General features: G+C 41.2%; 5 protein-coding genes across 8 annotated transcripts in view; 2 read left to right on the top strand and 3 right to left on the bottom strand.

Moving 5' to 3' along the window:
- The window catches only part of hnrnpa1b (heterogeneous nuclear ribonucleoprotein A1b), a 5,509-nt gene extending 235 nt beyond the window's left edge, over positions 1–5,274 (top strand). Inside the window, exons 2-11 of one of the 3 annotated variants that reach the window (XM_080831774.1) lie at positions 529–645; positions 754–900; positions 996–1,206; positions 1,318–1,395; positions 1,491–1,574; positions 1,932–2,012; positions 4,031–4,225; positions 4,337–4,510; positions 4,604–4,707; positions 4,941–5,274. In XM_080831774.1, the coding sequence (XP_080687900.1) occupies positions 529–645; positions 754–900; positions 996–1,206; positions 1,318–1,395; positions 1,491–1,574; positions 1,932–2,012; positions 4,031–4,225; positions 4,337–4,510; positions 4,604–4,695 (1,179 nt within the window). In that variant the 3' untranslated portion in view covers positions 4,696–4,707; positions 4,941–5,274. Of the gene's footprint in view, positions 1–528; positions 646–753; positions 901–995; positions 1,207–1,317; positions 1,396–1,490; positions 1,575–1,931; positions 2,013–4,030; positions 4,226–4,336; positions 4,511–4,603 lie in introns of all 3 variants that reach the window. The other 2 variants (XM_080831775.1, XM_080831773.1) reach the window with 2 other exon arrangements.
- A 1,331-nt stretch (positions 5,275–6,605) lies between these two features.
- nfe2 (nuclear factor, erythroid 2) lies at positions 6,606–8,919 on the bottom strand (the record flags this gene model as incomplete). The annotated part of the gene is made up of 3 exons (XM_080858194.1): positions 6,606–7,895; positions 8,616–8,753; positions 8,872–8,919. 3 exons carry the CDS (start codon positions 8,917–8,919, stop codon positions 6,606–6,608), a joined length of 1,476 nt encoding a protein of 491 aa, XP_080714320.1.
- An 8,582-nt stretch (positions 8,920–17,501) lies between these two features.
- copz1 (COPI coat complex subunit zeta 1) lies at positions 17,502–24,916 on the top strand. Its single transcript, XM_080832317.1, has 9 exons — positions 17,502–17,526; positions 18,102–18,170; positions 18,617–18,698; positions 18,939–19,030; positions 19,111–19,166; positions 19,256–19,333; positions 21,975–22,026; positions 22,282–22,320; positions 24,426–24,916. The coding sequence occupies exons 1-9, from the start codon at positions 17,509–17,511 to the stop codon at positions 24,471–24,473; spliced, it is 534 nt and encodes a 177-aa protein (XP_080688443.1). The 5' UTR covers positions 17,502–17,508; the 3' UTR covers positions 24,474–24,916.
- A 12,166-nt stretch (positions 24,917–37,082) lies between these two features.
- On the bottom strand, positions 37,083–43,664 carry znf740b (zinc finger protein 740b). Of its 2 annotated transcripts, none has more exons than XM_080860842.1 (7): positions 43,566–43,664; positions 42,028–42,187; positions 41,525–41,776; positions 40,728–40,868; positions 40,411–40,531; positions 39,843–39,961; positions 37,083–39,112 (listed from the first exon to the last, which is right to left on the bottom strand). In XM_080860842.1, exons 2-7 carry the CDS (start codon positions 42,070–42,072, stop codon positions 38,939–38,941), a joined length of 852 nt encoding a protein of 283 aa, XP_080716968.1. In that variant the 5' UTR covers positions 42,073–42,187; positions 43,566–43,664; the 3' UTR covers positions 37,083–38,938. The 2 variants fall into 2 exon arrangements, with proteins under 2 accessions (XP_080716968.1, XP_080716969.1); XM_080860843.1 differs by having other exon boundaries at positions 41,552–41,776.
- Positions 43,665–44,186: 522 nt separating this feature from the next.
- Positions 44,187–49,468, bottom strand: csad (cysteine sulfinic acid decarboxylase; the record flags this gene model as incomplete). Its single annotated transcript, XM_080832732.1, has 13 exons — positions 44,187–44,360; positions 44,710–44,799; positions 45,050–45,101; positions 45,320–45,519; positions 45,605–45,686; positions 45,821–45,885; positions 45,981–46,097; positions 46,658–46,712; positions 47,164–47,243; positions 47,375–47,597; positions 47,989–48,079; positions 48,884–49,010; positions 49,337–49,468. The coding sequence occupies 13 exons, from the start codon at positions 49,466–49,468 to the stop codon at positions 44,187–44,189; spliced, it is 1,488 nt and encodes a 495-aa protein (XP_080688858.1).
- Between the last annotated feature and the right edge of the window lie 22,267 nt (positions 49,469–71,735).

Here is a 71,735-nt window from a genome sequence, read left to right as displayed (position 1 = left end):
AACCGGACACATTAGGCCTCATGGGCGTCACGATTTGAGAAACTAAAGAGTGTGTTAATCTATTAGGGTCATAAGCAATATATAATTTAGCTTCAAACTTAATGTAAATCTATGGGGTTCCTTAAAATGGCTTTTGATGGTGTTGTGTTTGGAGAAAAGCGCTCGCCGCTTTGTTCTTCATCTTGTTAGCCACATGTCAACATGGCGGCGGCATCCTTTCACTAAATAAGCTATCCGATAGTTAGCCAATGTAAGCTATCTCAGGGTGCTAGAAGGCTCTCATTTCGGTGGCACAGTTTGAAGTGCAGTTTCGATATTTTTATTGAGACCTCACCTGGAACGATTCGTGATTGCGATGGCAATTATTGCAAGTCTTACGGTCATTGCTGTGAATTTAGGATTTGCGTATAATGCAGGCTAACGCTGCCAATTTCGATGTATCCTATTGTGTTGTGTCTCGCGTTAGCTAGCCATCATTATGCAACCATTGCTGAACTCAACTGAACATGCGTCTTTTAATTTCCCAAGGTCCCACGTGAACCAGAGCAGCTCCGAAAGCTCTTCATCGGAGGTTTGAGCTTTGAAACAACAGATGAGAGTTTACGAGCTCATTTTGAGCAATGGGGAACACTAACAGACTGTGTGGTAAGTAGCAAGTCTTTTCCAGTGTAAACAAAATCGTCGACTATTAACTGTATTTAATTGCATGAAGCCTGAGTGAAGTCCTAATTTATTTATTGTTTTATTATTAAGGTCATGAGGGACTCTCAGACCAAGCGGTCTCGAGGGTTTGGATTCGTCACATATTCTTCTGTGAAAGAAGTCGATGCGGCCATGGAACAGAGGCCTCACAAAGTTGATGGAAGGCTTGTCGAGCCTAAGCGTGCAGTGTCCAGAGAGGTATGTGTAGGTCACTATCTCTGCGGCAGTGTGAATCTGGTGGTCTTCATGGACTGATTTTGTGTTTTGTCTCGCTTCACTATTCCTCCCCGCAGGATTCTAACAGGCCTGGAGCGCACATCACAGTCAAGAAGATCTTTGTTGGTGGTATCAAAGAAGACACAGATGAAAGCCACCTTCGTGACTACTTTGAACAATTTGGCAAAATTGATGCAATTGACATTATGGTTGATCACAAAACCGGCAACAAGCGGGGCTTTGCATTCGTCACTTTTGATGACCATGATGCAGTTGACCGTATTGTCAGTAAGTGTACCCCAATGATCACATCACGTCTCATCAGGAACAAGGCACATATTCTAGAGTTGTGTTGAATGCAGTACCATGTAACAAATTGGGGTCTTCTTTTAAAAACAGTTCAGAAGTACCACACCGTAAACAGTCACAACTGTGAAGTGAGGAAGGCCCTTTCCAAGCAAGAGATGCAGAACACTGGTAAGGGCTTGAGATGTAATGATGCAGCCATTCCAATGATCCATTGGTGAATCCCTGCGAAAACACAAAGACTGAACTTAACTTTCAATGTATAGGAAGGGGAGGAGGTGGCGGCAGCTTTGGCAGAGGTGGTGGATACGGCAATGACTTTGGCGGTGGACGCGAGGGCTACTTTGGAGGTTGGTCTTCAGTTGTATTTAATAATTGTATAATTAAGTTAAGGGGCAGTCGTGGCCTACTGGTTAGGATGTTGGGCTGGAAACTGGAAGGTTACCAGTTAAATCCCTGACCTTGAAGGCACCTAACCCCGATCACTGCTCCCCGGGCATTCAAAAGCAGCTCACTGCTCCGGGTTAGTGTGCTTCACTTTGTGTATCACTACCATCGATGGGTAAAATGCAGATATAATATTCAGTGTTTGTGTGTGTCACTATCTCTTCCATAAAAGACACTAGTCACAAGGGCTCATTTCCAAGTTAACATGCTATGAGCCTTGTTAAGATGGGGTAAAATGTGACCGGATCTGAATTTTGCAGGAGGAGGAGGAAGAGGTGGTGGAGGAGGAGGTGGAGGATATGGCGGTGGAGATGGCTACAACAATGGTTATGGAGGCGATGGTGAGTGTTTTATTAAAACCAAAATGTGTAACAGTATATGCATGGATTAAAGTTTTCCGTCGCTATGACGGATTTCCGTCAACTCGGCTCGCATAAGGCCAAAAATGAGATCGATGCAGATCCGAAGAGAAAAAAAATAGGGAGGGGGGGGGGGGGGGGGGCACTGATATGATTTGCAGCGTCGGAAATACACGAGGGCAAAGGGCAAAACTGCCCCTAAGAAATATAATTTTGCCCCTAAAATTACTAGGAGTTAATATAATTTTCTGTAATGATAATTTAATGAACTTGTCAAAAACATCGTAGCCTATGACCCGGTCAGTTGGCATTTAATGTTTTGATTTTCGCCATGACTGATTGTTGCGTGAAGAAACGAACGTTCAAACAAAAAATATTTGGAGCGCAGCGCTGCCTAATCAGACCTGGCTGTGAGTGCGAGAGTGAGGAGAAAGGGTCAGCGCAGTCTCTGTCACCAGCTCAGGTTCTAAAATATAAAATTCATACACCCAGCGACTGTCAAAAATGAAAGCTAGATTGACTGGGTGGAGGAAGACTATGACGAAGAGAAAAAGACCCGGTTTTGTTTTCAAGGCATGTCGGAATTGTAGACAACGAGTTGCCCAAATCCTTGTCAATCCAGCACAGGTAAATTCTTCTGCTGACTCCATCAAGGGGAGCAAAAACATTCAGAAATACATGGTATTTCGTCACCAAGCGCCAAGCGACACACATCGCCTACGTTGAATGATAACTAGTAATATTACTTTTAGAAATGATTTAGTTCGTTAAGCTAGTTAAATGTTAGTTAGCGAACGTTAGCTATCTCTGATAGTGCGTTGGCTACAAAGGCTGGCTTGCATGCTAGCTAACTAGTTTAATCTGTATTTCCTGTAGGCCTACTATGGTAGGTACATGATTAAAGGTAACACAAAAATCCATAAATATAATGTGTTATTATAAAAAACGAAACTCTAATAAGATTGTATTAGTTGTTATTACTATAATAGAATACTATTGAATATGATTGTCTAATTTACGTTGTCTGTTTGGTTTTTGTTCAAAAAATCTAAGAAAACACTTTGAATCTGTAGACTAATGCTAATAGTCTTATTACTTACTGTTCATATACTGTAAGCCTAAATAAGTGTGTTTATTATTTTGAACAAAGGTTAGGCCTAAATGTTATTTCACAAGTTTCTAAAAGTGCCCCCAATTTTTTTTTAAATGCCCCTGGATTTCAGTAAATCGTTTTGTCATGTATAGCCCATTAAAGGCACCCAGTGCAAATTTATGTAAACATTCAATGAAAAATAAACATTCAATTTCTTGTCTTTTTTACACGTAGTAAGTTTCAATAACTCCATACCATTACCATATCGACATTCAAGGAGCAAAGATGAGACGTCGTTGTGTGGTGAGAACTGATAGAAAATCGTTAAACAACAACAATCGCCGGTGGGGAGAAGCCATTTTTCCATTGACTGGAAGCCTGCTTTATTTATTGTAGGTTACAAAAAATAAAGAAAATGGCGGCGATTGTTGTTGTTATCGATTTTCTATCAGTTCTCACCACACAACGACGTCTCATCTTTGCTGCTTGAATGTCGGTATGTAATGGTATGGAGTTATTGAAATTTGCTACGTGTAAAAAGTAGAAATTGAATGTTTATTTTTAAGCCTCGAAAGTTGCACTGGGTGCCTTTAACAAGAATGGTGAAGTCTTGCAAAAAATATTGGTTTTATGCCCTAGCTTTGAACTAGTAAGTGATAATATCGTGATAATATGAAGTTCAAATATCGAGGCGGTATGCAGCCACGACCCAAAGTGAGTGCCGATTTTTTTTTTTCAGTCAGATGATTTTTTTTTGCTTTAATCCCTGTATATGAGTTTTAATACCAAAATGTGTTTTAACTGTACCAAAATGTGATTTAACCGTACATGTGGCAAGGACTGAATCCAACTGAAGATGATGAGGCTGATAATAATAATACACTTTATCTAACCCCTTAATATCAAGATAATGCTGCTGCTCCTGTAGGTGGCTATGGCGGTGGCGGCAGTGGTGGTCCTGGCTATGGTGGTAACCGTGGATATGGCGGCGGCGGTGGTGGCGGAGGAGGTTATGGCAACCAGGGTGGTGGTGGTGGCGGCTATGGAGGCAATGGCTACGGCAATGGCTACGACAATGGCAATGGAGGCAACTATGGTGGTGGTAAGACTTGTTTGTTAATTCCGAAAGACTCGTACCTTGCAACTACAGTATCAAGTGACTATCTTTTCGTAAATACAAGTCAGTGGTTTACCAATTTTGTGTTATTTCCAGGTAACTTTGGAGGTGGTGGTGCTGGTGGCGGAGGCGGCGGCGGTGGCGGTAACTACAATGACTTTGGCAACTATGGCAACAGCCAGGCATCAAACTACGGCCCCATGAAGGGTGGTAACTTTGGAGGTGGTGCTGGCGGCGGTGGTGGTGGCAGAAGCAGTGGTCCCTATGGTGGTAAGCATCATTCGTAGATATGAGATGATTTCTTCTGGCTTAGCATGAAACTTTGTCTTCTGAACCTCATGTATCTATGCTCTTCTCTCTCAGGTGGCTATGGAGGTGGTGCATCTGGTGGTGGTGGTGGCGGCGGTGGATATGGAGGTGGATATGGAGGTGGCTCAGGAGGACGGCGCTACTAGACTTTTTGGCAGGTTAGTTCTTCATTCAGTGCAATGCACATATCCAGTGAATCTGTCATTTAGTGGAATGTTAGGCTTGTATTGAGCACATGTAGTGTAAACTGAGAAGCGGTGTTGAAGCATATGAATCTTACTGAAATGCACTTCCTGTGCATAAGCTTTCATTCTTAAGTGCCTGGTATGGATCTGTAGATGACCCAAGTCAGTCTGCAGGTTTAACAATGTTGTTCCATATTGTTCAACAGGACTCAGTACTTAGGAGAGAGGAGAACAGGACAGAGGAGAACAGGAGAGGTGACAGGGCAGCTGCAGGTTTACTCCCGCTAGATCTGCTCAGCCAAACAGTTGTGGCAGGTTACCGCTGCCACAAAGAAGAGATGTGTACTATAGTGCAAAAAATCATGTGTGAGGTTTCATGAACTTTGTGTTTGTCAAACAGGATTATTTTATATGTCATTTCTGGATAAGCATTCCAATGAGGTTTTTACATGTAGATTACTTTTAAGTCAGTCCCATCTTTATTTTTATGTAAATGCAACTATCAAGTTGAAATAAACTTGTTTCTTTTTTTTAAAACGAGCTCAAGATCTGGTTAGTTTCTTTTGGGGTACGGGGATGGGTGTTGCTTTGGTTGTTCTGTTGACCTGCACACTTGTCAGATGGACTTGTTGTGGATAGGCAATTGTTGGAGGATGCTGGTGTAGGTGGGTTCAGTATTGACCTTGGTCAACATTAAACAGCAATGCAAAGAAGATTAAAATATCCAAATGTCAATGCTGACTTGGACCAACTGCCAGCGCAATGAAACACTGGTCTTGATGACCACAAAACACTAGTGTAATCAGTTGGCCATCTGAGGCCTAATGTGAAGAACTTGGTGGAAAGATGTGGTCTACAAGAGGCTAGCTTACATGTGAATAAAGCTAACCATGGAAGCAAGCTGAGGGAGAGGAGTAGATCACCGCCAGGAGCCAGAGAAGCAGGGGAAAGTGAGTACAGGTCGCCACTCTGAGACTAGCAGGCCACAACTACCAAAGAGCTTAATAAAGCTCCCCTAGGTAAGAACAGCCTTTTCACCTGGACTCTACACGAGAACACTGTATTGGACCATGTTATGCTTGTGAAGTTTGCACTATTCCTGTAGATTACCAGAGGCATCTAGGTTAATGTTGAGAATGTAACTGTAGTCTCCTTTCTACTCTTGAGTAATGCATGCATTTGTAGGTAGTATGACTAGATGAATGCACTAGCTGTCTCATCTGAAGTGCTGTCTCCTTTTCTTAGGTAATCATGTGAGACCAGTTGTCCCTGGTGCTGGATACAAAGATGCCCATTGAGATGGCACATGGAAAGAGAAATGTGTGTATTTGCAAAATACATAAATTTTAACCGTGTGTGTGTGTGTGAGGTGTGGTGCTTATTTGTGTTCTTTCTCTTCCCCAGGAAGGGCTGTACAGCTGAAGATTTTTTTTAAAGATTTTATTTTTTTATAGCTTTTTAATAAAATATTTTCATACTTTTACACTTGGTCATGAATTTGTATCTGCAAAGATAGCAAGAAATTGGCAAATGCATAAAAAAAATACATCTGAACCATTTGGGGTTGTCATGCTCCTGTCAATCAGCCTGCACATAAGTTCTTGTGACGGGAGAGGATGACTTGCTGTTACAAGGTTTTTTTTTCTTAAATCGCATGTACAACCAAAATGTATCAAACACCTGGGCAGTTTAGGGAGCATGATTGTTTGCACAGTTCTTGAATGCCTGTTAGTCATTTTTAAAGTTTCATCACAAACACGTTGTGCAACAGATGCTAAGATACGTGGGCTAATATTGCAGCACATGGGAATATCAGGTAGAAAAATTGGTCTAATGCAAGTTGCGAATAAAGCACATCTGATCCTCTGGTATTATTTCACATCCAGTGATGCATTGCGTGCCACTAAGTACACGTTGCCATCATTGGTCTGCTGGAGAGCGTAATCTTCAAGGGAGTAGGGATGGCCCTCTTCATCTCGGAGCTGAGAGAAAACTTTGGCATAGAGCTCAGAAAGGCGACATTTGATGGTGGCCAAACCGCGCTGGAAGTCCATGCTCTCACGGGCCAAGTGCTCTCGCTGGGCGCGCAGCTGACCGAGTTCGCCCTCCAGATGCACAATGTTCTCCAGTTTGCGCTTCCTGCAGTTTTGCGCCGCCACCTTGTTCTTTCCGCGTCGACGGATGTCGCGCACCAGAGCAGCCTGGGGTTCGTTGAGAGTGTAATGGGTTAGCAGCTCGTTGAAATCATCTACAGGCAGGTTCACGATCTTTTCCAAAGGAAAGGGGATTTTCAGAGCCAAAGCTCGTCGTTCATCTCTGCTCAGAGGTGTGAGGGCACCAGGCCCCTTTGGCCTGATGTATGAGCTCGTACAGGAGCCTGCTCGGCTACCGGACGTACCAGGACTGTGGAGGTGCAGGGCAGTGCTGGGTAAGATCTGTTGCTGCTTGAGTGGATACACAGAGTGTGATTGGTGCTGTTGGTGCATGGGGGGCAAGCTGGGGGCCATGGGGAAGTAAGAGGTGGAGGGGGCTCCTGGGTAGTGGTTCACAGGATGGTGGTGGTGATGATGGAAGTCCATGGGATAAACCAGGCTGTCTCGCATCCTGCAGTGGTCCCCCATGCTTGCCTCCATTTCATCCTCAGTATACGGCACTCCTGGCTCTGTGCAAACATAGGTAGTTACGCTGGTGACACCGTTCTCTGGGGAAGCTAGTGGGGGGCTTGAACCTAGCGACAGACCAGAGTCAGACTCCATGTCATCAATGGCTGCATGTTGCTGTTTGCTGTGGCTAGGCCCAAGCCCTGTGCTGTGGGAGTGCCCAAAACTGTCTTTTTCAAGACCGTGACTGGCACTCATCAAGTTCATGTGCTCAAGAAAGCTCATGAGTGGTGGTTGAAGAGACTGGGTATTGGGATGTAGTCTGGAGGCCAGCTGACTGCCGGAGTGTGCGTAGTGAGGGTCCATACCGGGGCCCAGCCGTTGACATGGTGGCATCACCTCATGGTAGGACCCCTCATAGCCCACAGAGGTCACGTCACACCCCTGAGTTAGAGCGCCAGTGTGGCTCTGATTCATTCCAAAACCTCCAACAGAGACTGGTGGCTCCATAGGAGGATAGGGTCCGCTCTCATACTGGCTGTCATTTGGAACCTCTAGATCCTGCAATGCAGTAACACATACAATATCAGAGAATCCCCTCAAACCACTGTGACCTTACCGTCTCTACATAAGAAAAGACAATCCCGTATCGGACAAAGCAAACAATATATTTTTATCAACGTATTACAGAGGAATTGATTAAACGGACTACTTTTTTCATAAATCATCAGCTGGATTGAAACCACAAGCCCTGCCTACCTGTGTGTGTGTGTGTGTGTGCTCCTCCTTGTGTGTGTGTGTGTGCGTGTGTGTGCCATCCGTAGCTTATGCAGAGCTCACTTAGCTCTGATCAGGTTACATGTAGAAACAGATGGTCATTGTGCAGTGCAGGGGGCTGCTTGCAACGTACAGCACTTGGCCCCTTTTTCTTCTCTCTCTTCATCCCCCTATCATTCAATTGGCCCATTGTTGAACATTTTACCAGAATGCGTGTGTGTGTGTGTTTGGGGTGTGTTCACAACAGTTTAAATGTTTTAAGGATTTATTTCATTAAAAGTCACTGAATTCTGGAGAGGATTATGATCTTATATATTTCTGTCTCAAAAATTAACAGCTCACTGGCCCATTTTAATGTGTCAACTTTTTTATTATTTCGAATATTTTTATTATTAATCTTCATATATGAATCTATGGCATCATGCTCATTTTAAAATGATTTGTCCCTCTACCACCATTTTGTACTGCATTTATAATTTCTGCTTGCACATTGAGACAGTATACCTGTAATTCTGTGATGGCCATCAGCTCTTGCCAAGTGAAGTCCATCTCTGAATCCTGAGGGTGGCGATGCATTCGGAACCCAGTGGCACTGATGGACATTGATGCTCCCCCATTAAGCCTGCCGAGGTTTGCCAGCCCCTTTGGGCAAGAAAAATCATTTTTTTCATTCTTCATAAAGGTAACAATCTGTATCAAGTCATCTGTGAGACAAATATAGACAGACCAGGTAACCACCTTACTAACTCTCAAGACTTACCTCACAGTTCTTTCTCAGGGGGAGCATGCAATTGGCAGCTGAACACATTCAGGCAAGAATATTGTTGCAGGCAGCGCTTCTATGAAATACAAAAAGCAGAACCATGTAATCAGCCTCACACTGAGCCCTCTGCCTCCCTCACTGTTTGCGGCCCTGGAGAACCCCTTTGAAAGCCACAGCTACGCTAATAAAGTTAGCACTTATGGTTCACACAACATGAAAATATCTTTGGGAATCTTAACTCCTTGGCTTAGTTAATCAGTCTCAAACCAGAAGCACACCTGATGAAAAAAACAACATACACACGTAACGTCTATGAAACTTTGTCCTGTTTTTCCACTCATTTTTTGTCTTCCCGCCTGTTGGTAAAGTCACAAAGTCTTAAGACATACTGCGTTTCGTGGGTTGAATTTCTCATATCAGCTGGGCGTCGGGGCAGCCATGCCCTTCCCTGATAAGACAATCTGCTACACACCAGCGTGTGCCTTCTCTGCTGACCAGAGGATGGGGCTTGACAGCAGACCCACATGGAGCAACACATGTCAGGAATGACTAGCTGCTAGTATTCCATAGGGGTATAGGGTGTTGAACTGTTTTCAATCACAAAGCTATATTATTCATTACTACTTTATTATGAAAATGATTACATACTTTATTACAGTGAAAATGATTACATGCTGTTTTTTTTGTTTTTTGTTTGTTTTACAATACAAGGAATTGTTTGTTTTAGAAATATTTTTGTTCTGTTTGAGGCCACAGTGGTGGTCAATAAAGTCACATGCAATGTTTCCGAAGCTGTTGTTTGTAGTTTGTCTGGATCTTCTTTTTTTCCCCAGCCTTCAATCCAATAAACCTGTTTATTCTCAGTAGAGACTTCTTCCAAAACATCACAATTATGATCATGCCACAGTGACAGTGTATTTGTTTACAGAAGATGTTGCTTGCCTTTGTGTTTTGAAAATACAATAAACATTTATGTTATTCAAATGGAATTCATCTGGGTTTCGATGCAGAATAACCATTCAGTTCTTTATCATGTACACTATAATGAATATATTTAAAAAAAGAAAATGGTGAGAGATCTTAATTATCTTCAATGTTTTAGCACTATGTCATGCAGTGTGGTCATTGTAAAATAATTTTCTTTTTAATTTATCAACAATTAAAAACAAAAGAGAGACTAAAATTCTCATATCCTGCCCTCACCACTGGCTGAGGAAAGTTTCCTTTCTCTGTTTCCCCTTCTTCACAAGCAACACAGTACTGGCTAACCACCTCGGTTTCAACATCAAGACAGGTCCTGCTTAGCCCATGTCTTTGTACTGCACTAATGGCCCATATGGAAGGAGCTGTCATGAATGCGATTCAAAGGCTTGTATTCCAGCACCCTTTCTCATAGACCACTGAGACTATCTGCCCTGTTTTGGTTCTGTGTCACAGCCATATTCGCAATACATCAAAATGCAGCTTCATTGCAAAGGATGTAGTTTTGGTTCATTTTTCTCTAAACATTATTTTTCTAAGATCTTTGGTCTGGTCGAATATTTATCATTTATATATAACAGACAAAATGCTAAAACAGGATTAAATGCACTTCTGAATGTATGTAAAATGCCTCATGTGCATTTCAAATGTTTTGGTCAGAGGAAACTAAATGACAGAAATAAAAAAAAAAATGTATGCTGAAAGCTGCATTAAACCCAAACTATGGACAGTCTGAACGCCTCTCTTCTGTATTTTACAGGGTCCTTTAGGTACATTTTAGTGTATCTGGACTTGCGTATGTCAAAGCAAAGTATTAAGTCAACTTGATCCATGAAAAGAGTTTTTAGAGTGTTTTAGCCTCAAATATTCACATAATAATTGATTTTTCAAATCAACATGAACAGACCAAAATACACATTGACATTGACATGTTCTCAAAACAATGACACAGGCTAGATAAACTGATGTTGGGAATAATGAAAGCAAATCAACGTACCTGAACATCATTTTCTTGATTGTTATGAGCGAGTGACTTGAAATGAAAGTCTTGGAATGTCACATAATCCTGGCAAGAATTAGCAGAGATGAGAGGACAACACTTTTTCAAACTTGGAATGAATAGCAGCACATTTGAATGAGTGGTTGCCTTTCACTGATAGTCCTTAACTCCAGACTGTGCATGTGCGCTCTCTCTCTCTCTTTCTCTCTCTCTCGCTCGCTCTCTCTCTCTCTCTCTTTCACTCACTCACTCTCGTTCTCTCTCACACTCTCTGTCTCTGTTGCTCTGCACTGGCTGTCACTCGCATAAATGGGATGTGTCTGTGGGCGATGTAAGCAGCTTTCCTGTAAAGCACCCACACCACATTTTTTTTATCCGTTCTACAACACCAGCAACCCTCCAAACCTCTTCTACACATATTTTCATTCTCATAACACAGGCCGCCAGGGTAATTCATAGCACTCCACACACACACACACACACGCACACGCACATACACATACATATACACAAAACACCCACAAAAAATCCGTCTGTGACACAATGTATAAGGTGGGTTGTAATGCTAATATTGGATTGGCCATTATCGAATATTGTGATGTATGGCTTATTTAATGCAAATGGTCAAAATTACACATCTTACATTTTAATTATTACATAGTAATACATTTTACATTCAATACCTCTGGAATTCAGATGTTGTAATACAAGTGTACATTTTCTGTAGGGAAACCCCAAATTTAGATTGAAACTTGGTACGGCTTGCATTTCACCAGATCAGTTTTGCTGCTGAGGACACCCACATTGAGTGCTTTGTTGTTAAGGTACTAGGTTCTGTGGAGTGCGCTCGAAAGCACCTTGAGTTAAGTCTGCCAGGGCTGAGGGAACCCAGGCAGAAAGTAGGGGTGGAGGGAGAGAGAGGGTGGGGGCGAGCGATGGGATGGGGGGTGGCTGGTTTGTGACTTAGTTTAGTGGGGATGGAATGTACACCTCCAACAGGTAAGAAAGGCCACATTGTTCCTATACCTGGCAGGGAAGCCACTGCCAGAGAGAGGGGGAGCGGGAGAGAAGAGAGGCCGGGAATGTGTCTTACCTCTTATGTAGCAACTGACCATCTGAGTCTTAACCCCCTATTTTGGAATTCTCGTGTTTGATCAATAAATAGGATTGTTTGGGAACAATTACTAGGGATGTTTGTGCACTGGCTGTGCAACCCAGTGGTTCACAAAGATCTCTTTGCAGTCATCTGAAGTGCTTTTCATTCACCTGAGCGATGCCATTCAAGGGCTTGTGCCTTATCGGATTACAGCACTCTCTAACACAGCACTGCTCGGGGATAGCTGATTTACACTAGTTTAAAAGGCGGCACAGGTGAAAGACCATTTGAGGTGCACAGATAGCCATTGTAATTACATGCGAGCCACATTGTGAAAGAATGGTACACCCTGTACATCAGTACACCAGAGACACAGTGGTATTAGCATATTAGCATTCATCGCTACCCAGAGAGTTTCACTTTAAGGTCAGAAACAGGTCTCATTGGGTTTAACTATAATGGATAGGAAAATCAATGAAGTGTGTTGTAGAATGAAATGTGGATCCATCTTGCACGGCAAACTTCATGGATGTCTGAGGATTCAATAACCACATCTTTAAGCGAAAAAAACGGCCACTGGCAAGCCGCACTGTTATGTGTGTTTGTGCTCACGTCCCATTACGGAGGACGTAGGTGGCTGACAAGAGTTCATAAAGGTGGGTGTCTACCCGGAATCAGCTGAAGGGACTTCCCAAAGTTTTCAGTTCTGAGCCCCCACCCACCCTACTAACCCACCTACAAACACGCCAAGAAAACAGCCTGCTATTACTGCGACCACAATGGTTTGGGATCTGGCTGAGATTCCAGGCGGTACGCCTACTCTCTCTGGCTTTCCCTGAGCATAGTTTAGGTCAACAGTCTTTTGCATCTTTCCTTTTTGTCTCATCTTTTCTTCACGCCACCGCATACATTTCTTCAGGCTCTCTTTGATCCTGTCCGTTTTTTGCCTTTTTTCATCTTCATCACCTCCTCTTTACTTCGTCCCTCTGGCCTGGTGCTTTTCATACACTGGGTCTCTGTTTCCCCATCTCCCAGGGGTGACCTCAGGAAGTCACACTGCTGTCTGACCCACAGACCTCCATCCCATAATGTCAACCTCTTTGTTGCTAAGAGAATCTTGGATATCTCCTGCTGTTGCACTGACTCATCAACAGAGCCATCGAGACTTTTAATGACAACTAGCTTAGCTCTGCCACCCCATCAGTGATGCAGTCATGAGGCACACGCTACATTACACCAGAAGTTGACACAGAGGAGTATGGATACTTGCAAAAACATGGGGAAAAAAACCCTGTTGTTAATTAGAATGAGGGCATTTGTTTCCTCTGTGGTCATGTAGGGAAAATTGTCAGAGCCAGTTGCTGGGAAATGGGAAAATAGGGGAGATGGCTTAAGGCGGTGATGGAAAGTGTATTTATGTTTGTGTGTGTGTGTGTGTGTGTGTGTGTGTGTGTGTGTGTGTGTGTGTGTGTGTACATCATACGTTAGTGTTTGTGTGTGTGTGTGCGTGTGTGTTTGTGTGTACAGTATGTGCTCATGCATGTGGGCATGTGCCCGCATGTGTGTGTGTGTGTGTGTGTTTGCACGTGCACTCATGTGTAAGTGTTTGTGTGAGTGTGCTTGGAAAATATCTCCATCAGTGTGTGTGTGTGTGTGTGTGTTTGCATGGGCAGTTGTGTGTAAGTGTTTGTGTGTGTGTGTGTGTGTGTGTGTGTGTGTGAGTCTGTGTTTGCATGTGAACTCTTGTTTAAGAGTTTGTGTATGTGTTTGTGTGTATGCGTGTGTATACATGCATGTGCATGTGTGTTTGTGATATTTATATTTCCATAGGGAGGCATTGTCACTAGTGCTTAACACAATGATTACTATATGGTTAATTCAATGATTGTAGTTGACTAAATATTCTCTTTGGTATTGTGAACATACATGATTCTTTCATTCGCTCTAGAATTATTAATGTAGGTTAGAGACTGATCGAAGCATGGGGCAAGGCTGCTTTATTTGACATCATGTTGTATCTAATCATAATCATTTTGTTATAAGTAGAAAAAGTACATAGTTGCAATACAAATATGTCCGACAATATTCCTACATCTGGCTAATTCCACTTTTTAATCCACATAACCTGTGCTTTAATATTTGTTATTTAGGAAACCAAGGCCTAATTCTTATTAAATAATTAATTGGTTGCTGTGTTAGTTCATGCAGCGCATGCAGAATTGTGCAATGACAGAAACCGAGGTCAAAGCAATAGCACAGACGGCTCCTTGTTCCCTCTCTCATGCCAAAAACCACAGCAGTTAGAAGCACCCTCCACCAGCACCTAATGCACCCTTTATCAGCTCCGAGCAGAACTTCCTCCACTCGACCTGCCCCTTGCCTCTGTCTTCCCTTTCTTTGCAGCATTACACCACTAGACACTCTCCCCCCCCCCCCCCCCCCCCCCCCCCACACACACACACACACACACACACACACACACACTCTCTCTCTCACACACACACACACACACACACACACACACACACACACACACACACACACACACACACACACACACACACACACACATTCTCTCATATCCATCCTCATCCAGTCCACTGTGTCCATTGGAAGACACAGACACATATACTGGGCACATATACTGGCAAGGGGCATTCATGGAAGGTGTTGAGGATGAACTCACATCATACAGTAATACAGTCACTTATGACTGGCATTTACATGAAAGCTTTTGTTGCATTGCAAAAGATGAAAAATAATCAAATAATCTCATCTTGTGATGATGATTGGGTTACTACTCATGTATGCAATACAATTGTGGGTTATGGTTCCTCATTTTACTGGATACCAGGTATAACGTCTGTGTAATGACAAACATTTTAGCCAACTGTAGGAATTGTTCCAAGGATCTGAATACAAAGAAACTGAAGCAGAAGTGTCCTCGGAACATCTTGAGAAATACTGATTTAAAACAATTCAGAAATGCATTTAATACTGATACTGAATGTATATCAGTATCACACTACAGGCCACATAATAGATAGTAGTGTAGATATACTGTCTATAAATAGTGTTATTTATAGGCAGGCTTTCTTAAGGCAAGGAAGGAAGATAGGAAACACATAAAACCAAAATCAAATACAATTTTCACTCATAATATATTTGAATAAGGGTACTGGCCATTTAAAAATGCTTTAAATGGTATAAGTTGACCTTCACTCAGAATGTTTTTATGATCGTATGTCAATTAGAGACCCCTTTCTTTGAAACTAAGTTGATTAAATAATGTATTCTATATACGTTCAAACTTTCTCTCTCTCTGTTTCTCTTTATCTCTGTCTCTCTCTCTCTCTTTCTTTTAGTCTCTTTCTATCTCTCTATTTTACAATTCTGTACATGCATGGTATCCTTTCCAGCTACTAGGGTCATGTCGAAATAGTTTTGTGGTAAAATTGTGAAAACCTATTGTTACATTGCAAAACCTGTGGGTAAGCCACAGTCTTACTTTGAATTCAACCCTGTTGAAGAAGGCCTATTGTTCCATGAAAATACATTAAGGGTAGTTTTGCATTTTTAGAGAGGAAATTTAAATTGTTTTGTCAGCTATGAAACACAATAAAAATGGTTACAATATTATTGTTACAGGGTCTGAAATAAATTAAAAAGAGGATTTTATAAGAAATAAAACTACCTGTCATCTTTCTTAAGGAAACACAATTATGGATTTTAAATAATAACATAACAACTTGGAAAAATAACGATTTATTAACTATGTCAAAATAACTTAAATGGATACAAATACTTAATTTGAAGTTTCATGAATATATGTTATATTTTAGAAAGAGTAACCTTTGGAATAGAAGCAGTTCTAATCACTGCTTTAACCGAAGGTGCATATATTAACCGAAAAGTACATTCATTTTATTCAATCGGACATGTTCAACAATTCTAAACATTCATGTAATGTTTTGCCAGATGTAACAATAGAACCTGTGGCTGATAAACTGAAGGGGAGCAGCGACTAGAAAGAATTATATAATGGCATGGTAAAGAAAGACCAGTTTTGCTCTATGTTTCAGCACCACGGTTTTTACAGAAATCTAACATCCATGTATCTGACCAGTCTCTAAACAGGGTGCTATGACCTCTGATGTCACTCAATTGGGGATGGCAACAGAGACCAGCAGTGTAAGGGGAAAACCCCAATGGGATTGGTTGCACTGTGGTGTTTCCCAGAAGAGGTGACCAAAATAATTATCTTGGTTGACTGTAGGAGGATGTTAAAAAATATCTGTTTATGGGATCATACAGAGAGCTCAATGGAAGTCAGCGCCACCGTGGTCAGTTTGTACATATAAATGGAAAAGATCTACTTCATTCAGTGTAGTGCTTGGCTACAAGACAGCTTCATCTGTCAGTAATATTGAACATAACAATATGTTAATAAATCCACTAGGCCGCAGGCGTATATCCACTTACTGTATCGTTTCTGAGTCTTGCTGTGGTAGTGTGGGAGTAATAAGGGTAGGATGGGTTCACCGCTATTGTCATACCTACTATGTCATTGCCTAGCAGTTTAGCCCAAGACCTTGAACTACTACGTTCAGAATCATCCTTCTTTCTCTAACCTCAGTCAGGCACTCAGAAATAGATGAGCGCTGTGACCACAACATCAGCACAATATAGGATGCATCTTACTGTAAGCCCTGAAATACATCGAGCGGCCTGATTGTTGGTATCTTGGGAACTTCACAGTTTAGGCCTGTAAATCTCACAAAATATAGTGACATTTTCTCATGTTTCATACATGTCCTACAATCATGTTTTCTAAAAAATACACTATTGTCATGCACAAACAGTCAATACATGTAAATGTTTGCCATTCGATTGTGAATGCTAGTGTCACATACAGATTATCCATGTTCCTATTTTAACATTTGTTTATCAGGCTATGTTGAACAGTATGACTATTGTCAAATGTTAACATAATCCTCCTTACACTATGCCCTGAGCCAAGTTCTTTTAGCAATCAAAATCTGTACTCACTTCTCTTCTCTTTCTACTTGAGTTCCATTTCATTTTTAAGTCTATAGTGGTGTAGGGTAGGCTATCTGAATCACTGTTTTTTTCTTCAATTCTTCAGAAGGTCTACAGTAGGCCTACAAGTTTCAACTTTGATTTTCCATATGGAAACAACAAAAATTCATGAGTAGCAAGGAATTTCAATTTATTTCAAGAAGGCCTTAATTTACTCAATTTACTCATACTTTTCAACAAATATTTCAACGACGAAATCATGGGCTGTCATTGTTTTCATTGTCTGTTGTATTAAATAGGCTAAAGCACAGAGCAGTTCTTTCCCCCCTAATGGATTGAAGAGAGAAATGCTTAATTTGTAAATGAACAACAGTGTTCATAAGACAAAGCATACAGGAGCAATCTTCCGAAATTTCTCCTACGCTTTAGAACACGAGTTTCCGTTTCCGTTTTGAAGGGAAGTGAGTGGACCAATGAAATCTAGTTTAGCAAGTTACATGAACATTTAGCTACTACGATGGACAACGCAATTTTGGTAAAGTGATCGGCACATATCTAGCTCATATTTGTCACTGTCTTCTGAGATTGCTAGTATTCTTTATTTGAGTTAATACTTTAGTTATCTGACTAACTTGCTAGATTTCAGATATAAATGGTTACGTACGCTGAACCCATAACCACCAACGTTAGCGAAATGTTGTGAGTTCATAAGCTCATATGTAGCTAATATGCCTTTTTAACTATAACTACAGAATGATAATCAGAATGAAATTAGTAAATTTCTCCTATCTTTGATACACGCAGTTTTTCATTTAATAGTTATCCTTAATTCGTATAATGTTTGTATATCTTACATACTGGCCAACTGGTTAGTTAAAGAGTACATTAACACTAGCCATTATCTCAAAAGATAATAACCAGCTAACGTTTTATTGTCAACCAACTTTTAACATGCCCGACTAAACTTACGTGTCCCTCAGACATGTGTCCCTCAAATGTGAAAGTGTTTTGGGCTGACGTGGCTTGGTCAAACCAGAAATCCTTTCACCGTGTTTGTTAACTTGCCGGAGTTAATACCGAAGTTAATATTTCTGAATTGTGTTTTATTAGGAACCCTCTTTGCTTACAGTCAAGGCAGTCCTTATTATGGACAATGATGGGGAGAGACTGTATGCCAAGGTGAGACCAAAAACATGCACCTACTGGGTGTTACAAGCAGTGCTACTCAGCCAAGTATTCTAGATTAAACTGCAGCGGTAAACAGATGGTTGTCACCATTAAAACACCATTACAGCTGCTGCCCTACAACCGACGAGGGGATGTTTTGTTTACACTTTTGGTTTCATTATATGAAGGAGAATTAAATGTCACCTTTCCGTTTGTCACCACAATGATGCCTTCAGATGTGCATGTTATTTCAGAAAATCAAAACAACATACATGAGAGGGTGTCGCACTCTGCGGCGTCTGATAGAAACATATTATGCTCATTATGTAAACTCCCCCTCTTGATCAGCTTCGGAGTTATACTTGTACAGCTATATCAGTTCATGAGGTTTGCCTTATTGAAGTTATGTTTAAAAAAAAAGATTCCTTTCACTCACTATTACTTTGACTGTTTTTCAGTATTACGACGACACATACCCCTCTGTAAAGGAACAGAAAGCATTTGAAAAGAACGTCTACAGCAAAACACATCGAACAGACAGTGAGAACATATTCTTTCGGCACAAAGAAATATCACAAATACATGCTTCTTGCAATATTATCTCAGCAGTACATTAATTGATGATTTTGGTTAAGAACAGACAGACAACGATGAAGATATAATCATCACAATGAGCCTTGAAAAATCATCCCGGTGCCAGTTAATATTTATTCTCTCCTTCATTATTCGTTCCTGATACTTGAGTGCGATGTTTTTTTGCTTTTATTTTGTGTTAAACAGGTGAGATAGCCCTTCTTGAAGGTCTAACTGTGGTTTACAAGAGTAACATCGATTTATATTTCTATGTGATTGGAAGCTCACATGAAAATGAGGTAAGTGTCACATCAACACTCATTTCTTGTTCTTGTTCTGTTTTGTTGTCTCTCTGTAACCAGTATTGTCCCGTCCACAGCTTATGCTAATGGCAGTCCTGAATTGTCTGTTTGACTCTCTCAGTCAAATGTTGAGGTAAGTAAAAGAGGCCCTTGGTCAATCCCACTTCCCACATTGCCATGTATGTGTATGCTTTGATGTGCAACTCCTTTGCATGTATGCAGGAAGAATGTAGAGAAAAGAGCCCTGCTGGAGAACATGGAGGGTCTGTTTCTAGCCGTGGATGAGATTGTTGACGGCGGGTGAGTGGAACTGGAACTGTTAACCTCCCCTGAGTGGGCACACTGTTGTAAAAGTAACTGTATAAAACACTCTCAAATTGGTCACATTCATCTCATAAATAATACATTGTGAGAATTAGTGTTGCATAAGATAAGTTCCACACAACTTCAGTATGTTGCAGTGATCTGAATATTATCCCAGGACTTAACTCCCAGACATGTGTACACCAGGCCTACACTCAAATTCATCTCAATAGTAAAAACATAAAATCCATTAAAACTAAGAGGCTTTTATGTTTGGAAATTGTTATTGAACCAGATACTAAACCGGGGAGGGGGGGGGAGGGGTCTTATTGTCGTCCTTTTTTATTGTACATCACTTGTAAGACGCTTTGGATAAAAGCGTCTGCATAATGAATAAATGTAATGCAAGTTATTAACCACATTCACTTTTGACTGGCTTTAGATGACTTAGGTTTGCTGTTAGAACAGACAATTACTACTAGTAGGAGTCAAACACTGAAAGGTGCCGTGACGCTAGACATGCTATTTCATCCTATAAATCTGAAAAAGTACATAAATACATCCTTCCTTACTAAAGCATCCATTACTTTGAATGGACAAGATGACTAGATGTAAGATTGCCCCCTTCCTGGGTTTCCATCATCCAACTCTGTGGTCCAGCCCTGTTTAAAAATGGTCCTCTACCCACACCAACACGGCATTAGATCCACAACGTTGTGACAGTTCACAGGGCCTTTATATATCCTGACACATACAGCGCAGTCAGAAACATATACAGCCTCGGAAAAAATTAAGAGACCACTTCAAAATTATCAGTTTCTCTGGTTTTACTATTTATTGGTATGTGTTAAAGTAAAATGTACATTTTAGTTTTATTCTATAACCTACTGGCAACATTCCTACCAAATTTCAAATAAAAATATTGTCATTTAGATCATTTATTTGCAGAAAAATGACAATTGGTCAAAATAGCAAAAAAGATGCAGTGTCTTCAGATCTCGAATAATGCAAAGAAAACAAGCTCATATTCATTTTTAAACTACACAATACTAATGCTTTAACTTAGGAAGAGTTCATAAATCAATATTTGGTGGAATAACCTTGATTTAAAATCACAACTTTCATGTGTCTTGGCATGCTCTCCACCAGTCTTTCACATTGCCGTTGGGTGACTTTATGCTACTCCTGGCGCAAGAATTCAAGCAGCTCGGCTTCTTTTCATGGCTTGTGACCATCCATCTTCCTCTTGATCACATTTCAGAGTTTTTTCTATGGGATTCAGGTCTCGAAATTGGGCTGGCCATGACAGGGTCCTGATCTGGTGATACTCCATCCACACCTTTACTGGCCTGGCTGTGTGGCATGGAGCATTGCCCTGCTGGAAAAAACACTTCTCAGAGTTGGGGAACATTGTCAGAGCAAAAGGAAGCAAGTTTTTCTTCCGGGACAACGTTGTACTTTGCCTGGCTGAGGTTTGTAAAAGACCATAAGGATTGAACCAAAGCGGACTGGAGGGTCTCCTAGTTCGTCTTCTCTGATGAGTCCAATTTTCAGCTTTTCCCAACACATGGTCGTCTGATGGTTAGACGGAGACCTGGAGAGGCCTACAAGCCACAGAGTCTTGCACCTACTGTGAAATTGGACTCATCAGAGAAGACGAACTAGGAGACCCTCCAGTCTGCTTTGGTTCAATCCTTATGGTCTTTTACAAACCTCAGCCAGGCAAAGTACAACGTTGTCCCGGAAGAAAAACTTGCTTCCTTTTGCTCTGACAATGTTCCCCAACTCTGAGAAGTGTTTTTTCCAGCAGGGCAATGCTCCATGCCACACAGCCAGGCCAGTAAAGGTGTGGATGGAGTATCACCAGATCAGGACCCTGACATGGCCAGCCCAATTTCGAGACCTGAATCCCATAAAAAAAACTCTGAAATGTGATCAAGAGGAAGATGGATGGTCACAAGCCATGAAAAGAAGCCGAGCTGCTTGAATTCTTGCGCCAGGAGTAGCATAAAGTCACCCAACGGCAATGTGAAAGACTGGTGGAGAGCATGCCAAGACACATGAAAGTTGTGATTTTAAATCAAGGTTATTCCACCAGATATTGATTTATGAACTCTTCCTAAGTTAAAGCATTAGTATTGTGTAGTTTAAAAATGAATATGAGCTTGTTTTCTTTGCATTATTCGAGATCTGAAGACACTGCATCTTTTTTGCTATTTTGACCAATTGTCATTTTTCTGCAAATAAATTATCTAAATGACAATATTTTTATTTGAAATTTGGTACGAATGTTGCCAGTAGGTTATAGAATAAAACTCAAATATACATTTTACTTTAACACATACCAATAAATAGTAAAACCAGAGAAACTGATAATTTTGAAGTGGTCTCTTAATTTTTTCCGCGGCTGTATATATGGATTTTTCCAAGCCTGTAGTTATGTAAACGTGTGGTGGTTTTTGCAGTGCCCGTTTTCAATGCAAGCACTGTATGATTCTCTGATGCTTCACACAAGTGACAGGTTCGTGGAAGTATGAGCTGTAGCTGTTCGGGTCTTAAGATCTCAGATGCGATCAGCCTGCAGAACTTAAACACAGAGCTCATACTCCTCTCTTCTCTCCCTGCCGTTGCGTTATAGGGTGATCCTGGAGAGTGACCCTCAGCAGGTGGTGCACCGGGTGGCACTGCGGGTAACTCCCTTCTCCTGTCTCTGTAGTCCTCTCTCTCTTTCACCAGCTGATCTCAGTCGCTTTTATTCTCCTGTCGCTGCCACTTTTGTTCTCCTGAACTCTCTCTCTCTTTCACCAGCTGATCTCAGTTGCTTTTATTCACCTCCAGCTTTGCTGTCCATAGTTTACATCTGTTACTCACTTAAGTCAACATTTGTTTATTCCCTTTTTTCTGCCATGCAATTTGTAATGTTACAATTTTCTTCCCTCTTTCAGGGTGATGATGTGCCTCTCACAGAACAGACGGTTACTCAGGTGAGAATACTTTTGCTATCTTTGCCCACAGCAATAATTCAATTATTGCACTTGTGCAAATAGCTGTAGACATTTGTGTCCCAATGATCTGGTTTTTATATGGCTCATCATAGCCCCTCACACAATTGATAGCCATAGCACAAGGAACTGCAAACAAGCATGCACATACCCCCTTAAGTGCTGCGTCAGTGGGTGGGGATTGTGAGAATTGCAGGGGACTTTCCTGCCGTGACTTGCTAAGAAAGGTGAGGATTGTTGTGACACTCCTCCTTGGTCAAGTTATAGTAATGACCACCTCTGGCAATAAATCTTCTCCCAGTAGCTTTCTCTCCCTCTCGCTCTGCAATCATGTCGTTTACATTCCTGTTAAGCCACAACTGTACAAATGGAGACAAGCTGTCCACCAGAAATTAGTAGTTTAAATTCAGGGTGTAAATTCAAAGAGCCCCAGGAGAAGAACATTTGAGGCTGGTGTTATGTTGTGTAGTGGCCGTGTCGGTCATGAGTGTGATGACTGAGGTCGGCCTCTAACCTTCTCATTATACGTGCTTTGGAAAGATGGAGTTGGAGTTGGGTCAGACACACGGCACTTTGTTTAGTAAAGTTGAATAACAAACGTTGCCAAATTGATTTTGTGTACCATAGACCATCAAGGTCTTTTATTTTTTTAAATTGAATCATCAATACCAGGAAAAGACATTGTTGACATGTGGAGGAATTTCAAGACTGAAAATGTGTTTGGGCAGGGTTTTTTTTTTTAAATAGAAATTTCAAACTTTTTGAGAAGAGAAATGAAATCTCCTGCCTTGGATTTGTATCACCTCGGTGATGAGGGCCCTTAGTCTTAGTGAAGGTAGGGCCCTTAGTCTTAGATATGGTAGGGCCCTTAGTCTTAGAGATGGTAGGGCCCTTAGTCTAAGAGAAGGTAGGGCCCTTAGTCTTAGCAGTACTGAGACTCTAGTCCACTTGAAGATGTTTTTTTTTTTACAATTAATTATGCTGAAAATCAGGTAGAGAGCAGAGCATGAGAACATGTTACAGGAATCGTAAACATGTCTCGTGACATCCAGTACGTCTCCATTTAGATGGCAACTTCAGAGTCACGCACTGTGGTGGTACTTCTTCTATGCAACATCTCCACTGTACTTGATGCTGTGTGGTGACAGTCTGTAAGGGATGGTAACTAATTACAGTGTACACTCCCAAAGGGACAATCATCAACATCTCCAATTATGTCCAACTTCTGAGAAATGCTCATTTTGAGGATTTCGAGTAAGATGTGTTAAGATTTGGTAGTGGAGGCTTTGGTCCCTGAAAGCACAAACAAACACCACACTCGATGTGTTTGCAACGGCAGTGTCCCACACTGCGCTTGTGTTAGCCTAGCGCATGCTACCAGCGTGCAGCCATTAGCTGGTGGACTCCGGGGGCTTAGCCGTGATTGGGTAATTATGCGCAGGTGTCTGGCAGTGGTGCTTCCCCGCGGCTGACGAGGGCAGTGTGCAGGCCGCTGATTGATTCGTTTGAATGAGGCCGTTGACAGAGTGGTCAGAACCCCCCCCCCATCGATTGATTAATGCCTGCACTCGCCAGCTCCCCACCCTACACACCACCCCCCATTCTGCTGCTTTATGGTAATGGTTGCCTTTCCGTCATCGAATTAAGATGATTAATTATTCCCATTTCACACGTCCTCGCTTCTCACGGCTGGGTGATGGTCATGTGTCAAGTACCCGCTCAGAACTCGCCTTGATGGACAGCGATTCATTTTCTTTTTGCTGCTTTTGATTTTCAGTTCCCTGAAATACTTTTGTGCAAGCTATGTCTTGTCACTAGATTTTGCATGTAAATGCCAACATATTGCCCCTACTGTTGGAGTATATGGAGTGGTTACATATACTTTTATTTAGTTGTGAAAATTTCAAAGAATTTCATCTTTACAAATTTGATGCCTGTTACTCACTGTTAAGGCAAACATGTGTAAGCGTAGCATGTATTTTTTTTTCATGTCAGTAGGATCTTAGCCCTCATAAAAAGCTGCGTACGTTCGTTGTTTGTGTTTTTAAGTTATGGGCGTTTCTGTATTTGTCATTTGTGTTGTTCAGGTTCTCCAGTCAGCAAAAGAGCAGATCAAGTGGTCTCTGTTGCGATAGGCTGAACAGGTGGATGCCAGGCGATGGAAGAAAATATTGGAGGCATCTTCAGAATTCCACTCCACTGCAGACGTTTCTCCGCGAACAGAGTGCTGTTTTCTCTGTGCTGCTCAGAGACTGCTTGCACCAGTTTCTGAGTGATGCAATGGAGTTCATATGCTGCTTGCGGAAAGCACCACAGACTTGTAATTTCTTGGACCTGAATCAATCATTCCAATTGTGTGTGTGTGTGTGTGTGTGTGTCTGTGTGTGTGAGTTTATGTAAATGCATGTACAACTGCAAGTAAATGTTTGTCAACGGATCACCCACTTAAAGTTTAAAGCTGTCTAATGATGCCCTGGACTGTATTCTCCATTCCACAAGCCATGACAGCGGACTGTATCTACTTCCAAGACCGTGATATTTTGATAAAAATTTAACAAAAAAGTTGTTTCTGTCTGTTTGCCATTTCCTCTGGTTCTTTCCGATGAATTTTGCAACAGCATGACAATGCTAACCCGCTATCTGGAGATCTGTGTCTGCTAGTTCCGTTGGTATGGTCACTTCAACAGAATCAACCTTGAGAGCATCTCACCGCCCTCAGTTCCCATCAGAGCCGTGCTGTAGATCACGAACAGAGCCTCATGGTTGTCCCTGTTTGGCCTTTCTTAGAAAGGATGGCAGTCCTACCCTTCAGACAGCCATTACTGAGAGATGCTTGATTAGTAGCTGTCATTTTAGGTAGAAATGCAGCAATTATAGAGCCAAATTAGTCCACAAATGAATGGTAGACACTGGAGGTTTACACATGAAATGCTTATTTACACTTAAATTTTAAAGGAAATATGTCAATGTTTTGTAGTTTATAGTTTTTTTGTTACTGATTTTTTATTATTGCTTCATCCCAATTCCACAAGATTAAAGTCTGGGCAAGACTCAAGTCTGCCCTCTAGCAGCTATTTAATGCAATGCAATTTTCTTTTGGTTCAACTGGATGAAAACATGGAAGTGGGATCCTCCAATACGTTCTTCTGTAGAAATTGATTTAAACATAAATATTTGCCATCAGAATGTTCCAGATATTAATTTAGAGCACAGTGTGCACTACCCTAACCATTCCTTCGTTCGAGCAAACCCATTACTGAGGATGTAGTCAGGCCTACTCAAAGGACAAAGAGTGAGTGTGGAGCTTAGAGGAGTGATTAGGGCTCCATCTACTGGCAAGACCTGGTAGTGTCTCAGGCCATTTGTGCTAGACAAACATGCAGCCATACACAATGGTTATTACAACATACTTGTACTTCAAATGGATGGAACAGTTATATTTATATAACTATAGTTATATGCATTCATATATTCTGGTGATGAAGCTATGAGGTATACATAGCTGGAGAAAGGCAGGAGAGCTGATGAAACCAGACCAATACTCAACATTTTGGGACTAGATTGTGGATTGCAGTTACAGGTTTTAAGATTAACAGCCTCAGCATCCATTTTCCATTGACTCAAGTGAGCTTAGACAGATGTTTTATGCTACCTCTCAAGTTCAGATTGGATCAATTCTGAAAGTAGTCAGTGAGTTAATTTTTTTCCCCAAAACATCCCATCTGAAAAGACGTGTAATCTTTTAGGGAGTTTGCATGTGTACATAAGGGTTATTTTTAAGGGTAACGGTCACATTGTGTGCATGTTTGTATCTCATGGTGGTGGGAGCCATGTGTACTCCCCCTTCCACCTTCCACAATGCTCACCCTTTACCGGCCCATTCATCCCCATTCCAAATCTATGTTAATGAAAATCACCCATGGAGAAAAGGATCCAGAAATCGGTCTGTCCATCAATTGTCCACATCCAACTTGTGGATCTGCAGAGAAGTGGCAGAAAATTCCTAAATGTAAAGGGGTCTGAATACTTTCAGAATGCACTGTGCCCCTGTGCCTCAGCATCTAGAAATACAGGTTGGCATGATGCCACATGCTACCCACTCTACAAATCTGCATGTGCAAGCAGGAATTCACTTTTGATGTCTAATGGTCATTATTGGTGTCTAGTAGTTCTTCCAGTCACAATGTATTTGTTATGAACCATCATGCCAGCATACAGTGTGGGATGCCATTGTAGTGTGGGGTGATGGGGTTAATACAATCAGTAGGCTATGGCTGGGGGTGGGTGGGGAAAGGCTTAAGTATCCATTTACAGACATGCACCATGTGGACGCAGTCACAGTGTTGTTAATGAGAGTTGCTCACGGGTCTACCCTCCCTGTCCTGTCTTTTAACGCTGAATATGTGCATGTGTGTGTGTGTGTGTGTGTGTGTGTGTTTGTGTGTGCGTGTGTGTGTGTGTGTGAGGAAGGGAGAGTAGGTGGTGGTTGGTAGGTTGGTGGTGGGCAGATTGAGCTACAGATCACTCACTGAAGGAGAGATTCACGAGCGTGCACACCCACAGCAGCAACACATCCCAGTGTTAGGGAAAGAGGGAGGAACAGAGAGGTGTGGCATGTCCCTCCGCTCTCCCCTATGCAGTACACATCCCAGTGTCAGAGAGAGAGGACGGAAGAGAGAGGTCTCCCATGCCCCCCCCCCCCCCCCGTACCCCCCCCACTCCTATGCAGTACAGCTACTCAGTGTATTATCTGCAGTGCAAAAAGAGGGGGCCCTTGGCACTTAATTTATTTAGCCAATTGAGTTAAGTACTCCTGTCATAAGAACATGATTTACAATCAGGTTTGTGTGGGCTACCCTTGTAACCTATCCCCTCATCCTCTTTCTCTCTCTCTTTTTTTATTTCTTTCTTTTACTTTCTTTGTGCCAGTTTGAGTGCTAGTGTGTGCATTTGTTTGATAAATCAGCTGACCTGACCTGCTCCAATATTATTTTTGGCACGCAATATCTATTCTAATATCAATAACTATCGTGAGTATTTCTATGTGTATATATGTGTGAAAGAGAAACAAATAGAGCTTTGCTGTATATTGTTTTTATTATTCATTAATGTATTCATTCACTTCGCAGCAATAAAACCCTGCTCAGGGCCGTGGCCTATGTGGTGTTGTAACAAAGCTCCTGAGCTTATTGATTGGTCTGTTTGTGTGCCTCCACGGCAGAGGCGGCAGCAGCAGTAGCAGCAGCAGAGCGGCCATGAAGGTCACAGAAGATGGACGGGAAGTGCACGAGCAGAGAGGGACATGGCTGCACAGCAGTGGGAGTATTTGATTAGATCTCACAATATGTGTTTTAGTGGAGGGGGGTTAAATCGCAACCACCAACCCCCAGCTCCTCAGCCACCCAACCCCCCCCCCCCCCCCCCCCCTTACGTGAGTACCCTTTCCCAGGATGCCTTGCCTGTCACCCGCACACTTTTTCATCCAGATTACCCAGCAGCACCTTCAGGCGGCCGATGACTCGATTTCATCCTCTAATTACAGTGGCACCGCCATAAAAGGTCCTGAGTGGTAATTTATATTAATTATACAGGAATGAGTATAATGGTCTGAAACGCCATAGCTTGACACGCTGTACATAACATGCCGTAAAGTTGTCAGAGGCGTGTGGGCCAGCGGCCTGTAATTGATAGATGCGTACTGTTAAGGAGTGTGTGTGTGTGTGTGTGTGTGTGTGTGTGTGTGTGTGTGTGTGTGTTTGCGCGTGTATGTGTGTGTGTGTGTGTGTGTGTGTGTGTGTATGTGTGTGTGTGTGTGTGTGTGTGTGTGTGTGTGTGTGTGTGTGTGTGTGTGTGTGTGTGTGTGTGTGCGTGTGTGTGTGTGTGCGCGTGTGTGTCGGACAGAGGGAGAGGGGGAGAGTGCATGCAAGAGTCAGACTCCATAAATTACCATCATCTGCAAGCCTATAGTCTTGATGTCTCCTCCTCCACTAGCTAAGGCTTATCAGAGAGAGACACGGCTGGAGGAAAATGGCTGACGGTTTGCATATATGTGCTGGCTGTACGTATCAGGTTTACTCATGCAGAAATAAATTGTCATATTTAGCAGTATCACACAGAGTCCTGCCACCATCACATTACCATTTGAATTCAGCCAGCATTTGGGGGAACAACTGACAGAACATCAGAGATGGCTGTGACAATGCATGTGATAAATACTAGCAACTGTTCAATCATAGGGTTTCACAATGACACAGAGCTGTGCAAGCAGTCTGGGTGATAACAAGACACATTCAGGGCTGTTGGCCTATGCACTTCTAGTAAGCAGCCCATCGTCACTGGGTAGAGAGGAGAAGAGAGAGAAGCTGAGGCTCAGCATGGCTGGCTTGCTATGGAAGCCATCAGTAATGGGGGTCTCATCCCCCATCTCTTTCTCTTGCTCCGTCTCAGTGGGCTGATATGGTTTATGGCCAAGATCACTTGCCTGGGCCATGTTTATGGATTCCAAGTGAATTGAAAATGATATGCTCCTCAGTCGGTTGCGAAGGGGGCCAAAAACAACAGGATTTCCATTTTTTCTTGTGCCCCCTATAATTCAAATAAATTAAGTTTGCACATAACAATGAATACATACATACGGTATGAAGGAAGAAAATACATATTAGTGTTTGCAGCCCTGAATGTGTTTTTTTCTATATACACTGACTGTATTTTGACAGTATACACCTTATTTCGATAAAGAATACACATTTAAAGACTTTACACACATTTCCGGTATTTTCATGACCTTTTAACACTGACTTGCTTTTACCAGCATACTCAGTACTGTGGTGAAATATTGGTGTCTTTCACATTTTCTAAAAATGTGTGTCATTGTTTTATCTTCAGTGTGGGTGTCCACACTAAACAAAGTAGTATTTGCTTATCACATGGACTAGGTCTGAAAAATACATAAATTCATGTCACTTTAATCAGCCAGGCTCCTTACCATGCCAGAATAATGTATTTTTTTGTTGACCCACTGAACTGTGCTGTTTTTATGTCTGACCTTAGCTATTTCTCCACACTTCAAACCACAATGTTTTTTTGCAGAGAATCTGTGCAATGCTTAGACTTGAGTAGGCTCCAGAATGTTCTGGAATATCCCTGAAGATGGGGGATTTGTATGGGTTGCATGGTGTAAGAATGAAGCCAGTCTGTTCCCTTTGTCTCCTCCTTAGCACTGTGCACTAGAATAGCACATCTACACCCTACGTGAACACCACCATGTAACCTACAAGACGCGATGGAAATGGAGAGAAAATCATGTGAGGAAGCTCAGTCAGACATTTTAACCGAAGGCTGGTTCATGACCGCTCTCCATTATAGCCATTACCATGAGATTTGGGCTACTGTTGACTATTTTATTTATTTATTTTTCATTACTCCCTCATAATTCATGTCCTCTGCGGACACTCAACACCAGATTTCAGTGGTGGCTGTAAAGCTTTATGGCTGTTGTTTCTTTATGTTAGTCAGTTTGGATGCAGCCCTGTGTGGGGGGATGTTTCCTTGCAGCGCAGTGGTCGTTTCTCGGTCTTGTTGAACTCTGAAGGCATCTGTCTGTTGACACTGACTGCAGTTACTGTATCGTGGAAATGCCTCGGAATGGCTTTATTTTTGTGCACCACAAGAAACGGAGAGAAGAAACAGTTAATGGTATAGCAAAGCCCTCTCTCTCATATTCTCTCTCTCCCCTCCTACACCTCATTCATCCCCCGTTCACCCTCCCTGTGGATTCCCCAAGCGTACCACATCAGCCATTAACATACGCACCCCCCTGACAGATTTACCGCCAGCGTCCCACCATTGGCCGCCAGCTTGACAGCTGTGATTTAATGTTGCCTTCTCATTGGCTCTGGCTTGACAGGTGAATTTATGGCCGCGCTGTGATTTGATGCCCGTTGCCTTTGATGTTGAGTTACAGCTATGTCGCTTACAGGACACAGATATGGTGTCAGGTTGCAATCGTAAAATTCTCCTCTGGGTAGGGCAGAGGAGGCCCCACTCCGAACCCCCTGACGTCATGTGAGACAGAGGCGAGAGAGAGAGAGAGAGAGAGAGGCTGGGAGGGAGGGAGGGAGGGAGAATGATTTAAAGCGCTGCTCATTTTCTCTCTCCAACTGAACTCATCTAATCTCTTGTGGAATATGTTCCCACCTAATTCACCTTTTTAAAATAATACAACCCCCGACAACTTCCCTCTCTGTGCAAACATTGCATGTTTTTGCAAAGATCTCCAACAAGGATCTCCAAACAAGATGCCAACAGTATTTGCGTCTCGTCACTCTGTCTTTGCACTGTGTTTACTCGCGTGAAATTTGTGAGGTGTGTGATGAGAGTCACACTGGAGCCAGAGCTTGTTCTCAGTTTACTGAGATCTCTGAGATACCTCCCGCAGGCATTCTTCTTCTCAAGAAGGAGCTCTTCCTGTCAAACTTGGACTCGTTGACCAGCTGACTATGCTGCAGGCACATGCTTCACATTGATGCTGCTTTCCACATGTTCTCAGCTCTCTCAGTAGTACAGATGAACGGTCATGTGAAATACCATATGGTCACATTTTTCATGAGCGTGCAGAAGCATCCTTGACATACCGAGGAAAAATGGCATATGACAGAGTGGACAATGTTCGTTTAAAAAATGTAACTTTTAGTGACAAAAATAAAGCACTGATGCGTGTGACAATCACTTAATTCAAACGCCAAACATGCTCTTTTTAGTTTTATTGTAGTCATGATCTTGCTTGCATGTTGCACCCTTCCTCTTCTTTTGACAGTCTTTGTCATGCTGTCTGAAGGTGGATCGAATGATAGTACTTGAAGACGTACTGCAGTGTGCAATTAGTTTGCAGTCCCATTAAAACTACTTGTGTGTGTCTGTCTGTGTGTGTGTGTGTGTGTGTGTGTGTCCGTCCCTCTGCCTCTATGGATTTGTAATCCTCAGTGTGTCATTGGCCAAGCACATCGTCAAAAAGTTCTCATAAAATATCATCACCTCTTGTGGTGACTTTGAAGATTCTCAGGGCCTCATTAACAACACCGTGAGTGTGCGTCCAATCTCTTGTTCTTGAAAGCTGCTCTTGAAACCAAATGTGTCTTCCACAAAAAGTCTGGCCACGGCATAAGGCAACAGTACACAGTGAATGTATGAAGTTCACTCTCAGGTCATTGAAAGTACGCTGCTCCCTGAGTGGATACACCCGTGCTCCTCCGCTACCCTCCACTAGGCCCGCTGATAGATGAAGTGGTACCATGTGTGACCCATAATACATCAAGAAAGAGATGTTATGGATAAATCACTTTATCACAAAAGCTGATCAACAGCAGCAAAACTGCCAAAGTCACTTTGGGTCGGTCCACTCACAGCCTCCCGAGGTACCGCCTCCCTTTCTGTTCTCATTCATCTAAATGCCTATTTGACTATCAGCGTGACAGCCTATCCATAGGGGATCAAAAAAAAAAAAAAAAAAAAGGAGCACACATGCTCTCCTGTAATGGCCGTGACCCGTGGAAATCTCTAAGGGTAAATAGCAGGGGCGACCCTGTCTGTCAAAGCTCAAGGCTTCATACATCAGACAGCCGCCCAACATCAGATCCATACCTCACCTCTTGGTCGTTCTGCCGTGCTCTGCTCAAGGTGCTTGAGTTGGAAAATTGCCGGAGGGAAGGGAGGAGATAAAGAGAGGATAGGAGAGTGGGGTGTGATTGGGTAACGTCTTGGTAATAAGCTGTTTACTTGAGTGGTGGTATGTTAACTGCTGAGTGAACTTGCCAGCAGGACGCGGCCTCGCCCTGCTGGGGTTACATTGCACCATCTCCAGAGTCATCACGTGTGTGTGCGTGTGTGTGTGTGTGTGTGTGTGTGTGTGTGTGTGTGTGTGTGTGTGTTTGTGTGTGTGTGTGTGTGTGTGTGTGTTGTTGTGTGTGTGTGTGTGTGTGTGTGTGTGTGTGTGTGTGTGTGTGTGTGTGTGTGTGTGTGTGTTTGTGTGTGTGTGTGTGTGTGGTTGTGTGTGTGTGTGGTTGTGTGTGTGTGTGTGTGTGTGTGTGTGTGTGTGTGTGTGAGGGAGACTCCACATCTATGCACCATGTACTTATAGAACATCAATTTAAATCAGTTTAATTTAAGTTATGTGTTAAAAATAGTCACCCAGAGTGTTTAATATTACTAATTTGCTCTGTCTATTTGTAGATAGGCAGGGACATTCGTGAATATGAAATTACACCTTAGTGCTTTAAAGTTTGCCAGCTTGCCAAGGAGCAAGCTAGCCAGTGCCAAGTCATTACTTTGAAATGCAGAGGACCTGATAGAGGCCTAGTTGCTGTACTTAGTGGACGTATAAGAGTAGAAGAGTAGAAGAGTAAAGTAGCCACTGACAGATTCTGTGTTGCACATAATGTATTGTAATGAAGCTGAATTGTTTTAATTGCATTCATATTTGTATTGCACAAAAAATGTGTCTTGCTTGCCTCTGCCCCCTGAGGGCAGGCCCTTGGAATGTTCTAGTGACCTACTCTGCTCCAACTTCACAGTGACCCTCAAGGCTGCCGACTATGCCTCCAGGCTGCTGTCAGGGCCTCAGAGTGTTTTTAGAAGTCCCCCTTTTGGGAGCCTGTGACCCCTGGGCTCCTGAGGGGGGTTCCTCTGGGGTCCAGGCCTGGAGCAGAGGGGAGTCAGCCCTAGCCCCTGTTGGCGTTCCTTCTAGAGGAAGGAGCGCTGGAGCAGAGACGGGCGGGACCCAACGAGCCTCAGATTGATGGGATGGCATGGGGCCACCGCATGTTAATGTATCTGTCGAGGCTAAACACGTCGCCGTTGGAAAGTGATTTTTACGCACCCACAGCAGGGCGCTCGGGGTGTCCATCCTGTCAAGGGGAATGTGGATGACTCTCGGGCCGAATAAATCTTAACAATGAGGTGCTGGCTAACCCGTCGCTGCCTGCCTCTCCATGTGGGTGTCCCCCTCTCCCTCCGTAGGACAGGGATACTTTCAAACGCACACATACACGCACACTCCCACCCTACCACTGAGTGTGAAACATAGCACCATGATTTCATTCAGTGTGTTCTTTGTGTAGCCCACATTGACTGTTTGTACTGACTCAACGTTGTTTTCACATTTGTGTGGGTGATATTGCTATGCTAGGTGAACAAGTTTATTTGCCATCTTTGATAGCTTTAGCTGCCACTTAAATGAGCAGTCCTAAAATTCAGTCACATAGTTCTGCAAGCATCTGTGTTTATGTGCTGCATAATTCTCAACCAACAAAGGAGATTTAAAGGAAGAAAAGTTTCTTGTTTCTCTGTGTGAGGTACAGTTAAGTGAGAAAACATGGTGAAACACCATGCAGGGGTCCCCAGGTCTTCTTAAATATGGATGATTTGTTTGGATACGTTGCCTAAGTAGGTCACCACACATGGTTGTGATTCCCAGGTTCCTGTCATTGCAGTAGTGGTTTATAAGGAGTAGCTTTGGGAGATGCAGCGAAGAGGGAATAAGGAACAGGAGCTAATTAATCTTCATCAGAGCAGTTTGAGCAGACGAAAGTGTTGTCTGTTGTCTTGGTCTGTTGACGAAGACATCAATTTAAGAAAGTGTGGTGTAAAAGGAGGCCATCAGCAGAAAAGCGTGTCATAAAACTTTTGCAGATTTATCATAAACAGACAGAATATGTTTCCTATCTAGGCCAGAATTAGCATTAGTCGCTTTTAGCATTATGCTACATTACAATGACAATGAAACATTGGACATGGGCATGTTTGTTAACTTGTTTGGCCATTGGTCATCTATTCGTTTATACATAAGAAGTGCTCCTTTGGAGAAAATGACATTTAACATGATATTCATTAATAATGGTCATCTATGCTAATCATGAGGTAAGAAGCATTACTTTGAGATCAATTTTGACACATGATGCAAGGAAACTAAAACCATTTCCATTCTCATCTTTTTTTCTTGATATTCTCTCTTTTTCTCCAATGTCTTTTCTTAGTCTAACATCATTGTGATTAAATATAGTAAGATGATTAATGTAGTAAGATGAGTATTAATCATGAAATTATCATTGTTTGCTTAAAAGGTAATAGAAGCCTGTTTACTTAAATATTTCATTGCGTACAGTCAGCATAATTATAAATGGGCTTTTGTGATTTATATTCGGCTTAATGAAGCAGTAAGTGGAATCACTTTCTGTGTTAATTGGCAGTTATGTGTTGTCAAGCTGAAGTAAATATTCCTAGGACAACTATAATAAAGCCTTTTTCAGCTGATTAATTTCGAACATCGTATCGAAAGACAGCTCACCCATTAGTCTCATTCAGTGAGACACTATCTCACAAAATGGCCTCCATTTGCAGTAACTGTCATTTTTCCCTCCGTCTTCATGGGAGGGGGCTAAAACCTGAAATTACCGCTCCCTAGACCTACCGCTGTGCAATCATATTTAAGACCACGCACTGAATGATTATGTTTAGCACCTTTGAATATTAAAGTAATGGCGAGGCTGACAATAGCCTGCTCAGTGCTCTGGATGTCACATCTCCCTCCAAATGAACTTCGTGTCTCAGCTTCAGTGCTGTAAGGGCACATCATGGCCTCTACATTATTTTCCCCTTTTAGGATCATGCGTGTCATACAATGTCCATAATGAAACGTCATCCTAATCGATACAAAACCCTTTTTGGGCTGTAAGATTTAGAGTTACAGAGTTTACAGGTCCACAGTTCATGAATATTGATAACTAGCCTACATGTAACTATTTAGGCTTTTTTCAGCTTTCACACACACATAATAAACAACAAATAAAAAAACAGGTATTTCATTATGGCAGAACTCTATTAACAGTTCATTGGAACTATTCCACTGTGTATTATTTCAAATGTGGGTGTGTATGTTGGTAGGAGAAGCTTCTCACGACTGTGTGTGGGGAGGGCAGAAGGACAGCCTGAAAATTTAATGACTAAATCTGATATGCTGACGGGCCTGGAACACCTCGGCTCGCTTAAATATCACCGCTAATTAACACGGAGAGGTGCGCTGTCAGCATGGTGACAGATGGCGACTGCCACACCCCTGCGTTCCAGGAGCGGGGCTGATGAATTTATTAATTAAACATTAAGTCGAGAGACACTCCCGGGCTGCTCATGGGGAGATGGGGCCGCAACAGAAAGAGCTGGTGGCAGGGTGGGTCGAGATGTTTTTCACTAGCAGAGGTCAAAAAGTGACCTACAGAACAGTCTCACCGTGTGCGATTCTACTTATGAGGCACAAGCAAACTATGCTAAAGATAAAGAGCATATCAAGGAAGTCGTAAATACTTTCCAGATATCTATTTTTATTAATATATCTATTTATTTAAATGTTTGGCTGGATGAGGCTGCATCAGCATGGCAGAGGAGAGACATGTATCTGCTGATTCTGGCTTTCAGTGTTGGTGACGGGGAGGCATCTGCTCCAGTCTTCAGCCCTCCTCCTCCACTCCCGGAGAGCCTGTGCTAAGTGCGGCAGGCCCAGGGGCCCCATAAATCACACCACTGGCTGAGGGCGGGAGAGGGGCCACACGTCCTCCACAGGACACAGGGCACACCGACATACTCCACGTACACACACACACACACACAAGCCCGAGACAACAGCTGAACCTTACGGAGTGTCATTGTAGACGTCTAATTAGCTAGTTACAAGGGGAGAAAGGGCATAGGATAGTTACTGTGTCCAAGCTATGTGTTTGGGTGTTGGGTTCTATCGGTCGTGCCAAGCCAGACTCAGACAGTGTCATGCTTCCTAAAACCCTCATCAGTGCATGTGTCACTAATTAAGCTGGCATCAACCTCATCTGAAGAACCTGAACACACTTGCTACTTTTACTGTTGTATTTCACCAGCTATCCTAACGCAATTGCTTTCAGAAAAAGAGTATAATCATTGTTCTTGCTACACAGTTCAGTTTGATTCCCTTTGGTGATAAGACTCATTGTGCAAGAAACATTCTCAGAAAACCAGCAAGGGGCAACTATACTGCATCAAAATGACTGATACATCAGGCCCAAGCAATGTTGTAATCGAATATTAGCACCAGAGATCCTGAAGGAAAACATATTCTGAGGTGATGATTATTGTAGTTTAGAGCTCCATCTAGTGGTGAACATGGGAAATGAGGGATATTTGAGGGGGCATTTTGAAAGTATCTGTTTATTAATATCCATGTTCAATACCAAGCTGTTATTGTTCTGTATCTCTGAAGATGCCAGGGATGAATTACACTCAGACACATTAAAATACGGTACCTTTTTTTGACAAAACTACAGTAACGTTGTTGTTTAACAGCACCACAATAGGACAATCTGAGCCCCCTGCTGGTAGCCCTCCATCCAGAACTCAACTCATCAAATGCAGAACTTTACAACTACACAAAACAGAGATTGCTGTGTGTTTTGGATGTCTATTGTTTTAACCTCAATATCTATTTAACTGATGCGTTTACATGGCTCAGTGAGGTAGACTAATCAAGCAGGTTTTGATTTTTGGATCCTTCTGCAATGAGCAGCTAATGCCAGGAAAGACAGTAGTTGAAATTTTCACTCCTTTTCATCAGCATTTGCCAACACCCTGGTATTCTGATCAAATCTGACATTGAACCAGATCAACAACAATACGGGCAAACTGACATGTGAATGTTCAAATAAATGGCAACAATCTTTAAAAAGAGGGAAACACTTTATTTAGTTTCTCTTGTGGGCCCTACTTCTTCACTCACTACTCTAGGGTCATCATTAACTTCATTTGTTTAGGAGGAATAATAATAATAAAAAGAATAAAACAGGCAATTTTTTTCTAAAAAAATGTTTACCCATTTTCCTCTTTTCTTAACCAAAAATAAAACAAAACAAACAACAAAACAAAAAAATACCCCTTTAAGGTATAGGCCAGAGGATCAAAACTTCATGCAAAACTACATTTTTTTTTTATAAAGGAAACATAAAAAAAACAATTAACCTAACCTTTGCTTGCTATTCTATACTACAGCTTTCCTAAGAACATTTTCTTTTTTTTTTGAAAATTAAAAAAATATATATATTAACTTAAATTCAGCAGGTACAAAAACCGCCTGTGGTCAGAGAAAGGAGCTAAAAACCATCTCCTGGTAAGTGACCTAATTTGACTTCTTAATACAACACTGATCCAGAAAACTGCTGGTCTTAAATGAAGCCATCCCCTGGGGGAAAGAGAAGTCTACTGAGAAGTATTAAATAACAACCCTTTCCCCCTTACTTTTGGTTTCATGAATCCAGTGCTTTAAAAAAAAGAAATAAAAAGAAAAAACAGTACTTGAGATTTAGGTGCGTGGCCTAACAGCATCACAACATTCCTTGACCAATGAGACATCCACATCATGAACAAATAAAATAACAGTTCATACGTAAACCTGACTGGCCAGGCTCCGTCAGAGCAATTAGTTAAGCCTGTTACATTTCCGATTTCTGACCTTACAAAGAGATGAACTTTAAGTCACAGGGACTTGTGAGACAAGCAGACACATGAGGGTACCACAGCTGCCAGGGCAATTTGAAGGGCTGGAACTGGAATAAGAACAAAATGCAGTAATAAATGGCACTTTGACAGGTCAACTGAGCCTACTGACTGCTTGGCAGCAGTCCATACAAAAAAAAAAAAAAAGTATTTACTCATGATGATCGAGCTTACTTCCAGAGTAACATTGATATCGATGTCTAATCACAGTTGAGAACTGGATCTACAAACATGGTTTCTATAAGAGCAAAACGGATCACAGCCAACATGAGCAGTAAAGGAACAGAACTGATCTTTTAAAAAATCGGAGTGAAAAGGCCACTTTTCATACTGTATGTGTTCAGCAGGTTCTTAATCCTCCCACTGCGCTGGTGAGTCCTGGAACCTCATGCAGCTGTGCGCCTCGACAGATGTGCCTAGAGAGCCATCCGGTGCATGGGAGTCTTAAGTCACATAGACACGTAGGGGACTCCCGTATCTCTGCTGAAGAATGCTCTGGAACATTCTTCCACAGAGCCTTTCCGACAGAGACATTATCATCTTACAGTTTAATAAGTGAATACATTATTGCCATAATGTGACGACAATACAACTAAGCCCATCCAAATCTAGTTTCAGTACCAACTATGTAACAAACTAGAGAAAGAAACACACTTTTTTTTTATGTTCATTACAATGAGTAGAAAAGTCTTCATTGTCCATCAGTCTAGATGTGAGGCAGGAGAGACTGACAAAACAACAGTCTATGCGAGTCTAGTGTATCTGCCCCAGTTCATCCAGCTCAGTCAGCAGGCCTGGTCTGTTCCAGTGTACGAAGCTTCATGTGTTTGTGTTTGTGTTTGTGTGTGTGTGTGTGTGTGTGTGTGTGTGTGTGTGTGTGTGCGTGTGTGTCATTGCTGAACTACAGTAATTCCCTGCAGCCATGTGCTGCTAGAGTAGGATGGATGGATGGATAGCTGGGCTGGTGGGGAAGGCAGACAGACAGGCAGACAGATAGACAGGCTGGCTGGCTGGCGGTACACAGATGGGGAGGTGGTCAGACGGCCAGGCGTCCATTGGGGGACTGTAAGGGGCTCCAGGTGGCTGTGTGCTGGGGTTGAGGCTCCTGTGAGTACGGCCGGCCCTCACAGCACGACTGGTTCTCCTCCTTGGCAATGCCCACCGAACACAGGCGCCGGTGTCGCAACAGCCGGTCGGTCCTTGAGAAGTTCTGCCAAAGAAAGGGTAGAGGCAGAGAGAGATAAATGAGTAAAGAGTGAGGGGAGATAAGTCAGGGCCACTGCCTACTACATCTGTATACCTGCTCCAGGAATGTATCTGGATATCAGAGGGGTCCTACTGTAGGTATGTTTGTGCATGAGGTTATGGGTATGTTGGTGCATATGGTTGTGTGTGTGTTTGTGCATGGTTGTGAGTGTGTTATTGCATAAGGTTGTGGGTGTGTTTGTGCATAAGGTTGTGAGTGTGTTATTGCATAAGGTTGTGGGTGTGTTTGTGCATAAGGTTGTGAGTGTGTTATTGCATAAGGTTGTGGGTGTGTTTGTGCATGGTTGTGAGTGTGTTATTGCATAAGGTTGTGGGTGTGTTTGTGCATGGTTGTGAGTGTGTTATTGCATAAGGTTGTGGGTGTGTTTGTGCATGGTTGTGGGTGTGTTTGTGCATGGTTGTGAGTGTGTTATTGCATAAGGTTGTGGGTGTGTTTGTGCATAAGGTTGTGAGTGTGTTATTGCATAAGGTTGTGGGTGTGTTTGTGCATGGTTGTGGGTGTGTTATTGCATAAGGTTGTGAGTGTGTTATTGCATAAGGTTGTGAGTGTGTTATTGCATAAGGTTGTGGGTGTGTTTGTGCATGGTTGTGGGTGTGTTATTGCATGGTTGTGAGTGTGTTATTGCATAAGGTTGTGACGTGGGTAAGTGGTTTTGGGTAAGGGTGTGACCCACCTGATTGCAGCGGTCACACTGGTAGGGTTTCTCGCCACTGTGAACTCGCTTGTGTCTGTCCAGGTGGTAGCGCTGGATGAACCTCATGTCACACACATCACACCCAAATGGCTTCTCTCCTGCAATACACGGACACGAATCCAGGGTAAGGCTTGGCTCCATTAAGAGAAGACTGGCACCGTTTATCAAAATGTAGTTTAATCACCCTAGGTGACCCCAGAACAAATGACCTGGGCACACTTTGATGCAAAACTGTGCCGTTTTGGAGAACCCGCTGTGGGTGACTTGCTAAACTGGGATGGCCAACAGTGATACAACATAGGTCCATTGAAAATCTTGTTCTTTGCAAGGCCGTTATGATAATTTAATCGAACATCAACTGATCCATTTTTACTGCTGCCCATGTGCTCTTTAGGTGAAACTCGTGGGGTTTTCCCCAACCTGTTGGCCTGTATGTCTTACTCTACTGCAAACACCAAAAAAAAATGTTTTTATTCAACTTCTGAGAGGGATGATACTGATTCAGAATAAGATATATCATATTATAGACTTTGAGAGGGCATCTCACCGGTGTGTGTGAGGATGTGGCGCTTCAGGTGGTAACTGCTGCGGAAAGCACCATAGCAATGCTCACAGATGAAGTTCTTCTGGACTTTGCTTAGATCATCATGGATGTCAGGCACTTCAATCTGAAGAACACGCCATAGTCAGTCATGTTAGGAACCTTCACAAGCTAAGCTTGGTGGATAGTTAGTTATTGGTTGGTGCTACAAATGACAGACTGGTAGAAGGCTGCCAACATATGGAACATCTACTAGGCCACAACTTCAGAATCTACTGCCTTCAAATTATATGTCACTCTTTCACTTTATGGAAAACACTTGCCTGTGGTTTCTCTCGCAGTTTGTTGGGTGTGCCCGACTTGCGGTGCTTCTTCTTGGGCTGCATGTTCTGGCTCTGGCTGGCTCGCATGTCCTTCTCGTCCAGCAACCGCGACGAGTGGAACTCCCCGTCCTTACGGATCATCTGAGGGGAAGAGGACAGAGGGAATCACAGACAGCCCACACAAATGACAACAATGCTGGTGTGAGGACATGCAGAACTGCACGAAGGTTCACTGGCAACTGGATGCAAACAGAAACATGAAAAATGCTACTGTTTAAGTTGTGTTTCAACAACGGCCTATCTAGACACCGACTAGTTGGACAACTGTCTGACTGATAACTGCACAGTGTAATCCCTAAGACACCCCTAAGGTACCTTCCAAGGGGCTGAGTTATAAAAGGCAATAATTTGGAAAGTCTAAAAATATTTGAATGATCTGATACTGCTGTGTGACTTTTGAAGTGATTTTGTCTGTCACATATCAAGTCTGTCTTTCCAGATAAATACTGATGGCTGGGAGGTGGCTCCTCAACCCAAAAAAACAGAAACTGCACTTTCAGTAAACAATAACATAACTAGGAGGAACCAGTATAGCTTATTTCAACCAAGAGGCAAATCTTAAACGCCCACAGTTACACTTTCTACATCCAAGAGGAAGAGTTGTGTTAGAGTATATAATGTGCTCACTGATGAACTATCCTGCTGCAAATGTAAACAGTGGGAGACAGGCACAGGCAGTGTGTGAGAAAGAGTGCAGAGACAGAGGAAGTGATGGATGATTCAGTGATGGCACATACATGCTCCGTGTTCTGCGGCTGTCTCACCACGGGCGAGCAGCTGACTCCAGAGGGCAGCACCATGTGGCTGTGGCTGTGCCCATGACCGTGGCTATGGCCGTGGCCATGACTGTGCCCGTGGCTGTGGTGGCCCTCCTGGTTCTCCCTCTGCCCTGGACCCAGCGGAGTCACCATCTTCTTGTGGCCAGACATGGAGTTGGCCTGCATGAGCGCCATGCTGGACAGCACCGCCTCACAGCCCAGCAACCCAGCCTGTCAAAGCATGTCACACACACACACACACACAAACACACACAAGCACACACCAGCCAACCAATACGACCATAGACAGGAGTAAATATCCAAATTACAGCGCAAGATGGGGTACACCAGCAAAGATGGTTAAAGAAAGAGGAAGGACAATAAATTAATCTAACTGACTATGGATGCTGGGGAGAGACACATAGACAGAAAATAAAAAGCAAACTTAAAACTGTGACAATGAGAAGAAGTAGTACACTGACCCATTTCATATGGTCTCGGACTGAGTTGTTGGGAAGGTGTGACATCGCCGTGGTGAGAGTGTGTGCGTGTATTGGGGGGAGAGAACACGTCACGTGGGGATAGAAGGCGGGGTGTGTGATAACAGACCCTCACAAACCCCACGCATCGGGGGGCTCACGCCTGGAAACAGAGGGGGGAGGTGTGTGTCATGAGGCCATCATACGCCAACTCCTTTCTGATTGGGGGGGGGGGGGGGTCAAGAATTTCACTCACAAGACTGATGGCTTGAAAACAGGAATGAGTAGGGGGTCGGGCTGAACCTGCAGTGTGTCTACAGTGTTATGCCAATTTTCTTAAGGAGGATTTTGGAGAGGGAAACACAGTGGCAAATACGGATCGCAGGACACTGCAGCCACCATGAATAGGTGCCAAGGCAATTTACAGCCTGCACTTCAGAAAAATATGCATGAAAAATAAAGAAAGACACTCTACATTTGAGGAGTAACTTTATTTATGTGCAATGTGTTCATCTCTTTATACGTTAGTTGCTACTAGGCCAAAACTCAGACTTAGACTAAAATAAGCAGCTCATGCCGAGGTCTTGAAAAGAAGGGATAATTTCATGTGTGATGGATTGCTGTGAGTCAACTCTCCAAGCAACAGTGGACCAAAAATTAGACACTTGGGTAGGCAGCATCCAGATATCGATCATACACGGCTGTGTTACGTGTGAATAAGCTAATGGAACATTAACTTTGTTGACATCTGAGATTAAATCGAGCAATTAGACCAATCAGCCTTAAACAGGACGAGCAAACAAACAACAAAATGATGGTACTGAAAATGTTATGGATGTGAAATGGAGAAGCATTGCAATAACAATCTTACTATCTTAAAGAAAGTATACCAAGAAACCTTACTAGCCTATAAACTCTTTACACCCTGCCACGCTAACTCAATTCTATCTTTGTGGTGTGTGTATGGTAAAATTGCTTTTGGACAACTCCAACTACACCAGCAGATCTGGGGACGAGTCAGTTGTATGCGAGGTTAACTATGAGATTTCATTGTCACGATGACTCCAATTCAGTAGCCTGTCTCTGAACTAGATCATGCTAACTAGGTCGTTAGCAGGCTAACGTTATCTTTTGAACCAGCTATCGCTAACATTGGCGGGTCAAACTGTAAGAAGATTGTTCACGAAATAAAATAAGCTCTTACGCGTTCAATAGACTACTAAGGTAGGTTGTAAAACATGTGGTCGCTACGTAAGCTTATATTGCAAAGAAACATCTTCAGCGTATTCAGGTTGACTATAACTACTTAGCACAATGCTACATAAAACACGGTGTATGGGGTTTCTTAAGTCTATGGTGGCTTGCTTGCTTGCTAGCAACCCCCCAACCCCCTCACAAACACAACAACAGGGCGTGTGGTTGAGTTGACCGCCGAAGACGAAACGACAGAGGTTTCCTATAAATGTTCCATAAAAACCTGTCTTGGCCCTAAATTAATGTTGGACAGTAGTTTAAGCACATACTTGATTTTATTCGCTTACCTTCCTTTTTTCTGGTGCTCGCCGATCAGTGTATCTTATCAGACTTACAGTTTTTCTCAGTTTACAAACACAGGAAACGCTACCGGAAGTGCTCCCGAGGGAAAGCGGTACCATGTGACCAAGGCAGTCCTAGATTCTGACGCACATGACCCATACAATCGGCCATATTGAGAAGGCAACAATGTGAATACTAAAATGATCATTTGAGACCAAGTCTTGACATCCTATAATGTCTCAAAACTGACCGTACTCTAAATTGAACATACAATAAGAAATTAAAAAGAGCCTTAAAAATAGTTTCTTTATTTACCCATATTTTTATAGTTGAAATTAGTTTCTTCCTCTCTTTTAACACTGCTCATTTCAGAAAGTCATCTTTCATTGTTATTGTTCCTCAGTTGTGGCAACTCAGACATTGTTTCAGCATTTTCTCTAATCGCCTTTTCATAAGTGAATAAAAAAATGCATAACTAAGGCTACTTGTAAAAGCAACATAGGCCTACAATAAGTTTCTTCCAAGTTTGCCTCTTTTGATTTGCAGGCATGTTAAGACAAGAACAAAGAAAACCAAGGTGCATTCAACAATGTGGGTTGCTAATGTGGAGCTTTTAAACACCCCAGTTACAGATCTTTTCCAAGCCTCTCTATTTCATCAAGACAAAAGTCCATGTCTCTTTGAGAGATGTGCGGAGAGATGACAATCATGCGGAAGAAGTTAACCTGTCCGTTCAGTGGTTGATAGCCCACCATCATCGTTCCTTGTTTTATCATTTGTTCCTTTATGGCTGGGGCCACCTGCCAAAAAAGATTTGTAGTTATTATCCATTTGTCAACTATTTATTCCAAAACACACAAAGGATAATCATTACTTAAACATAAGTCTTCTTTCATAACCCAATCAATAGGGTATATGTATAGTTGTCCCTGTATAGTTGTTATATGAAAGGGCTTATTTGGGTTGTTTGTGCTAACCTGCCTCCATTCCCATCTCTTACCCTCTATTCTGTGTTTTTTTCAGTAGTGAGATGCTCAAATTGTTTCACCAAAACAACTTAAACATTGCTACATTTAAACAGCCTAACATTGCGTCAAATGAGTCTTTTTTTTTGTTCAATGTTATTTCTGGGATATGGTGTCAACCTACCTTCGACAGTCTGTCTTGGTAATCTGCACTCTTCTCCTTCCCCCTTAGACTGGGTGGTATGTACCAGAAGCACGTATTCACAAATTGTGGCTGCTCACCAGTGCAACAGAGAAAGAAGCAAGCAAAATAAGACAAAGTGTATTGCAAAATGAAACAACACTTTAATTTCTTAACAGCTTTTGGCACACAGCTTACTGATCCTATCATCATCAACCTTGATGTTGGTTTATGGGGGGAAATGGTACTCCAAAAATGTCAGACACATTACCACATTTATTCACTGCTTTCCTTAAACAAATTGTGTTTTTGGCAAGACATTCATTATGACACTGGGCCTCACCTTGTACAACAGCTGGAACCCCTCCCTTTTCTCTATCTCCTCAGCAAGGTACCTATTTATAATAAAATAAATAAATTAGTTGGCTGATCAGTATATGATTTAATATCACATATTTATTTCTGGCAACATACTGACTGTATGCTTTGCACGTTTTGCAGTAGAAAAGAAATATACATTACGGTCTAACATGTTATTGGCTGAAATGACAATTTAAAAAAACTATATCCAAATTGTTATTTGAAAGTAATAAAAGAGTTGCATGAACAGGACCTTGTCAGGGCAAAGGCTTTGTCTACTCTTTCTGTGAGGCCCTTGGTGCCGACCGCTTTCCACATCAGCCATAATTTCAGGCAGTCCACTTTTCGGCCACACTGGATGGTCTTGTCCCCTGTGTCCAAACTCATGTCATAGAACTTGTCTTGTTGAAACAGGTATGTGGCACTGGCACTGTGGCACTTCTCAAGTAGATTCTGTCAAAGAGGGGTCAAATAATGCTCTGTAAAGGGCTCTTCAAGCGAGAAGTGAAGCTTGATTCACTTGTCAGGGCTTCCTTACCGTAGTGTCCCTAACAAGGAACGCAGAACACTGCAGACCTGTGCTCAGCATTTTATGGGGGTTCCAAGTCACTGAGTTGGCTCTTGAAACACACAGACAGGTACACACAAACAACAAACAACAAAATTAAAATTGAAACATCTCCAAAATGTGTGCTCCAAACACGACTTAAAACAGCCGATAATATATTGAAATGGTTATTCTGTCACTATCCACCTTTCAATTCCTTTCAGAAGATGTCTATGTTTTTTAGAAAAGAGCACACTACCACCCCAAGCAGCCTGTCAGATAAAGGGAAAGCACGGGTAAGATTATAATCACTGAACTTATTGAAAAATCTGATCCTAAGACAATGTCATTAACTGAAGGGTCTTACATCCACATGCATCCACAAGCCATTCTTTTCACAGATATCAGCAATACCGTCCAGGGGATCAAAAGCTCCACGTACAGTGGTGCCTGATGTTGCATTAACATAGAAAGGGACAGCCCCCTGAAATACAAATATCACGTATGCAATCACATCAGGACTAGTGATGTTAAGTACCCTTACAACATCATAACGACCACAGTAACAGAATATCCTTGATATTGCTTCCAAACATTTCTGAAATTAGCAAATGAATGATGCTAAGCCAGGGGAAATAACAACTGCAAACCTCTGCCGATGAACGTTGATACTATTATGTCAGTGCCTTGTAATAGTAAGTGTGTACTGATGCGGCGCAATATAGCTATACTGTAAATTTATATAAAGTTCTTATATGAGTGCATGTGTTTGCCTAATATGTGTGTGTCTATGTGTGCATTTATGTATATGTGTATACGTATATGCATGTGTGTATACAGTATATATGTGTCTATGTGTATATGTGTACGAATTATAATACATAAATAAATAAATAAATAAATATATTAAAAAAACTGCAAACAGTCAGGGATAAAGAAAGACGAACGATAAGGACTATGGACAGCTTACATCACTTTTTTGATGAAAGATGATGACACATGCCTCAGAGATATGATTATGATCTTTATCTGAATCTATATTACCTGTGATCTGGCAAGCTTGATTTTTCCTTCAAGGTCCTCTGGGTCCATGGAACCACTGGAGGATTTTATGAAATGATAATAGAGCATTGACTATATCACATTGGCTATATCACATTGACTTCATCACATTGATATTAGAGCATTGACTATATCACACTGACTATATCACATTGATATTAGAGCACTGACTTGATCACACTGACTATATCACATTGATATTAGAGCACTGACTATATCACATTGATATCAGAGCATTGACTATTATAACATTGATATTAGTGCATTGATTATATCACATTGATATTAGTGCATTGACTATATCACATTGATATTAGTGCATTGACTATATCACATTGACTACTATATCACATTGATATTAGAGCATTGACTATATCACATTGAGGGTACAACCATGATGGTCTTTTCCTGTTAATAAAAGAGTCGTCAAATATGTTTTGACAGATTGGGTCAATGGATTCAATGGGACATACGCAAGAACATTTTACCTCTTATCTGTCTTCACAAGAAAAACATTGTCAGTCCCAACGCCAAGGAAGGAGGCTGCCTTCTTTACTGAATAATGACTCTAGAAAATGCACAAACATGAAAAGAATGATAGTTCATTCATTATATGCTTATTCTAATACTTTTAAGTTGAAGTATACAATTTCCTACTGTTTGGGCCCAAGTTCTTTGTAATTGTACTTTTGTACTTACGTCTTGGGAGCTGAAGACAGCAAGTCGTGGCAGAGCCCACAGTCCTTGCTGTTTCACTTCAGGGAAGGCATGGTAACGCGCCACGTTCATGGCAAAGCTGTTGGATATAGAGCCACCCGGACAAAAGATACCATCCCCACTGAGCCAGCCCACCATTGAGCGCAGTTTGGTGAGAACCACATCTTCCATCAGAACAAACACTGGGGCCACCTCGTATGTGTATCTATACAGAGATTAGATCACATTGATCATGATGTACATACATGGAAGACCATTTTTGATGAAAAGAGTAACATGTGAAAATTGTGAAATCCCCTACTACTATCACTGAAACCCCATGGCTAGGTGTTATGCCACTCCGGTTCAAAATGTGTGAACCAGACTGGCAAGCTAATGTAGAATATCAAAAGCAAGCTGTAACTGAGTCACCATGATGTCCCACGGTCTGGTAAGGCATGGTAAACAATTAAACAAACGTCGCACTGAAATTACAGGCTCATCTTTTGTATATTAATGACTGACAAATTCAGCAGATGGAGATCATGTATAAAACAGGGTGTGTGCCTCAACACAACAAGCATTCTGATCAGGTGACATAAGTTGTAATTTCTTACTGGCTGGTATTAAGAGTCTCCGTAAGAAGTCGACCAGCCAGGGCATGGTAGTCAACTCCAGAAAATAGCTGGTTAAAGAACCGTGGATGATCTGAAACACAGAAAAACGGATGTCATTTCACAGACTATACTACCATTGAAACTAAATAAGAAAAAATGTCAAGTGCCTATGAATACTAATGAAAGCTTACGCTAAATCAAACAGACAAGTATAACAGCAAAGCTAATGAGCGCTGCCTTTTCATGTACAGTCATGAAAGAGTATATACAATGAATGCTTGGCACGGCAAATTAATGTACTTTTATATGAGATGCCGTTATTTATAGCTTATTGATTAATAACTGATTGATTATTAGCATACGTGCTTGAAGCTGCCAGGCTATAAATGACTGCTGTGTGAACTTTTTGGCTTCTTCAGCACTCACCTCAATCCTGAACCTGAATTTGAAAATCAAGGTAACAACATGCTACAGATGTTTTGTTAACTTTTTTCTCACTGTATTGCAAATTATGCTAATTGTAATTGTGCAAAGCATGTCATGTGAAATATTACGGAGAACTGGGGTGATTGTTTTTTCTTGTCCCTGTTCTGCTTATCTCTGTAACCCTGTTAAATGGACACTGCCTGCGAATACATCCGATTCTCACAGACTGCTTGATGTTCACTCACTGTGTGTTTCTGATCCTTCTGCAGAAGACTAATACACTTATTACTAACATCTAATTATAAGACTGATCTCGCATTAGACTGGTTATTATCAGATTTCCACCACATCACTTTCAATGTTTAACATGGTCTAAAATACAGAATTAAGGGCACCACTACAAGATATCAAATTCAGTGGTCAGAGTACAAAGGCTTTCAATTCAGCTCAGAAAACAAAAGTCACTAACTGGTCTTCACGCTGTATTTGGCAACATCATGCACTCTTGATAGCACCTGGTCATTAGACTCTCCACTATCTCTCAGCTCCAAATCCAGCAGCTTCTCCAGTTGCTCAGGTTCCTGCCAATCACACACCTGCAAGAATATAAACATACACAATCTCACACCAGAGCCAGTGACCTTTATCAGGGTTGATCAGAGAAAAGCTGACAGAGAGAGGGAGAGAGAGAGAGAGTGTGAGAGAGAGAGAGAAAGAGAGAGAGAGAGAGAGACATTTAATTGGACCTTTAATGCTTTCTAGGGATTGATAGTTAACCAGCTTAGCATGACCGTGACATTTTCTGAAAAATGGCTGATAAAAGTGGGTCACTTTTGTAGCTAATAAACAACTAACATTTATAGCATTCAGCACAATTTCAAGAGCGGGGGATAATAAGAGAGTGCCAGACCACATATCATACCTTCTCATTCACATCAGTACTTTTACAAATAGTTTCCTCAAAGATGACTTCGAAAGCCTGACGGAGAAAGTACTGGCCCTTTGCATGGCTGAAGCCTGAAATATCTGTACCATGTCCATTGATTCCGTTCATCTCTTTCTCTGATGCATGTGGACAGAGAGAAAGAAAGAAGAGGAGAGGGAGAGGTTTCATTAATTGTCAATACATGAATTGCTGCACTACCGTGTATGGACCTTCAGTAGCCTAGACAAATTAACTGATTAACAAACAAATAAAGTGTAAAATGTCACAAAAGTACGAAATTTCAAATTTCCTCTGGATACCTGAAGGCAACAACAATTTGGAGAAATATGAAACAAAACATATTGGCTAGTGCATTCTCTAAGAAAACATTGCATTGACAAAAATATCAAAGCCCTAGACACGTGAAAGTATGACTAAGGTGACTAAAGTGATTGAGTTCAAGTTGGCAAGTTATCCGCATCAGTTTCACAGCAACCGCTTACTGTAGCTTATCATGTCATCAACTCTGAACATCTTTCCTCAGTTGGAGAATTTTGCAGTTAACGTTATTATAACCTTGCATTAACAAATTCTCGTCACATAGACAGCGTTAAAAGTTGTAACCTACGAAATCGGCTTAATATCCTATTTGCCGCGGATGAAAGTGTATCCGCTGTCTAGCATATTAAAATATCCTCACCTGTGAAAGTGCTGTGCAGCGAGTTGCTTGTTGTCCTCCAGGCTTTGAGGTACTGGAGCAATGAACGACTGCGAACGATTCCAACTATAAATTCAAAAGAGGGTTATAAAAATCCCATGCTATTCAAGCATTCAATTGGGTTGAGATTTTTGGGGGTGTGACATCGTATGACGTCGTGTTTTCATGGAATAACTTGGAATATTGCCAAAGAGGAATGTCTTCACCATCCCCGTGTTTTTCCATTAAGTATTTACTAAGCACCTATCTTTGGGGTCCATTGCATGAAATATTCCGAGGGAAGAAAGAAAGCTTGACACATGAAGTGCAGCGCGACCCATGCAGTATGGAGATCCTAGGATAAGGAGGCATGGGCTAATTTTTTTTTTTTATCGAAATAACTGTTTGATCACTTAAAGTGTAACTGCTAGAAAAAAACGCCTATTGTCTTTAACTCAATATGACCTGAAACAATTTCTGAGAAAGAACCAGCCAAATAAGCGGCTCTGTCTCACTCGGTGTACTATAAACTAGTCCCTTTCTTTCATACTTATTACCAACTATAACTTGAAGGAAAGTAAATTAGTATGCTATCTTATTAGCAAAGCATTATATCTATGGGTTGTAGTGCATCTTAACCACCAACCCTCCAGCCGGTCTAGTCTAGCCTCCAATTGTCACTTTGCCAGGTTGAAATTGGGAGACATTTGCCTAAAATGTGTGTGTGTTATTTTCCCATAAATGCACACCCCATTGTAACTTATTCCTTACATAATATGCTTTATCTCGTGTAAAGTTATATATTCTGACAAAATGTCCAACATGTTGTTGAGAACTCCACCTCCCCTTCCTTTCTCAATCGCTTACAAGTACAAACTTTCTTTTCTTTGTTTTTGTGTTCAGGTATGTTGAGTTCACCTATAATTCCCTGCATGTATAGCTACATAGTGTAATGTGTTATTCTATGTAATGTTCGAATTAAGTGTGTTTTTGTTTCCCTTCTATGTTAAGGTCAGCATGTATCTTCTGTTAGCAATCAAGCAGTCTGTGTGTGTTATGTGTGATGCCTCATGTAGTTTCCTCAAGTGTTAGTGTCTGTGTCCATCCTTACCCTGCAAAGGTCCAAAGCTTTCCCTTCATTCTGTTAAATGTTCACTTGCACGTTAAATACTGAGTGGCAGTAAGAGTTTCTGATTGCACTCCTTGCTACACTAGGGATTCAGCAGTGGAAAGACGAAATGGGCAAATGGGAATGCTGAACAAGTATTGAAGACCTGCTCATGACACTGCAGTATGAAGAGATAGAGCTGAGAAGATATATGTCACAGGGGTGTGAAAAAAGGGGCTATATATATAGCATATATTATAGTCCTGAAAGGGTTAGATTTGACCCTGCCTCCAGCACAGCACAAAGGAGATTGAGGGAACAGCTGGACACCGCTGCCACAGAGCCCAGCCTGGCAAGGGGGGAGCGAGCCCGACTTGGTGAGGAAGTGGCAAGCCCCGTGGCTCAGTGCCTCGCTGGAACCTGGGGGCTCCTGAAGAAAGTGCTTGCAGTCTGATGCTGCTGGCGCCCAAAGTTATACTCTATCTGTGTGCTGAGGTTATGGCACCCCTGCAACGACGGAGAAAGCCAGCGAAGGCCTGCTACATCACCAATTGACAGCCAGGGGGCTCCACCTGGGGGACGCCAGCTGCAATGGTCGCTGCGTCACCGCTCCAGCCACCCAGCGGTTGCTACTGATGCCAGCGGTTGCTACTGATGCCAGCAGTTGTAATTGATGCCAGCAGTTGTAACTGATGCCAGCAGTTGTAACTGATGCCCAGCGGTTGCTACTGATGGGGTGTTCCATATCACTGCCCATGGCCAGAGGGGGCCACAGCATTGCAAGGCAAAGGCTCAAAGGCTCTGCATTCCTGCCGCTCGCCCGAGGGTCTTTGTGTCACTGTGGGAGTTAGGAGGCCGCTACCCTGCTACCTTTCCAGCCTTAGCGGTTCAGAGACGGCTGCTACTGACGGGACATGTGGTTTTCTGGGGGGGCTAAAAGGGACACAATTAACTAGCTTTGTAGCTATTTGGTTGAGTAATCGTAACACTGTTCCAAATTGTAAACCTGTGCATTGATGGTGAGTTATAAGAAGTGAATCGCAGGTAATCTTTCTTTAAACCATCATTGCACCAGGTTTAAGAAAAACTTGTGGTGATGACACAGCAATTGAAATCAGCTTAAACCGAAGTTGCTTGTGACCCAGTAATGGAGCTTAATCCTGCCTTCAAGTGTTTGTCGTAAGATCTTAGTAAGTATACTTTGAGGTCAGATATTGTATTTACGGTTTTATGCATTCAAGTCCCTGGTAGGAAATCTAGCACAAATAAGGAAGCATCTTCTAAAAAAACTACATGTCAAAGACACGTTTTTTATTTTTGATGTTTTGAAGAATTAAGTGAAACTAAGAACTAAAAACAGTATTGAAGAATATCTGAAAATAAAGAATAATATACATATCGAATATACATATATATAGCCCATCCACTACAAAAATAAATGTTTTAACCCTTTAACAAAATTCAACATGAGCATATATTTTTTAAATTTTATATTTAATACATCAGGCCTTAATGGCAATTTATTTAATTAACAAAAATAAATACTGTATTGCATATGCATTTTGGAATATTTCCTGTGGCTTGTTTTTTTCCCCTAATAGGAACCATTTTACAACATTTTTATTTCGCCTTGTCTTCTAAAGACAAAAAAACTAAAACATTTTTGCTTATTAAGGGCCCCCTAATGGTCAATGATGCAACGATTTTTGCACCATCACATTTATGACTGATGATTCATCATAAGGTTGCTGCGGTATGATTTGCATCATGAATTGCAATATAAAGACAATGGAGTGAATATTTCTTGTGTTTTTTTTTTTCAAACAGCATACTTTTTACGACATTTTCTTTATTTCGCCTTGTCATTTTTACTTATTACAGCGCTCCCCAGTGGTCAAATAAGACTTCATTTTTGCACCTCCTCTGGAAGGAGTCCTTAGTCCATAGATTCGTGACATCAAACACAATGAATGGAGGGTTATACAGTTACTGACGATGGAAGTCGCGTGGCTGAACATTATGAGACAGTAGAACGCATTACAGTGGTAAATACTGCTGAAAAATACAATTAATCTGATTCCAAAAATATACTAAATGACCCGTATTACCAAGAAGTTGTTAGATGCAATGGCGTGGTACACAAGGGGTTCTATGAATGGTTAATAAATGAACAGGTTATTAATACAATCGACTAAGCTTAAAGGTTGCAATTGTCAGTCAAACTGAATGTAAGGTTAAAGCCAAATGGATAGGTACAACCGTTGTCCAACCGATTGGATGCCAATTAGATCAAATATACTTGAATCACCAAATAAATCTGATAAACTTGAATGCAGGAGCTGAGAACTTGACGCTCAACCTGAGATGAATGAGTGAGAGAAATGCTGAAGAAGAGACAGAGTGATAGATATGGAGAGAGCAGTGGAAGAGAGGATCCCCAAGCTCAAAGATGGGAGAAGTGAATCAGCAGCTGAAAAAGAGATCAAAGTGTTTGGTTTTATACATCAAGGCCCATTTCTATGCATACATGCATACAGGCCAGTGTCTTAGAATGTGGCCTTAACATAACAGTCTCTCCCCGACAACCCTTTGATTGGTCATTCCCATGTGGACTGAGTTACATAGAGAACTAAAGTGAGACAAATTATACAACAATGGCCGGTACTTCAATTGCAGTGAAACTATGATCAGACTACTTCCCATATTGTAAAGATCAATTCAAGACTAACTATGAATATGTTGCATTCATAAACATTTACACATAGTCCTAGATATGTGTAATGCTTGGTCAACTTTGTGCCAAGGTGACGGGTGCATACACAATGCCGACACAATTGTTTCTCCCTCGCAACAGTCGGTCTGACCTATTTCCTCAGATGTGTGAGAACCGTTGTGGGGGTTGCTACTTCAAAGTCCTTTGCTATGAGATCACAGAAGTCCTCTGTTTAACTGCCATTTGACCTTCTGGTCAAACGTTGAATATCGGGGTGTCCATTGTGTAGATTTTTATCATTTTCAGAGTGCAATTTATCTTACATCAATTTCTTGGTCATTAAAAAGAAGTGGATAATGGTTTGCTCCAGATTTCCCATAAAATTGATTTTATTGTACTAAAGATTAATTTAAGGGTACTGAACCAAAATGATAAATCACACCCTTCTAAGTGATGTCATAGCCATTAGTTGATAGATTATGATTCATAATTGAATAGACTGTTAATCAGTGCATACATTGGATAGCAAAAGAGACCATCTAATTATTTTGGGAATGTTTTTTTTCCCTTAGTGTAGTTTTGCTATATGCTTGGTTTGGGGGACAGCCTTTTTTACAATTGCAACTTCCACTTTCCTCTTATGGAACCAATGGAGCTCAATTTGACATCAAAACCCTTTCTTGGAGTCTTTTCTTCAGAATAACCTCTTTAGTCTTCACTTCTTTATTTCACAACCTGCTAAATGACCATTAGATGGGTTGATTTTCATTGCCAGAAGGAAAATCTCTACTTTAACCACTCATAGGTAGTATCAATTATGATCAATTATGGTCAACTAAATGGCACCTCTAAATCATTTGTGAATAATCTGTCTTAAGCTGGACCTTGGGTTTGAATACTTATGTTAGTGGACAAATAACTTACATTGCTCTTGGAAATATACGAGAGCATACATGTTTGCAGTAAAAACACTGAGGGCCTGATTTACTAACAGGATTGCGCCCATTTTCTGGCGTAAAATAGCGGTCGTAACGAAAAACGGTATTTACTAAGCTGGCGCAGCGCATATTAACGCTTTGAGGGTGTGTACCTGCAAACAGGTGGGATGGTTCGGAAACGTGGGTGGTAACGTAGGCGTGTAGCGCTATTTAATGGGAGGAGTGCGCCTAATGATGAACTGCGTGGTATTTACTAAACTGCCCGGCGAGCGCACATCTCTGATTTGCACGCTAATTCTCCGCCTCATAAAAGCACGTCTTAACCATGCGCATTTCCACTGAGTCTGAAAACGTTGATATGGCAGCAGCAAGGCAAAGACATAGACAGAGACAGCGAACAGAAATATTTGTTTCAACTCGTATAATTCATATATTCATATATATGAAATTAAACTTTCCGAACGTAATTGGAGAAATTGATCGCACCCACATGCAAACAGTCCCACCTTCAATCCGCGAACACGTTTACCGAAACAGAAAGCACACATATTCAATGAATGTCCAGGTCATATGTGATGCCAACATGACCATTACTTACGTGGTAGTGGTCTGTCCATGACAGTTTTATCTTTCGGAATAGTGTCATTTATCCATGATTGAGCAACGGTGATTTTGGAGAGGCCTGTCTACTTGGTAAATGTATTTGTTTCAGTGGGGATATATTGTAGTGAACCCATGTCCCTTGTAGAACGTATTAATCTCGCCATGTACACATATATATTGTTATAATAGACAGTGTATGCATTAATGCCACCAATAGCATATTATTTATAATCGTGTTCTTTTAAACATCTCGCTGTAGATGATGGCGGGCAAAACAACAATATAACCCATTGAATCAGGTTCAGTGATTGAGCGAACGTGAACCAATACATCTATCTCGCTATCTATTCGCTATCTATTCGCTGAACCTTATTTTTTTCTTCCTCGAATCTCCATGGTGGCAGTAACTTGCTGGCAAGTTCTCCAGTCTTTTAACGGCGCGCTAAATAATGATTGCCCAGCGCGTATCTGGCTTGATAAATATCACGGAAAATGCGGGGAATCACCGTGCGTTAATGTGCGCCTGGCAAAGATGCGTTCGCAAATCAATCTTAGTAAATCAGGCTCTTTAAAGGGCGGAGTAAGCACAGTTTGCCCAGCGCAGATCTGGCTTGATAAATACCAAGTAAAATGCGCAAAAACACCGTGCGTTAATTTGCGAACGCAGATTAAGAAGCGCTCGCATATTAGTAAATCAGGCCCTGAGTCGGAGAATATTTGTACATATCTTTTATATTCTAAAAATGGTGTTGACTTTCAGGGGGGGCTGAATGCTTCAGCAAGGCACTGTACCTCATCAGATTTTTTCGTTCTCATGAACTCTTATGTTTGGTGAGGTCAGTGGGTTTTCATCTAGACAGTGAAACAGTTTGAGAACATCCACACCATGGTCTCTGGGTGGTTTCCCTGGGGTCTGCCCAGTCATTGTCACAGCCCAGCCCAGTCACTGTTTGCTTAGCCTTTTGTGAGAGGTGGTGTCACTGGACCCCAATGGCTGGAAATACTCCGCCTAGGTACAAGTACTCTGTGCTTATGATGAAAGTCTGAGCTAATAAGCTGTTACAGCCCGGTGAGGCAGGGAAGAAAGTGTGCTGACACAGCTAACGGGGTGTGGGGGATTGCTGGGTTTGGGGGATTGCGGGGGTCTTGACATCACTGACCCACTATTTCAGGGAAAAGCAGCCATGCAGACCACAATCTATTGCTAACACACACACGCACGCACGCGAGCACGAACACACACACACACGCACGCACGCACGCACGCACGCACGCACACACACATGCACACACACACATACACACACACACTCACACTCACACACATGGGTCCCCAAAGGCATCTGCAGGATATCTTTCACATATGATATCCACAACTAGGTCAGATTAAAAATAATCGCTAATTGATAATGAACTGCCATTCTGACTCACGTAGTTTTTAAGGTCTTCATGTGTCTTCATTCCTACTTAAAACAACCTGTTACGGAATAGTGAATGCAAACCTCCGCGAGATAAGAGACAGTCAGCATTGCCAGCAAAGATTTATAGTATAGTGACTAAAATAGAGGTATAATTCATGGCACAGTCATAGGTGAGGTCTCATGCCAGTTAACATAGCTATCCTAGTTCTCTAACTCTATTTTAGGGAGCCATTTCAAAAGTTAGCAGTTGCTAGTGTGTGTTAATATCAGTGTATTGCCTGCTCAGTTAAATGTATGCATTTGGTGGCCCAGCACCTCGTCCTATTTCAATTTTATAGTTTATAATGTTAAATTGAGGACAGGGCCGGATTAAAAACACTAAGGGCCCTCAGGCTACACCTATTCAAAGGTCCTCCTCACAATTATTACGCAATATTTTCAGGCATTCTAGGAAATGTACTAATTTGCATCCGTGATGAAATGCTACATCCTGAATATCCCATCCTCAACATAACACGACAAATGCACACTTTGGTATAGAGAAAATGAAATACAGGTTTTTACAGTTGTAGTGGAATCCCAAGTTCGTAGCAGTAGTGAAGGACACAGTGCAAAGATGTGTGACAAAAGTACAATGATGCTGGTAAAAGTGAAGCTGTAGATGCTCAGAGCACCAGCCCTGCCCGGTCCACTTAGATGTTCACAGGTGGACTACATTACTCTCCCTCAACGCAAAGGCAATCAAAAAGGAAATCAAAATAATACAAAAGTAAGCCCTCCTTAGTAGCATTTAACAAATGGCAGTGCTCACCTGCCGAAGGCTGGACTTTCTAGGTTCTTATTTAAAAACACAAGGTGATCTTAGGGTGTTAAACGTCTAGTAAGTTAGTCTAGTCTAGTTAAAAGTCTTGCTGCCGCATTTTTGACTGCTTGTAGCTTGGAGTGATACCTGGTTAATACGTGAAAAGAGTGCGTTACAATAATCAGGTCTGGAATATATAAAAGCATGTAGCTCCTTCTAACAGTCTATTGGGGAAAGGAAATTCTGTTATTCAGCAATTATTCTTAGTTGATAAATTGAGGAGCCCAGGAACACAGAATTTATTTGCTTTTCAAATTTTAAGTTTTTTTCAACAGGCTTTTTGTAAGGCTACACACAGTGGCACTCACATAATCTGTGATACTAGGGATGATCTTCTTCGTAGAATTTTACCTCCAGGAACTGATAACAGCTACCCATAAACTGATAAATTCAACCATGACTATCAGAGAGATACCTAAATTACAACATATAATAATAAAAACTGATAGAATTATTATCTCAAAGCCTCAAAGCCCTTTTCACGACGGAGTAAAACATTACCTAGGCTGTGAAAACAAAAAAAACGTCTTATATATAAATAAAATACACAGAACCAATTTGTGTAATATTAGGGTTGGCTATAGGCCTATATGCTTGAATATTTAGGAAAAGCTTTGATAATACATTATTGTATGTATCTATTTGTTTTTTTCCTTTCTCAGAGTTGGGGAACATTGTCAGAGCAAAAGGAAGTTTTCTTCCAGTACAACTTTGTACTGGGCCTGGCTGAGGTTTGCAAAAGACCATAAGGATTGAACCAAAGAGGACTGGAGGTCATCTTCTAAGGTCATCTTCTCTGATGGGTCCAATTTTCAGCTTTGCCCAACACATGGTCGGAGACCTGGAGAGGCCTACAAACCACAGTGTCTTGCACCTTCTGTGAAATTTGGTGGAGGATCGGTGATGATCTGGGGGTACTTCAGGAAGGCTGGAATCGGGCAGATTTGTCTTTGTGAAGGATGCATGAATCAAGCCAGGTGCAAAGTCCTGGAAGAAAATTGCTTCCCTTTGCACTGACAATGTTCCCCAACTCTGAGGAGTGGTATTTCCAGCAGGACAATGCTCCATGCGACACAGCCAGGTCAGTGAAGGTGTGGATGAAGGACCACCACATCAGGACACTGTCATGTCCAGCCCAATCTCCAGACCTGTATCCGATTTAAAACCTTTGGAATGTGATCAAGAGGAGGATGGATGGTCACAAGCCACCAAACAAAGCCGAGCTGCTTGAATTTTTGCGCCAGGAGTGGCATTAAGTCACCCAACGGCAATGTGAAAGACTGGTACAGAGCATGCCAAGACACATGAAAGCTGTGATAGTAAATCAAGGTTATTCCACCAAATATTGATTTCTGAATTCTTCTTAAGTTAAAACATTAGTATTGTGTTGTTTAAAAAATGAATATGAGCTTGTTTTCTTTGCATTATTCGAGATCTAGAAACCCTGCATCTTTTTTGTTATTTTGACCAGTTGTCATTTTTCTGCAAATAAATGCTCTAGATGACAATATTTGTATTGGAAATTTGGTAGAAATGTTGTCAGTAGTTTATAGAATAAAGCAAAAATGTTCACGTTACTCAAACACATACCAATAAATAGTAAAACCAGAGAAACTGGTCATTTTGAAGTGGTCTCTTAATTTTTTCCAGAGCTGTATATCTAATACATCCATGTAAATGTAGCTGGGTTGAAAACGGACCTTAAAGATTGGTCTTTGAATCCCTGGCAGTGATCTTGGGCTGGGTCCTCAAAGGTTATTCAAATGATGCTGCCGTTAGTGATTCTAATCCTAATAACATACTTATCTATTCAGATGGTATTATGATTAAGTTATTCTACTTTGTTCATCTGATGTGATACAGCGCTTCCCATGAGTGCGACATGTTATAGATAATTAAGATTGAGCTATTTGCTAAGAGGGCTACACACAGTGGCATTCACATAATCTGTGATACTGCGGATGGCCTTTTTCGTAGAATTTAACATCCAGAAACTGTTAACAGCTACCCATAAACTGATAAATTCAACCACGAGATACCTAAATTACATCATATAATAATAAAAACTGATAGAATTATTATCACTCAACTCAAAGCCCTTTTCACAACGGAGTAAAACATTACCTAGGCTATGAAAAAAAAACGTCTTATATATAAATAAAATACACAGAACCAATTTGTGAAATATTAGGTTTGGTTATAGGCCTATATGCTTGAATATTTAGGAAAAGCTTTGATAATACATTTTTGTATTTATCTATTAATTTTTTTCCTTTGATAGAAAAATAGCTTGACAGTGTAGTCCACTTTAAGAATTGATGACTTGGAGTTGGCTCACAGTACAAGGGTGAAAAATCAGTGAACACGGGTGAACTACCCGGGTGAAACAGCATCAGGGTGAAACAACGTGATACTTGTCAAGATAACAAAGTTCACACCATGCCACACAATCGGGACAACTCTGGCAAAGGATTATTTCTTCATAAAACACCTTCACCTTTGTAATGTTATAGGTTAATGTATAATGTATTTTGAGTAGTTTGGAAATTGGACTGAGCACAAATAAAAAAAAACAGTTCTGCCTTCCTATAAAAATTGCAGGAGCTTTCACAAAACAGAAACCCTTCATTTACATCTTCAATTATCCTTAAAAATAATTCTTATTTTAAGGAGCCTTATTTTTCAATCCTTAAAAATTAAAGAGCAAAACCACTTATTGGCCCCTTACACAAGGGGAGTAGCTGAAGCTATTGCATTATGGTAGTGTACCGTACAATATTCCTCAATTGTAAAATATTTGTTACTAACCTAACTGTGTTGAACTGTTTCCACAGTAACTGTTTTTTTAATCTCAACATTTCACAGCTCCGGTTTGAATTGTTTGTATAAACAAGACACACAAACACACAGTTTTTTATGTTTTCTGCACACTTTCCGGAACTTAAACTGAAATATTTACAATGCAAAAACATAGGTTGGTACCCTTTCTAGTGGTCAACATGACATGAGCAATGTATAACTGCCAGCGATTATCTTAGACATATACATGTATTTATGTCTATGGCGATTATAGTTTAACTATCGAGATTCTAAGTAACATGCAGGTGAATGGAAGGAGAAGTGACGCTTAAACAGGTGGAAGGGTAAATAAGAGATGGCACACATATTGCTGCTTTACTCCCAAAGAAAAGTTTAAAGATTGCTCAACTGAATATTTGTAGCTTAAGGAACAAAGTGCACAAAATTACTGACTTGTTGGTGTTATACTCAATTAACATATTGCAATATCAGAAACCCATCTGGATGACACTTTAGAGGATGAGGCTGTGGGCATACAAGTGTATAATCTATATAGAAAGGACAGAAACAGATATGGGGGAGGTGTTGCTTTTTATGTTCAAAACCATTTTCCAGTGAAAGGTAGGGAGGATATTATGTATGATGAAATTGAGGTGCTATGGCTTCAAGTGAACCTTCCCCATTATAAAACCTATGTTGGTGGGTTGCTGCTACAGGCTGACACGTTCAGATCAACACTACTTAAAAGCCATGGATGGGATGCCGGATAAGGTGTGTGAATTGAATATGGAAATTGTTTTCACTGGAGATATAATGACTGGCTATCGCCCAACTGTTCCCTAAATAACCAACTGGCCACCATAACTGATGCATGCTGTTTGAATCTAGTGGCTACACAACTAACATGACTAAGCACAAACAACAGGGCATCAACACAGCATCTTGTATTGATCACATTTATTTGAGTGCAGATGACTTATATACCAAGGCTGTATCAGTCCCAATAGGATGTAGTGACCACAATATTGTACTGGTAGCAAGGAAAATGAAGGTTCCCAAAGGTGACTTAGAGTAATCTATAAAAGGTCATACAGAGGTTTTTCTGAGGAAGCCTTCCTGGAGGAGGTCAATAATATATGTGGGTCTGAGGTCTACAATGCAAAAGAACCAGATGAAGCACTAGATATTTTCCTTGCAAAGTTTGTACCAGTCATTGATATACATGCACCTGTTAGAAAAGTGACAGTGAGGACTTGTAGGGCGCCATGGGTTGATGTGGAACTAAAGGGCTATATGTCTCAGCGTCATCAGCCCAAGGAAAAGGCACAGAACAGTGGCTGTACTAAGGACAGAGAAAAGTACTGTAAACTGAGAAATCAAGTTACAAAACTCAATCAAAAGAAAAAGAAACAATATTATGCTTTGCAATTAATCAGGACAAAGAATCACCGCAAAAAGCTTTGGAGTATGCTTCTAGTACTCTATCTTCACGAAGTATTAAGAAGTGCAAATCTAAGTATGTACGCACATGACACTACTGTATATGCATCAGCAAAAACAGCAGAAGAACTGACAGTCATCCTTAACAGGGAGCTTAGTTCCATTGGAAAGTGGGTCCTTGAAAACAAGATGGTTCTCAACTTAGCTAAAACAAAAAGCATCATCTTAGGGTCTAATCATTCTCTTAGAGCAGAGCCAGAGCTTAGACTGTGCATAGATGGAACAACCATCAAACAAGTGAAGGTAACCAAGCTATTGGGAGTCACCCTAGATGATAAACTGTCCTGGTCAAAGCATATTGACACGATTGTCAATAAAATGGGCAAAGCACTAGCTGTAGTCAGACGATGCAGAAACCATCTTACACATGATCTAAGAATACTGGTAGTTAGCTCTCTTGTTCTGTCACAGCTGGATTATTGCCAGACACTATTGGCAAATGCCACCAAGAAAGACCTGAATAGATTACAGCTAGTACAGAACAAGGCTGCACTCTTTGCTCTACAGTATCCTTACAGAACCAGCATACAGAGTATGCAGGCCAGTCTCCACTGGCTAAAAGTTGAAGACAAGATGGCTGTTGCACTTCTTTTATCAACATGGCGCCTCTTGCAGTCTAAAACACCAGCAGATCAGTATAGGCAACTAAATACAAATTTAGCCTCACATAATTTCGCCACCATTTGACGGATCATAGAAGGTAGGTTTTCACTCCCCAAAGATAATACCAATTTTCTTAAATGCAATGTGGAATACAGAGCCATGAAGTCATGGAACCTACTACCATCAGCAATTATAAACGTGAAACGTAAATGTATGTTAAAAAAGCAAATAATTAAACACTTGGGTTCAGCATAGATGGTGATGTACTGTACATAAAGGTGTAGTACTCCCTTACATGGTTTGCAGTTCTCGCTTCTATGGAATTGGATATATCAGTGTTTTATATAAGGTAAATGTAAAATTGCATAACCACTTTGTTCATTTTTGATATCTGTAATATAAAATTGTATGATCATTATTTTTATGTACTTTAACTTTTGATATTTGTAATGTAACGTATGTTTTAAATGTTAGATATTGGTATTGCAATGTGTGTTTTAAATGTTTGATAATGTAAATGTATGTAAGTTCTAAATGTGGACCCCACTAAAAGTAGCTCTGTCTTAGGGTAGAGCTAATGGGGATCCTTCTAAAAAAACAAATAAACAAATGGAGACAAAACTTGTTTTGATACTCCAGGTAATTCATAAACCACGTAGATCATAAACCACGTAGTTAGCGCGCTGAAGCGGTCAATGGAGCGTCTATGCAGGGACATGCACAGGAGGGGGCTAAGGTTGCTTGGGCAACTGCCCGTTTGCCCTCCTCGACTGAAGTTGCCCCTCCGAAGGAAATATATATATATATTTTAAAATAGTATTACGGCTGCAGAACTTCATGTATGCCTAGATAAACTAATCGCGGCGGCGGTTAGTGAGAGTTTAAAATTATATTGGCAAAATATGCATTCAGGGGACGGGGGCGTGGCAGCGGCGGTGACAAAAATTAACGTGTTGCCCCTTTTTTCCAGGGCAGAGCAACTGCCCTTCAAAATTCCTGTGCACGTCCGTGCGTCTATGTATACATGTCTATGTGTAATGGCCAACTTCTTCATTTTCTTATTTTAATATGTGGCCAAATTGTTCCTTTTTTTTACTGGCACTTTGCTTTAATTTTACTATTTAAAGATTCAATGGTAAAGTTAAGTACAAAGTAGGCCTATACTGGCCACTATAGCTTAGGCAAATAGCCTGTTGAGTTAGTATTGTTTCTGCACCTTAGTGTTCTTAAGGGTCAATAAATGAATGGTCATACTGTATAGTCTATGGCATTTCGCCACCGATGAAGTGTCCTCTTTTTCAAAAACTCAAATCTGGTCACCCTACGTATAATAAACCGTGATATATACCGTAAACGTGATATAAAATTACAAATACCGTGACAGAAGATTTTGGCCATATTGCCCAACCCTATGGACTTGCTCCCTCAGCAGGTGTGTTATGGAAAGTGTTTCCTGCATGTCTTCGACCGCAAGGAAAAATACTGTTCAAGGTCCAAGAGGGGGACCTCACATAGTCAGTCATATAATCTGCTATAAGATTGCTTGAAATCTGAAAGTAATAAAAAACATTTCATCATTCTGAATCGTGTTCCACATACTATATTATGATTATGAGGGCTACTTAAGCCTCAGGATGTTTAAAATGCACAAGTGCAGAGGGGTTTAGCAACTTTGTGTGACGAGGGCTTGAGTAACATTCTCTTATGCTATGGACCCCCCCCCCCCCCTTAACCGTTTGGGGGATGAGAGGTTGAGTAACATTCTCTTATGCTATGGATCCCCTTTACCGTTTGTTTTCCCCTTCTTTGGCTCACAGTTCTAGTGAATAGAAGTGAACAAGGGTGACACAACACCAGGGTGAAACAGCCCCAGCGTGAACCAGCGTAATATTTGTCAGTAGACGAGAGCAAAGTTCATTATGTCAGACAGATGACTGCCAGCAGAACAGCATGCATATGGCCTCTTTGCACACCTTTACAGTAGTTACCTGGAATTCTCTATGAAAAAAATCCAGGCTGCTTTTTAACAGATGTATTAAGTTGTTTAAATACTCCTTATTTTGTATGTATTATTATTAAATAATGTTACATTGAATTTCAAGCTTAAAAAACTAAAACAATTTAATTCAGAAAAAATCAAATGTATCTATACACAACACAGTTGTTACACAGCTGTCATTTTCTGAATTACAAAACAGTAAAAAAAACACTCTATACATAATTTTTGAGTGCATAACCATTCTGTAGGACTCAACAGCATACATAAAAAGCACTTTCAGTCACTTGTGGTGGTATGTATCGGCTATGGCTGTGCTGGCTGTGCTGGCTGTGCTGGCTGTGCTTTGTGTGCCGGCTGTGCTTGCTTTGGCATTAGGGGATTAGCACAGGGCTGCTCTGCGTGGAGTGCTGCCATATGGTGAACACATTGTGTATACAGGGTGTATGGGTGTATGAGGAAACCCCTCAACTGCCCTCAAGGAGGAACTTAATGTCCTCAGGGGGTAGTGCCCAGTCACCCTCAGAAAGCAGGCAGTGAAGGTGTTTGGCGGTGGCCTTTGACCGCGAACGCATACTCCAGATGCGTAGCATGGCAAAAATCTGCTCCACCAGGTTGTATGGGTTGTCCGCAACAACTTGGTCTAACTGTACTGTTGAGATGCCCAATGCCACTCTTCCAAACTGCTTCCAATGCCGCCCGATTTTGCTTGCGACCAGCATTAAATCCTTTTCAGTCACAATAGCTGTAAAATAATTTTAACATTTAGTTACAAGTGATATAATAAAATAAAGGTAGTCAGTGTGTGAGAGAGTTATTTACTCACAGTTTGTGCATAACAGCTTTGAAGGAAGTTCTTCCACTGCCATTGGCTTCTGTCTCTTGACTCCACACTTCTCTGTGAAATTAAATACATTTCTGTGCATAACATGAACTATAACTTAGTTTCAGTCTTAGTAATCAATTATATGGGGCTTAACCATAATACAATATGATGCGAGTAGGCTACTGTGTTAGGGCCTACCTATGTTTTTTTCATTTTGGGATAGTTCCTCCAGTCTTGGAAAAGTTTCTTGCATTTCTTTTTCCTGGAGGAGATTTAGAAAGCGAAGTGATGTGGAACTTCCCTTTTGGATAACACAATCCAAAAGATCACGCACCTTATCTGACGGTTTTAGGATAGACTTGACGTCTGCATATTCTCGCCTTGTAAGTAAACCGATAGAGTCGGTGTGTTGTAGAACCAGGTCAGGGTCTGCAGTCAAGATATCGATTAGTTTGGGTTTCAGTTTCCGCAAGAGAGAGTCGCCACCTACCGGTTCGTCTTCCATTAGTTCTGACTTTTCCGGTGTTCCAACAGTACACAACACGTTTTGTATAATAACTATGGCTGTTAACTAGCAAGGTCTTCAGATAACTAGATACCCGAATTATGTTAATGGTGGTCTTGACAATTTTCTTATTGATGTTTAAGTTTTTCTGTTCACTGCTGCTTTTAATGGCTGATGAATGAATGTTGAAGTTATTCCACTCATATAGCCTATTGGAGCTGCGGTGTAACTTCTCAGGCAGCTTCCAAACCAATACGTGGATCACTTTCAATCGATTATTTTTGCCCATGCACTGCACCAATTATGGATAAAAGTATTATTATTTCTATTACCGCCAGCCATCCATGTATTTCTTGAAAAAAAAAGAAAACTGACGTGAATGAAGCAGCTTGTATCCAGCAACAATAACGAACATTTCAATATGGTCGCCAGTCGTATTTTGTTTCAAAATAGAGGTCTAAACGTATTTATTAGTTTAAAATCATACCAGAACGAAACCGTTTCTTTTCAACAGCACAGCAATCAATCTCATAAACAATGGACAGCTATTCAGTGCGTCATATTGACATTGATATCGTTACAGATTTAAAAGGGATTTTTATTTATTCACCAGTCGTAAATAAATATTGCATGCATGTATTTCTCTCTCTGTGTTAACAAAATGTTTTGCATAATCAATATATATTTGTGGATGGGTCACATAACAGGGGCAAGTTCAACTCATTCTGTTTTGCATATTGATATTAAACAGTCTATGCTTAATTTATTGAGTAATGTATAGGGTGTTATAAGACTCACAAGAAGTATAACTAAATTGGTGTTTTTATCACCAAGATTGACCTTGACGCCTTCGCGATGTGGTGTAATAGATTTAATGGAGAAATGAATGATAATAAACAACCAAAACAAAATGATGTGTAGCCTACCCAATAGGCTACCATCTCATTCCATGGCTATTTGCAAGGCAAGTCTGCTAAAATTCGCAATTGCAATATGCAGTGTATTTATCATGTAGAGTAGTTAGCAGCATAGACATCATATAGATGATATGATATATGATGTCTATGGTTAGCAGCACAACAGGCCTACCAGTATGCTAAATCGTTCAAACATTCGTCAAACCGGATTTTCAAACAAAACTTGGAAGCCGACTTTTATTTTGTCGCTTGCGCTGCCATATTGTCGTTTACTTAGATTTTTAAAAAGTTACCGAGAAATAGACTATGCAATACCATCGTTATTGTAACCAGCAATATGGGTTGATGTGATTTGAGAGGCGCCTGTCAGCCAATTGTCTTACATTAGACGTTAGAGTATGTTAGCTAGCCTAACGTTCTTGCAGCGTGCGGACGTCCCACGTTACCGTAAATGCTATCCTAAAAGGTCGTTCGAAACCAAAGGTTTTAAAAAGACGCCTTCAGTCGAAAGTGATGCCTGAGACACTTGTCTATTACGGCAACGAGGCAACACGTCAGCAACCTCCTGTTTTAAACTCTACTGAACCCGTGAATGAAAATGGCATCAATATGCGAGAGCAGGATACAATAATCGGTTGGATTGTACATGTTCGGATTACGGTCATTAGTCAGGTATTAATAGGGCAGGCAGAGCGGGCAATATGGGGTCATCTCTAATAGGTCCGTTGCTCTTCTGCAAGAATGTGATAATGTAAAATGGGAGGCTGAGATGCAACACAAAAGTTTGGGATAAAGTTGCATATGCAGAGTCAGTAAAAAGGACAGGATTGATGAAACATGTGAATGGAGCACCAGAAGGGAACAAGTGGCTTCAGGAGACAATAATAGGAGGGAGGAAAACAGGAAATATTAAAAGAATATATGGAAATAAAACTAACTTGGTTACCTTCATAGCAGGAGGAATAAATGCAACAAGTCCACATCAAATCCAAAACAGAAAGAGTCCGAGTTGTTACAAAGGCACAGACACATCACTTAGGCCTATGTATGATAAGTCTGAAAAGGGGGGGAAAATAAGAGATAGTTTGATCCAAACTCTTCCTCACCAAGTGTCGAAGTGTCCTTGAGTAAGATACTGAACCCCAACCGTTCCTGATGCGCAGGTTGGCAAATGAGATAGTAGCCTCAACCATTCGGAGATGTCTGAGGCATTAATGTGTAGAAAAGTGCTTTATAAATGCAGTCCATTGATCACGGAGAAGCGTTTGCTCTTTAAGAAAGTATGGGTGGAAGGCCCCTACCAGAAAGCCGGGGAAAGATACATGCAATCCAATAAACTGTAGACCAATTGCATTAATGTCACATATAGGTACGTTAATGGAATGTCTGGCACCTTATGGACGAAAAGGGGTTGGTGGCAAGCTATTAGAGTGACTTCAGTAAAGGAAGAGGAAGTACTTATTATAATAATAAATAAACTTTATTTGTATAGCACTTTCCATACAAAACAATGCAGCTCAAAGTGCTTAACAGCAAAGAATTTATGTCCACAAAGAAATGACATGCACAGTGATCCACATAAAAATAGACATGAAATAAACATAAAATCTAAAAACTAGGATAGAGTGGATGCAATAAAATAAAATGAACACAAAAACAAGGATAGAGTTCATACAGATTTAAGATTAAAAAAATTGAATACATAAAATGCATAACATAAGATCAAACTATGACCGAAAATACTAGCGACCTAGTAATATGTCTGATGGGTGAGTTGAGGAAAGCCCAAGTTAAAAAGAGACTGGTTGTGGAAAAGGTGTATGACAATTTCTGGAAAAAATGTCTTTTAAATTAAGATGCAATTGATGGGAATAGGGGGAAATATATTAAATAGGGTTATGGACTTTTGAAAAAGACGAAACATTCAAGTTAAAACAGGATCAGTAGTCTCCTGAAAGTGTGTGGTGGAATTGAATTTCTCAAAGGAGTGCAATAAGTTAGATTTTATTGACTATATCATAATAAATTACATATTTTCACATATTCAGCCAGGAATTGGGAGATCCCTATTTGCAGATGATGGTAGTTTGTGGAAAAGAGGCAGAAATGTAAACTATTTAGTCAAGAAAGAGCAGGAAGGGATAAATCAGGAGAAGGGTGGAGAGTTTTAGATTTTCTGTTGAGAAAATAATGACCGTGTTCTTTACAAGAAGGAAGACGGGGAAGAATGTCCAAACTACACTTTATGGAAATAATCTGGAGAAAGTTAAAAGTGTTTGGTTCTTGGGGACGTACTTTGACTCTGGATCAACATGGAGGGGACATATAAAGAAAATGATTGAAAAATGTAAAAAGGTAATGAATTTGACAAAATAATTCATAGATAGCAGAAGAGAGAAACCAGATATAAAGGTAATGAATATTATGAGACGTTCCATTTCCTGTGCAGAATGGGGAGCAGACACAGAAACCCCTAAAACAAATGTATGTGTCTATGATTACATTAAGAATGGAAGAAGAATGCTTTGAAATCACTACTGTCTAGTTTGGATCTAAGCAGAGCCAAGACACTCAGTAGATGTACAGGGGCTGTGCAGTCTTCACCGATATGTGTACTGCAGGTTGAGACGGAACACGCCATTGGGCTTGCAGTGTAAGCAGCTCCTAGAGGTCTACTGGGTGAACCTGAAGGGCCGGGGATAGCCACCCAACCAAACAGATGATTCAGACATGCTGGGAGTGAGGTGAGGTACAGGCCTCAAGCTTTGGGTGGACTGGGGAAATATTGGCACAGGATGTGGGGATAGATGACAAGCAGTTATGCCCATAGATGCCCAAGAAGTCTTTATATACAGTACCAGACAAAAGTTTGGACACACCTTACATTTTTTGGAGAAGTGTTTTCTTTACTTTTATTATTTTCTACATTGTAGATTACGTAATACTGAAGAAATTTAGACTACAAAAGAACACATACGTAATGATGTACTTAACATAAAAAGTGTTACCTACAATGTAGAAAATAATAAAATGAGAAGGTGTGTCCAAACTTTTGACTGGTACTGTATATCTATGGTTATGGCACTCAATTCCCCTATGGGTACTGGAGGCTCCTAAAATTGATCTAGAATTGCTTGAAAGTGAATGAGGAAGGTTTAGATCTGGTGCATGGCTGATATTGTCACATAGGAGAGAAATACCAAGAGCATAATCTTATTTTAGCTGACGGATCAACTAATCCTGAAATTATAGCCCAGGGTTGAGATACAACAACATCAAACATCCTGAATTGAATGCTCAGCAGAACTGAGAGCACTACAATTGGCTGAACAGATCCAGGTGATGGTGTGCAGTGACTCAGAGACCGCTATCAAAAGTGTTGGGGCTGGGTCATCTTTGGAAGGAAATAGATCTGGAGTGGCATCAGTGCTGTGAGCAGGAGACAAAAGGAGAGGAGAGGAGGAGACAAAAGGGAGGCACCTATATGTCCATGGGCAGGTACACAGCAGAGAGAAAAGAGATGTTAACAGAAATGAAGGAGGTTGGTTTGATAGAAATATGAGTTGAAATATTTTAGAAATTGGGGCGAATGAAAGAGGAAAATATATATTTTAAAATTCCTGAAAGACACTGGTTTTATTAATAGGATGGAACCATGGTGGCGTGATGAATTGATCCAGTAGGTGGCAGCAATGTAGTAGTGAAACCAACTGCCGTAAAACGTCACAGAGGTAGAAGAATGTTGACTGACTGAATTATTTTGTCTGTTCTTGCACCATTAGTCGGGGAGCCAAAGTCTCAAAAGCTCAATAAAATGGGAATTTTGAGAGTAGCCTAAAATACTATTGAGGTTCTGAGCCTGTTGATCACCAACTAGTAGTGAAATCATCACAGATCCATTGATTTTGGGTGGATTTTTATAATTTTTTCTGTAGAATGAGTACACTGTTTGGTGAAAAGAATGGCATATTGACTGATGTCATAACTTGGGGTAATAGTTGATTGCCAATGAAGTTAAGATGAAATTATTGGAAAAAAGTAAGAAAACGCCTATTTTTTTTGCATTAAATTGATGCTAAATCATGTAGAAATGTGTTTTAAGAGTTATTTTCTCAGTGGATGTTGTCAGCACATGTGTTCTGTGTATCTGGAATACATTTGTTGACAGCCTAATCAAACCACTGAGGATTTGAGGAAAAAAATATTTTTTCACATTTTTCGGATTAAAAATAAAGGGTGCATACACTAAAATGTCCACAATTTTTTTTCCGCAAAATTTCCGGCAGAGCAGACCCTCCAATTATTGGTTCTTAGGGTCAACATTAACAGAAAAAACACAAATAAAAAGTATGGCAGGCCATGTCAGGTTCAACCCATTTTTGTGACTTTGGCACCCTGACTACATGCTTTGTATTGTGCGAACCTGAAGTAATGTATGGCATACCTGGAAATTACAAGTTGAACACTTGTAGGTGTCTAAAGGGACATGCGCAATTTTATTATTATATATTATTAGACATGATATTATATGGGATCTAACTATTTAATTGATTATCATCAGGAGCCTATTTATTGTTATCAGCCTGATCATTCATAAAGGCTCATCTACATCTGAAGCAATTCATATTCAAGATATAGTTGCAGAATGTGAATAATTAACCATGAATAAGTTATGTAAAAAAAAAAAAAAAAAAAACTCTGCTGTGTTTCCCAGATATCTGCTAAAGTTAGCATGCTAACCAGATCATTGCACAAAGAGTGGATGGGACTTGGGTGGAGAGAGCGGTGATCAGGGGCTACTTCCTGTGAAAAAACGGTTATAAAAATTGGCATTTTATGGGTTGAAAATAGCTCAACACGCCATCTACTGTTTAAAAATCAACCTGAACCTTGCAAGGCTGATGCTGA

The sequence above is a fragment of the Sprattus sprattus genome, assembly GCF_963457725.1.
Source record: "Sprattus sprattus genome assembly, chromosome: 2".
Lineage (NCBI taxonomy): Eukaryota > Metazoa > Chordata > Actinopteri > Clupeiformes > Clupeidae > Sprattus > Sprattus sprattus.
This window is presented reverse-complemented; position numbering and strand designations above follow the sequence as displayed.

Coding starts and splice junctions, on each gene's coding strand:
- copz1 (XM_080832317.1), top strand. Junction 19,167..19,255: donor TCTCTCAGTCAAATGTTGAG/GTAAGTAAAAGA, acceptor GCATGTATGCAG/GAAGAATGTAGAGAAAAGAG. Junction 19,334..21,974: donor GATGAGATTGTTGACGGCGG/GTGAGTGGAACT, acceptor GTTGCGTTATAG/GGTGATCCTGGAGAGTGACC.
- znf740b (XM_080860842.1), bottom strand. CDS start 42,072: ATGTCACACCTTCCCAACAACTCAGTCCGAGACCATATGAAATGG. Junction 40,532..40,727: donor AACTGCGAGAGAAACCACAG/GCAAGTGTTTTC, acceptor CGTGTTCTTCAG/ATTGAAGTGCCTGACATCCA. Junction 39,113..39,842: donor AGTGTGACCGCTGCAATCAG/GTGGGTCACACC, acceptor TTTCTTTGGCAG/AACTTCTCAAGGACCGACCG.